This window comes from Clarias gariepinus, chromosome 28 (assembly GCF_024256425.1).
Source record: "Clarias gariepinus isolate MV-2021 ecotype Netherlands chromosome 28, CGAR_prim_01v2, whole genome shotgun sequence".
Classification (NCBI taxonomy): Eukaryota; Metazoa; Chordata; class Actinopteri; order Siluriformes; family Clariidae; genus Clarias; species Clarias gariepinus.
The window spans coordinates 2,517,090-2,589,025 of record NC_071127.1 but is presented as its reverse complement, the minus strand read 5'-3'; the positions used below and the strand labels follow the sequence as shown (position 1 = coordinate 2,589,025).

Below are 71,936 nucleotides of genomic sequence, written 5' to 3'. Positions count from 1 at the left end.
GTACCGAAGGCTTCAGTAAACCAGAGCTCTATGACCATAAGGTATGGCTCAACTTCTCTCTCTTCAGGAGCTGTTACATCAACCGATTCCAGAGCTGGTGAGGTCTATGTTTCTGCAACTCCCATAGGCAGTGCACCTACCCATACACACGAACATCTCCCTGTTTCGGCAGAGGATACACACACACACATTCAGTAGACAAACACAAACATGCACAACTGTCACCGTCAGACTGTCCTGCACATCAGTCCCTCAATCGTGACTTACCCACTCTGACGTTACCTATGGACGGAGTTTGTTACACACCAGGTCACCTAAATGACACTGGTAACCATGACACTTACCAGAGGAGGAGAAGTCTATTTTCAACTGTTACTGATCAGGTTATAAGACTGTCTGATGTCATGGCTTTGATCCCTCGTCGGGAATGTAAATTTCACGGTGGTCAAATATCTGATACTGAGTCTGACATTTCTTTCATTAGGGCAGATTATTAGGGCAGTGCTCAAGATAACTAAACCAGGTACCTTTAGAGAAATGCTCACTAACCATGAGGGTTCAACCATAAATGGGTTAAAGAGACTTCTCCGTGCGCATGTGAAAGATAAAGGTGTAGCCGAACTCTTCCCTGAGCTCAGTAATGCTAAACAACATGACAAAGACAGTCCACACCAGTTTCTCTATAGACTTATAGGGTTAAAACAGAGAGTTATTTTTGAGTCACAGCAGCCAGGTGTGGAGTTTAACTATGATAAACAACTGGTTCAAGGTACTTTTCTGCACACTTTGTATCAAGGACTAAATGACAAGAACAGTTATGTTAGGCAGGACATCAAACCTTTTCTTGCTGACACACAGGTTAGTGATGACTCACTGTTGGAGCAGCTGACCAAGTCAACCATGGAGGAAGAATGGAGGTTAAAGCGCCTCGGTGCTGTGGCCAAGCCCAGGTCAGTAACGGCGAGTGTAGCTCAATCTGACATTACTGTACCAACTTTAAAAACGAACAAAACGAACCCAAATTGATGCTGAGTTGCAGGCTAACCGTGAAGCCATTAGAGAGCTGACTGCTCAAGTGTCCTCGCTGACCTGACATATGACGCTGGTGAATCAGACTGTTGACTGTACACCAACTGGAAGCTCTAATACACCTGTTAAGCACCCACTATCCCAAATGGCTGAGAAAAAGGGTAGATGCTCTGACTGCATAATGAAAGAGACAATTAACTGTCCCCATTGCTTTGTGTGTGGTCAGACAGGGCATAGAGCCATTGGATGTTTGCAGCGACGGAAGCCGTTTAACACTAGAAGCGCCGCGCCAGTGTCACCTACTTCAGCGGTAATTTGACCGCCTATTGTTTTGAATGGGAAGCTGCTGCTGACACACAATCATCGCTAGATGGCGCGTTCACCCAAAACAAATAGTTTAGCGGCAAGATCAACTTGCACTTAGACAATGCGCCATTCATTCCCGCATTGATAATCAGCGGTATCTTTTTTTCATATTCAACTAAGAAAACCTACTACAGAGTTTCTAAGGGGACAAAGGCAGAGGGAAAAAATGGTAGGAAAAAAAAAACAAGTCATGTTTTGCATTATAACCCAAAGTTTTTGGCATGACTTTTTTCTGCCATTTTTTGTCCTCCTTTGTCCATCTAGGGGCTTTGTACTATAACAAAAAGGGAAGCTCTACTTATATCGTACGGAGAAAATCTATTAGTTTGTTCATTCTATTTGAAGCTTCTGAACGTCTCAGGTGGTGCAGTAGCAGCGATTTAGTTCTGAACTCACTTCTGTGAAATTATCGCTAAAACAATATTAAATTTGAATAAATCAGATCTACCACAGCAGATAATAAATTATGCTATGTTATAACTGAAGCAAACACTACGATTATGCCTTGTTTTGTTCAGTGTTGCTAGGCAACGGACCATGCGCCTAATCGGCGGGAACGTGGTTCACTTGGCTGCAGTGTATTATAAACCTGCGAATTGTTTCACTGCTTATGCTCATGTAATAAAAGTGAGGGAAATGTGGAAGTGATGTGTGGCCACTGAATGAGAACTAAATCAAAGATTTTTGTTAACTACAAGCTGTTTTCTCACAGCTCTACCTGATCAACTGTAAAAGAGAAAACACAGCAGCTGGGGATGGTGAGAGGAAGATGTAGATGGGGTGCTGTGTTACCTCTGGTGAGAAGACACAGACAATGTAGACATGGGAGTGGAGAAAAAGGGGGAGGTGGAGTGAGATGAGAGTTGCAACATGAACTGGATTATGTGCTAGGGAACTGTCTTACACATAATTTCTCCTCAAACCTACAGTCATGTAAAAAAAATAGGAAACCCTAAGAAAATCTGGGTATTTTGTATTTTTTTTAAAAATATATGGATATTTAATCTCAATGTAAACAATACTGAGAGATTGAAGTAGTATAATTAAGCAATTCAAACTGAAGAAAAGACTTTTCAATATCTTCTGTAAATTTAATTCTACAAAATGCATATTCTATCTAAGGAAAAAGTTAGGACACCCTACCCCTTAATAGCTACCCCCTTTGGCTAAAATAACTACAGTGAGAAGCTTCTTATAGCTAATTCTCTTACATCGGTCTGAGGGAAGCTTTTTCCTACTCCTCAATGCAGAATTCTTCCAGCTGTGAAATGTTTGCTGGGTTTAACAACTGTCATTGTTGCAAAGCATCTTTACAAAATTATTATCAAAAAATTATTTAAGTTTGTATGAAATGTGAATGTGTTGGAATGAAAAGATCAGATTGTCCCTGGTGAGCAAGCTGAGGGCAACAGTGGAAATGAAATACTTCCTGTGATTGTAAAAGGAAGAAACCTTGAGAGGAACCAGACCCAACAGGAAACCCAGCCTCATTTGGGTGAAACAGAAAGCAGGAATTGATCTGCATTTATACAGTGTGTTAGGTGGCAGCCAGTTCAGCTATAACAGTTAATTGATGTTAATATGAATTCCAGGTAGTTATTGGAGACTCAGGTTGACTTGTAGGAAATTCCAGTCCAGCAACTGCAGCCAAGTCAAGTCCTCTTCTGCCGGAGGGCAGAGGGAGTCTGGATCACGGGCAGCTCATCATTGACATGTGTAGCTCAACAAAGAGAGGGATGAGAGGGAGGGGGAGAGAGGGAAGAGAGAACAGGAGAGCGAAGAGCAGAAGAGGAGAGATAACAGTTAGGTATGGTCGCAGTCACATAATGTATAATGTAAACGTATAGTGTTGAGTGCAAGCAGAAACTCCAGCAGGTCTAACTATAACATCATACCTAAAAGGGAGAGCCAGAAGGAAACAGAGACATGAGGGCTCTCTGAGATGTAAAGCAAACAATCACCTTACTGTCAACAAACCTGAGTGATCAATGAGAGTGAGGAAGACAGCATCTAAACATACCAGTTCACCATAATACTCTACGTCCATGAGTCCCCCAGATCTGCTCCTTTACCCAAGACGAAACTATTTATAAAAATGCTTGATTAAATAAATAGATTTTCAGCCTGGCCTTAAACACTGAGACTCTGTCCGAGTCCCAAAGACAATTTGGAAGGCTATTCCTTAATTTTGGGGCTTTGTAAGAAAAAGCTTCACCTTCTGCTGTAGTTTTTTAATAATACGCAGTACTGACAAGCAGCATGCATCCTTTGATCTAAGTAGGCGTGGCGGTTCGTAAGACACTAGCAGTTCACTCAGATACTGCGGCGCGAGACCATTTAATGTTTTTTTATGTCAAAAGTAGTATTTTAAAATCAATGCGAAATTTCACTGGGAGCCAATGAAGTGAAGATAAGGTAGGGGTGATGGGCTTGTATCTCTTGCTGCTGCATTCTGGACTAACTGAAGCTTGTTTATGCATCTAGTTGAACAACCAGACAGTAAGGCATTACAATAGTTAAACCTACAGGTGATAAAGGCATGAACTAGGTTTTCTGCATCGTTTAGCCACAGTATATTTCTTATCTTGGCAATATTTCTGAGGTGAAAGAAAGGTAGCTCAGTGGTTAAGGCATTGGACTATGGTTCGGAAGATCCTAGGTTCAAACCCCACAACCACCAAGTTGCCACTGTTGGGCCCTTGAGAAAGGCCCTTAACCCTCAACTGCTCAGATGTATAATGAGATAAAAATAAAAAAAAGTAAGTAGCTCTGGATAAGAGCGTCTGCCAAATGACTAAATGTAATATCAGGGTTTCTGCAGGTTTCCTAATGTCAAATTTAGGACTTTTTAAGACCTTTTTAAGACCAATATGAATTAAATTTAAGACCTATATTACAGCATCAAAAACACAAAAGAAAATGCAGAAGTGCAGAATCACATACATTTATTGCAACAGTGCTGAAAACAGGTTAGATGCATTGTTGAAATACAAAAAACAACAACAACAAACAGCTTAGCACAAATCTGTAGTGTGTATGCACACGTGTGTGTGTGTGTGTGTGTGTGTGTGTGTGTGTGTGTGTGTGTGTGCTACATTAATCTCAGCTCTTTACCCTTGGCCAGAATCTCTTCCTCAATGTTCTTGAGCTCAGCTGATTTCTCCTTGCTGGCCCTTCTCAAAGCATTTGACTTAGTTATTAGCTGAGCCATCTTACTGCCAGCCTTGCCTTCAGCCTCCTTTGCAAATTTGTCTGCATCTCTAGAAAGACTTTCAGCAACTGTTTGTATCGTGTTCCTCCTTTTTTTTAGTTCCTCTAAGCAATCCTCTGCCGCCTTTCTCTTTTGGCCCTGTGCAAGAGATTCTTTCTTTTTTCTCTCTTTCTCAAGGTAGAGACGGTACCTGGTTCTGGCTGACGCCACTGAACTCTAGGGCTGCAACAACTAATCGATAAAATCGATAATTATCGATAATGAAATTCGTTGTCAACGAATGCCATTATCGATTAGTTGGGCTGCTCATGTCACTGAGGAGCGCGACCACAAGATGCACAAATACAAACAGATACACAGCTGCTCGCGCAATGGAGGTTACAGGAGCGTCTGCAGGTAAAAGCGCGCGCCCCGAGTCCTCCAAGGTATGGGAGTGATTTACATTAAACGCCTCTAAGAAGACGGTAACCTGCACGCTATGCAAGATCGAGCTTTCATGGCATGTCATGCACGAACACCTAAAAAGAAAACATGTTGGTGTAACGGATGGCGAAACGTCAGCAGGGTCGGTAAAAACTGCATCTCTTTATCGTGTAAAAGTTGTATAGTTTAAGTGCTTTTATTGAAACTGTTTGCTAATTTCGGGACAGTCGCGCTAGATCTGTTCACGTGCTACTCGCGAGCATCACATTGCGCAATCACCTCATGAGCAATAGTGATTAGTTAAATGGCGCTACTTTAAATTAGCTTAAATTACACGGTGCGAATAACAGTAGAATATTACATTTAGTGATTGTACATTTGTGACTATTAGCTTTTTGCATTTCTACAGTTTTTTTTATAGCCCACTACAAAGTTAACTTGTAATTTACTGTGGTTTTACTTATGCATACATAGTTTTATTATACAAAATTACATTATTTTAGCTGTTTATATCTTATCAACTGAATATATATAAAAAACTGTATATATTATATACTACATTTCATTTAAGGTTTAAAATGTCAAAATTAAAGATTATTAAACTCTATATGTGGCTTTTGCATTTTTTAAAGTTTATTTTTATACATAAATAATACCCTGATTTATGTTTTTTTAAATAGTTATAAGCAAAATATCAAATTTAAGAAGCGGTTAGGTTTTATCCGATTAATCGATTAATCGAAAACATAATCGCCCAACTAATCGATTATCAAAATAATCGTTAGTTGCAGCCCTACTGAACTCAAGAGTTCTTTTGTCAGGGGAACTTTGGTAACACCCCCATGTCGGGTGACATAGTCACATAACAGTCTCTGTGCTACTAAAGTGTCCTCTTGCATGTTGCTGGTTTCTATTTCCTAATTAAAGGGGTCATACAGGCCTAAATGCACTTTTTTAAGCTGTTTGGACAGAACTGTGTGTTAGGAAAATGCGTACACAACCACTCTACAATAATAAAGAGCCGCCCAGTGGTTTTCTTTTCATTTATTACAATAACACGCCCCTTCTGAAATCAGGCCAATCTCAAATGCCTTGCCGTGTGACGCCACACCACAAGAGGCCGCTCCTACACTAGTTGATTGACACTGGTGTTTTAGCAAAGACCCGCCCCGAGTGAGAAGAAGCTGTCGGCCATTGTTTTTCGCCACTGGAGCAAAATGGCGCCTAAGCGAGTGTTGTGTACAGTTGTTGGGTGTAATAGCGAACACAGCAGTCGTCATTCACTACCTAGGGTTAGTGACCTAGGGTACCTACCTAGGGTTAGTGATCTAGGGTACCTACCTAGGGTTAGGTATCTGAGCCACTGAGGACGCAGTGGCTGAATTTAGTTTTTGAAGCTAACGTCCCCGCTGATTTACCTAAATGCGTTCATGTTTGCGATAATCATTTTTCACCAGACTGCTTTATAAACGCGGGTCAATATAAAGCAGGTTTTACTAGGAAGCTGCTCCTAAAAAATGGATCTGTACTAATGCTTCGTGTTCCTGCTTCATCTTCACCAGGCTCTGTGAGTGTGATTTATTTTACTATGACACTTTGCAGATCGCCTTTTCTAATAATCACGATGAATGCGGAGTGTAAGTTAACTTTCTCTCATAGAACATGGTTATGGCTTCTTCTCTATGTACATCCGTCTCTATATAATCCCTAATCGCCCGTTTATAATAAACAATGCATTAAGGTGATTGTCTAGTTGCAAACTGTGTACGTAGTCGGAAAACTATATTATGCTTACCTTTGTTACGTTAGATGGTTTATAACGATGTCTGTCGAAGATTAAGAAGTCATGTAAACACATCAGTAAACACATTGTGTACGTATCTCTCTCAGTAAGCTTCTCCGGTTTTTGTTGTTGTTGCTCGTGGCAGCGCAACAGCCTGTTAATTCATGCCCATGCAGTGATGAGAAAGACAAATCGAGTCGATGCATGTCCATTCTTTTAATTTCTGCATTGTCAAGCGATATTACAAACTTCCGCGTAGGTTCCGTACTTAAATCAAACCAAAAACGACTGAAGAAAACAAGCTCGGGCTCTATAATCCAGCGTTTTCCAGTTTGGACTGCATTACCCACAAAGCACTGCGTTGTGGGCAATGCTTTGTGGGTAATGCAGTCCAAAGCATTGCCCGCACTGGACTACACTTCCGTGGCTATACCCCACGTGTGTTGTGAAGACACGCCCCACAGAACTGGGGGGGGTGGGCTCAGCAGAGGTCATGAGCATTTAAATTAGCATGTACTGAAACAGGTTGCTGAGAACAGAGCTAGTTTTTACCAGGTAAAATTAGTGTTTTTTTTACACAATAATTTTGAATTTTTAATTAACGTATAATACAAACTTTTCATTAGGACCCTAAAGATCATATTAACATTTAATGAAAAATATGATGTGTAGGACCTTTAATAGAAAAGCCTCTTTCAACAGTGGCCTGTCCGTGAGACAAAATCAGAAGCTTCTGGCAAAAAGCAAAAAGCTCTGGGGAGTTATTGAGGAAACTGCTTAGGAAGACATCAAGCCTCTTTTGCATTGGTGGGAAAGAGACAGACTCCTCGCTTCTGCATTCAACAGACAGGAAGGCATCAAATTGTTGGAGAATGACATCCCCTAAGACAAAACAAGTGAAAGATAAAAATGTGTTTTTGATAAATCATTACAATACATCATTAAAAATATATTAACAATCTATCACGGTTATGAGCAGAACCACTAAATTTTTTGGTAACGATGGATAATGTCAAAGGTTATTTCAACACTAAGCCAGCTACTAGCACACAGAACAGGTACTCAAAAAATATTAGTCTGACTAGAAAAATATAAAAGGAAAAAGTCATAACACAGATTGTGTTAACAACACTTAGAATATATATATATATATATATATATATATATATATATATATATATATATATATATATATATATATGTATAAAGTCTCTGTGCTGACCTCTTACTTTTGTTAAAAACCTATTCTGAACTATTCCTACCATCTGAAACACCTCCGTCAGTTGATTGTCTTGCAGAAATGTCTGAACAAGACATTTCATCTGCCTCTTGCACTTGTCTGGGTCTCTGAACATGACAGAGGGGTTCAGACACGCCATCTGCCTAACTGTAGCATATTTGAGAGGGCTCTTCTCCTGTATTTTCCTGACGATGTTTGAAAGTCCCTGCGTGCAGTCTCTTTTAAACTCAAGGACTCTGAGCTCAACAATTATTCTGCTCTAGACAGAGGAATTAAGCAGTCATAATTTGTACAATTAAATTATATTTGCTGCTGCTGAACACAGTATATAAAGTATCTTTCTAAATTACTACACTACCTTGAGGACTGACTTAGCACCCAAGCCGATGTCAACATCCTTTAGTTGGAGCCAGTTGTTCTTGTCAGCCACATCCAGTTTTGTTAGCTGCAGTGTGGTGATGTCTTGTAGGATATCTCCCCTAACAAAGCGTCTCAGGAGGCTCTGCAAAAAAATTAAATGAAAGAATCTTGTGCCCAAATTTCTAAAAACAAAGCCACATATTTTATATCATAATTATACTCAATGAAAGTTTAGGAAATTACTTATTCTCAATTAACAAAGACCTAATCAGAAGTAGCAATAGTTATGTGCTGATAATGTACAGAGCTATCCATATAAATAAGTACCTTGATCAGCTCAGCCAGGTCATTGCTGAGGAAGGGCATCACTGGCTCATCTGTTTGATACTTCTTCAAAAAGGGACTGAAAAGCCTGGCAACAGTCAAGGAGAAGTATAACTTGGCCTCTGTTAGTGTGTCTTTCATGGCATCCTCCACTGTGTCAAAAGATGCTGTCCCAGGGTTTGGTAGTTTTTTTCTTCTCACTGCATCTATATACTTTGTACGTGATGGCCAAACTTCAAGAGCCCTCTCTATAACAGGCTGGTTTTCAAGCCATCGATGACCACAGAAAGATAAAGGAAAAATAATGGACTTGGTCACAGCAGTCCTCTCTTCTTGCCGGCACATTATGGAATAATGTGTGCATGGCTCTTAGTAGTTTTTCCACTTGCCATATGGAAAAGCCACTTTTGACTGCATTATGTAACGTGTGGAGTCCACAGCTCCCCACAGCAACAAGCTGAAAACCTCCATACCTTTCTGCGAGCTCTTGTTGGAAGAGTTCAAAACATTTAAAATTCACATTGGGCCCATCCATTGAAATGGACACCAGTTTTCTTAGGTCAAGGGGATCCACACACTCCTGAGAAAAAATAAGTGGAATTAAAATACAATTAAATTATTTCTTAAATAGTTTTAACAAAGGAAAGTAGTATAAACAATATGAAAATGAATAACAATCATCTTAATAAAACAGAAAAGGTAACCCTAATTACTCTTAAAAAAAAAACTATAATCATTTCAAAATAAAACATTTACTTACTTTCACGTGCTTCATTAAGTCCTTGGCTGTAGCATGCCCCATGAACTGGGATCCAAGGCACTTGACTGCACCTGCCCGCTTTCCCAAAAACGTACGTGCAAGTCCAGTTGCTTCATTTTGGAGGTGCGATTAAGACTTTCGTCAAACATCAGCACCAACGGTCCGGTCACTTTCGAAATTAGGTCTCTCTTAATAAAAAAACGCTAGTCCAAAACGCGCAATGTAAGACGTTTTATCTTTCCCGCACCTGAATGATTTAGCGATGTCGGAGTTCGGAAACATTGTCTGAAACAATTCACCGATTTCCTCATTCGCACTACTAGTCGCTTGCGGGGGTCGCAGAGCTGCAGTGTGGGCCTTGCCTAACGTTAGGCAGCGTGGAGCCACCAGATACTTGGCAGAATTGGCTGATGGCTGTCGTTTGCTGGAGACCCTTCACAGCAGTCAGATGTTTCTCACTTTTTGCGTGAGACGCTAGGGCTCGTACACCTAACGTTCCCAGTTTAATTGTTTTCTTGCATAATAAACAGTATGCTTCAAATGCATTGTTAGCAACTGGCCTTAACCAATCCTTATATTCAGTTTTTTCAAGCCAAGTATCGCTAAACCTGCACTTCCCCATAGTTAAAACGTAAACTCGTTTTTTTACGTCTGTGGTAACATACAATCCGAGAGAGACTCGCGCCAATAACAGAAAGCTGATTGGCTGTTGCATGCAGGTCTCATTTGTAGTCGTAATACAGCGAATTATATTTGGACTAGTGAAACAAAAAACTACAACACCACGGAATCAACCAAGCAACAACAAAAAGAGAAATAGAATTAAGATGAGCTTTACATAGACATCGGAAAAATAAGACCTGTGAAAAAATATTTAAGACCTAGAACAGCGAATTTAAGGCCTTTTATTGCCTAAAAATTCGTTTTTTAAATTTTAGACTTTTTAAGACTCCGCGGAAACCCTGAATATTATCTACCTATGAGCTTCAAATGAAAGGTTGCAATCTATAATCACATCGAGGTCTTTTACTGTTGCACTTGATGGAACAGAAAGGCCATCTAAAGTTACACTGTGATCTAAAATTTTACTTCTAGCTGAATGCGATCCTATGACTAGAACTTTTGTCTTATCAGGATTAAGCAGAAGGAAGTTAATTAGCATCCAATCTCTCATGTCCTGCACACATTGCTCAACTTTAGTGAGCTGGTTTGTCTCATCTGGTTTTGCTCAGACATATAACTGTGTCGTCAGCATAAACATCTAATACCATGTTTGTGGATTATGATGCCCAGAGGAAGCATGTACAAGGAAAAGAGCAGTGGGCCTAAAACTGAACCTTGTGGAACACCAAACTCCACTAAAGAGCATGCAGAATAATCCCCATTTAAGTCTACATACTGATAACGATTGGTCAAATAGGATCTGAGCCAGGAGGGGGCTGTACCCTTAATTCCTACTAAATTTTCTAATCTGTGAAGAAGAATACCATGATCAGTGGTATCAAAAGCTGCACTGAGGTCGAGTAATACAAGCAAAGTTGCACACAAGTTGTACACAACTCTAGTCAGGGGCCAATAGGAGGTCATTTACTACTTTCACAAGTGCTGTTTCTGTGCTATGATGAGGCCTAAATCCTGACTAATACAGTTCATGTATGCTATTTCTATGTAGATATGAGCATAACTGCTCCGCTACTATCTTTTCGAGAATCTTAGAGATAAAGGGGAGGTTTGATATTGGCCTGTAATTGGACAGCTGACAGGGGTCCGGGTCAGGTTTCTTAATAATCGGTTTAATAACTGCTAATTTAAAAGATTTTTGAACATAACCAATGCTGAGTGAGGAATTAATTGTACTTAACAGGGGTTCTGTTATTACTGGTACTGTCTGTTTAAGAAAATTTGTCAGTATAGGATCTAATATACAGGTTGATGAATTTGCAGAAGAGATAAGTGAAATTTGTTCATTCTCTTCAAGGGGAGTAAAGTATTCTAGGTTCTGATCTGACATAGTTAGTTTAACATCTGCATCAATTGCATTTTCCGGTTTTAAAGCCTCAATTTTATGCCTGATATTTACAATTTTATTATTAAAAAAGTTCATACAGTCCTCACTATTGCACTATGTTGTTGTGGAGATTTCTGAAGTGGTCTTATTTTTAGTTAATTTGGCTACGGTATTAAATAAAAATTTAGGATTATTTTTGTTATTTTCTATAAGAGTGGAGAGATACATTGATCTAGCTACACTAAGAGCTTTTCTATATTTCAGGATGCTCTCCTTCCATGCTATTTGAAATACTAACAATTCAGTTTGACGCCATTTACGTTCTAATTTTCGAGCTGCCTGTTTTACAGTGCGTGTGTGATCATTATAAAGCAAGGATAGCAAGGATGTCACATCAATAAGGCGGTTTAGGAATGCCCTGTTTTGTTTGACTGTTTCATTATGTTTACTTGAATGTGAGCACCTTCATTTATTGCATGCTCAACCCTGATCCTTCCCATGCAACTTAATCTTGCACATGCACTTACATGTTCATTGCTCTTTTCATGTCTTTTATATGCCCTGTCAAAGTTAGACAGATCTCCAAACCCTACCTTTGACCAAACAACATATCCGTGAGATAGTTTCATCAAGAGGCATGGCCAGCAGTACATTTTATTTGTCACAGCACTTCCAGTCATCCAGCTAACTTTGTCATACCAGGAGAGCTGAAAAGACCTGTTATTTTTCGCTATCTTTGGCACTCAATCAGTCTTAGGTGTTGATCTGCCCTGCTGTTTAACTCTAAGTTTTTCCTCGTAAGGAACACTTTCAAATGGCTTTGCCAAAATCAGGTCGAGAATATTAGCACTGTCTGCAGTTTCACCCACGACGCTAGCCTAGCCTACTATATGAATGAATAAATGAACTATCTAAAAGAAATATTAAACTCTGTAAAAGTGAAACAAGGAATGTGGTGTATAATTGTGTGAAATGTATGATGAAAATTAAGCAATTTAAAGCAGATATAAATAAATAGGTTGCAGCAGTTTTTATTTCGACTGAACTTGAGAAATCTGCGATGGGACTGAGCGAATAGCTTCAGCGATTCCTTATAGTACAAAATCGCTGTCAGTCAAAAGGAGATGCAATCTTTCGACAGACCCTCCAATCATCACGCAGAAGCTCCGAGTCCATGCCAGCCCACTCCTCATTTGCTTCTCATTCACCCCCAGAGCCGCTGAGCATCCGTGGGCGGGACATAATCGCAGCGTTTATCCAATGACCGGCTAGTTTTAAAGCACTGAAAAAAAAACGTTCAAAGCAGCCGCATTGAAGTCAATAGACGCTGAGCTTCAACGGGGAAATGCACTGTGACGCTATGGGAATGTATAAGAAGAAAATCAAGTCAGCCGATCTGCTATATCTAACTTGTCTTTGAGATAAATGTTTTCTAACGCATTTTTAGTCAATCACTTATCACGTTATCACCAGAAAATGCTAATTGATTCAAACGTCCTTGATCCAGATGTTGTTTTTTTGTTTGTTTGTTTGTTTTTTGAATGACAAGCTGAAGTAAAATAGGAGTAACAAGGCTATTTTTAAAATATAATAAGTAGAAAGTACAGATAATTGCGTGAAAATTTAAGAAGTAGAAGTAAAAAGTCAGCTGAAAAATAATTAGTCCAGTACAGTATAGATACCCAAAATTTTTACTTAAGTAAGGTAATGAAGTATTTGTACTTCGTTACTTGACACCACTGGTTTTACCCAACTAGTTCATCTCCGAACACATCAGCATGTCCACACAGGAGAGAGACCATATCAGTGTAGCATTGTAGGAAGAGTTTTAATCGTCAGAGATATCTCCAATAGCACAAGTGTCTCCACAAAGGTGAGGCACTAGTTCACTGCTCACAGTGTGGGAGGAGCTTGGACAAACTAAATACTCATCAAATGTACCAGTGCATCCAATCCGGAAAGGAACCGCATCACTATGGTCAGTCTGAGTATAGTTTTACTTGTCAGATTGATCTCCAACAGCACAAGCACACTAACACAGAATCATCCTTACTGTCTGTACAATTTGAATAAAATTTTTACCTCAGATACATTTCATGTATTCATGAGTACTGTAGTCAATTACACTTCTTTCAGTTTTTGAAATGAAATGTTACATTTTTTTTAAGTGCCCCATTTATGCCATTTTAAAGGTTGCTAATATTGCTTAATGAGTCTCGTAAAACAGGTTTACATTTATGCAAGGTTAGCACTTTAGTTTTCTCCAAAAATAGATTTAATTTTTTTGATTTCTAAATGATCCATAAACGACTCGTGTGAAGCAGTTCGAAGATTCAGTCTGTCTAAACCCCTCCTTTCCGTGAGCCCTCACTAATGGGTCAGATGGCGCAGTGATTTATGACTGGTCTACCGCTACAGCGTGTGTCGGAAAACAAAATGCCCATGACCGTAACTGAACGACGGCTCTGGAGACCCGCCAATACATAGAAAAGATGCCGTCGGTTTTACCGTGTAACGACCAGCTAATTTATATTATCTGTGGCTACAAAAATCGAAAGGTCTTTTATCTTTGTGTCGGTGTTGGGTTAAAAGGCCGGTGAGCAAAAGGACAAACACAAACAAGTAGATAAAGCAAACGTGTATTATGCAAAACTAAATAAAGTAAACGAAAAAGGTGCACAACAACCAAAGAAAGATATTTACAAACTACATATAATAAACTGTATGTGTGCATGAACGCGAGTGAGTGGAAAATGTCTGAAGTCTATGTTTATTGTTTGTGTACATACCAAAAAAAAGCAAAAAGGACAAACACAAACAAGTAGATAAAGCAAACATGTATTATACAAAACTAAATTAAGTAAAAAAAATGCACCACAACCAAACAAAGATATAAACAATATTTACAAACTATTTATAATAAAGGGTATGTGTATGTGTGCGAGTGAGTGGAAAATGTCCAAAGTCCGTGATGTGTGTTAGAGGAGTATAGTTCGGTCTTACTAGGGTTAATAAAGTCCGAAAGGACGATGACGGGGAATATGTCCAGCCAAAGATAATCCGGTTAAAAAAAAATCTTCAAAAGAAAATGATCCACAACAATCTCTCCTTCTCTCGTCCAAACAAATAACAGCAGCACTGTTCCACCATTACTACTCCTTTACAGCAAGCCCTAAGGGGAAAAAATGGAGGCGCACACGCGAAGTGCGCATGCATCTTACTCCTTCAAGAGTTTTAGGTTCAGTTTTGGTGAATGGTGGAGAATAAACAGTTAAAAAGGTTTTCGTGTGCTCTTGTTTTTATAGTTTTTTTATATTACAAAGTGGTTAAGCAAACCCGGCAAGGATGCTCTGTCACATTAACAAGAGTGTCGTAACGGTAATTGTAAGATGGCGGGCAAGTTGTTCGTGACGTAAAACGTGGATGGGCATGTTGTTCGTGATGTAGAATGTGGACGGACATTATGAAAATGTTACGGAGTGACGTGGATCCGTAAAAATAGATTTGCTAACGAATCGTTTAGACGCTAGAGACTGTGGGTGTTGAAAGTGACAGTGGTTATGACTGTGTATGTGACAAATACAATTTGAATATGATTTCAATTTGACTTGAGGCTGTAATTGGTGACAAAAGTGTTAAAAAAATGTTCTCATGTTTCAAGAGTCCTTCAGGTGCCTTTTGGAAAACTCCAGGTGCTCCTGTCATGTGCCTTTTACTGAGGAGTAGCTTCCTTCTGAAAAGGTCCAAGAAAAAAAAACTCTGTTCTTTCCTTTACCAACATGCAAGACAGCTGTCAGTCCTTGTACATTCAAATCACTTACCACTTAAGCTCATTTTATCAACACAGAGTATTTTACACAATCACCACATTAACCATAAGTAACCATCTCTGCAGCACTCCATGGTTGTTCTTCTGGAAGCTTCTCCTCTCTCCAAAGAGAAACACTGGAGCTCTTTCACAGTGACCATTGGGTTCTTGGTTAACTCCCAGACTAAGGCTCTTCTCCCTGAGTCATTCACATTGGCCAATTGGCCTGCTCTAGGAAGAATCCTGGTGGTTCCAAACTTCTTACATTTATGGATGATGGACGCCACTGTGCTAATCTGGACCTTTAATGTTGCAGAAAATTTTCTGTACCCTTACCCAGGTCTGTGCCTCGATACAATCCTGTCTAAATGGTCTACAGGCAAATCCCTCGACTTCATGGCTTGGTTTGTGTTATGACTTGCACTGTTAACTGCGCGACCTTATATGGACAGGTGTGTGTCTTTCCAAATCATGCCCAGTCAACTGAATTTACCACTGAATGTTCAGTGGAAAGACGATGCACCTGAGCTTAATTTTGATTGTCATCACAAAGAGTGTGATTACTTACAATATGTATATATGATTTTTTTTTTTTTTTTTTTTTTACATTTTTACTAATTTTGCAAATATTTTAAACAAAATCATTCACATTGTCATTATGGGGTATTGTTTTTTTAATTTTGAGGAAAACAATGAATTTAATACATTTTGGAAAAAGGCTGTAATACAGCTTAATGGGGAAAAAGTGAGGCGCTGTGAATACTTTCCAGATGCACTGTATCTAGGTAGAAAGATGATAAGGTTGGAAATAACAGAGAGGAGGGCTAGAAGTTTGTTGGTGTGAGAAAAGAGAATAGAGTTAGATGGAGGCAAATGATTCAGACGAGCCCTAAAAGGGAACAGCCGAAAGACCAAGAAGACGACGACTGTGGGTGTTGAAGGTGACCAATTTAAGGTGCAGAGATGAATCACTGTCTCCATCACCAAGGTTGCAAAAGTTTAACATGACAATCGTGTGACTGTGAAGCAATGGTGAAAGAATAGTGCTCATTAGACCACAAGGATAGAGGGTTATGTGTCTCCCTCTGAGATCCTGACTGGTCAGTTACCATAGAGATTTGCACTTATTAAATACAAAATCGTGAATTGCATGCTTAATTGTTTTGCATTTTGAAATCAAGAAAAGCATTTTTTTAGCATTTTAAAAAACAACTATTTTGAAATCAAGAAAATAATCATAAATTCTGCTAAAATGTGGACAGAAAGCAACAGTTTCTCATGCCGTGACTCATTACTGACATAAGAAATTTCATGATTTTTAACTTAACTAATTCACAACAAGATCTGATGAATTCATCTTAGAGCACTTGTGCTTTCTAAATGATTTCAAATAAGTATAACTCCGCCCACAATGTCCACAGTGATATGGCTGCTGTCCTGCATGTCCCTGCTGGTGGTACTTAAAGTTACTGCAGTCACTAAAACTCACAGTGATATGGCCTCTCTCCTGTGTGAATGCGCTGGTGAGTTCGGAGATTACTGCCACAGGTAAAACTCTTCCCACACTGTCCACAGTGATACGGCTTCTCTCCTGTGTGAATGCGCTGGTGAGTTCGGAGATGACGGTCACTGGTAAAACTCTTCCCACACTGTTCACAGTGATACGGCCTCTCTCCTGTGTGAATGCGCTGGTGAGTTCGGAGATGACTGTCACAGGTAAAACTCTTCCCACACTGTCCACAGTGATACGGCTTCTCTCCTGTGTGAATGCGCTGGTGTATTTGAAGATGATCGTCACGGGTAAAACTCTTCCCACACTGTTCACAGTGATACGGCCTCTCTCCTGTGTGAATGCGCTGGTGAGTTTTGAGAGCACTATTTTGGGTAAAACCCTTTCCACAATCTGCACATTGATATGGCCTCTCTCCTGTGTGAATGCGCTGGTGTATTTGTAGATGACTGTCACGGGTAAAACTCTTCCCACACAGTTCACAGTGATACGGCCTCTCTCCTGTGTGGATGCGCTGGTGAGTTTGGAGATTACTGTCACAGGTAAAACTCTTCCCACACTGTTCACAGTGATGCAGCGTTTCTCCTGTGTGAATGCGCAGGTGAGTTTTGAGAGAACTATTTCGGGTAAAACCCTTTCCACAATCTGCACAACGATACGGCCTCTCTCCTGTGTGAATGCGCTGGTGTATTTGAAGATCATGTTCACGGGTAAAACTTTTCCCACATTGTTTACAGTGATATGGCCTCTCTCCTGTGTGAATGCGCTGGTGAATTTTGAAAGAACTATTTCGGGTAAAACCCTTCCCACAATTGGCGCAGTGGTACATCTGAAAAACATTTTTAAAAAAAAAGATGATTTTACATAATTAAATAAATGTACATGGTTTACCCAAATAAATGTCCTTTTCACCACATATTGTTAATCGAAACATCTTCTCTAATAGATACTATAACCTTATAAATTCACTGCACCATAAAATTTCTCACCAGTTAGTGTATATACAAATATATACTAACTGGTCTCATAAAAAAGTCGAGGTTCAGCTTTAAATAAGCAAAATCTTGAATTGGATAGTGGCTACAGTGATTGATAATCTTACTGCTGCAACAAATCTTTTACCTAATTTTAACTAATTAATGTCGATGTCACCTTTATTTGCAAAGCACATTCAAATACAACACCATGATCAAAAGTGCTGTACGATGCTTTACAATGACTCTAAATATATGTAGAACCCGTCCCAGGTAGCATGTATTTGGCCTCAGTAAAAAGTGTGTTGCTGTACTGTGAGCAGCACCCTGGATTTTTTTACAGTAGTTCCAATTTAACTGTGCTGACTTGGTTACAGTTAACAGGCAAACTTAACTGCTTCAATACTTTTGAATAGACTACAACATATAAGAGAATTAATGGTGCCTTTACTTAGTACGATTATATTTATAATTTTCCACCCACTAAGAATATGCTGTTCTAATTTATACCAAACTCAATAGGATGTAAATGATCTGCTGTGGTTAACCCTGATAAACAAACAGTCACTGGATATACTGTTAATATATTACACCAACAGAGTTCTTTAGATATAAAGATATACTTTAGTCAAAAAAACACAAAAATCACTGGCAACTTATGTTTCACACACAACTCATTACCTTTACAACGTTAACATATAATATGAACAATTTTATATCCACATACTCAGTCCGTAACACACTAACATTAACTACAGTAGTCTTAATAAATAAAATAAAATAAGTCTAAATTAAATAACAATAATGGTGCAGGCCTAAAGTGTGGTTTGGGATTGTGGAAGCCTAAAACCGTGAGGCCGCTTTACCTGCCAAGTGAGCAACAAAATAAAATGCACATGCTAAGAGGGTTCTCATGTCAGTTGTCCATGAAATCTCAGATGAGAGACTGTGAACGAGGTAGTTAGAGAAGAGCCCAGGCGAAGCGCGATGGGAGACATGACAGAAGAGAACTCAGTAACAGCTTGTAACCATTACATTACATTTGACATTTAGGCATTTGGCAGATGCTCTTATCCAGAGCGACTTACATGTTTTTATCTCATTACACATCTGAGCAGTTGAGGGTTAAGGGCCTTGCTCAAGGGCCCAACAGTGGCAACTTGGTGGTTGTGGGGTTTGAACCTGGGATCTATGTTTAACCACTGAGCTACCCCTGGCCCCCAGTAACCAGCAGCAACTGGAGACTAGCATTCAGAAGAGACCAGCGGCCCTGCAGCGCGATGATTGCGCAGGGAACCCACACCAAAATCCAAGAAAAAAAACTGTTCATTCCTCTACCAACATGCAAGACAGCTGTCAGTCCTTGTAGATTCAAACCTCTTAACACTTAAGCTGATTTCATCAACACAGAGTATTTTACACAATCACCACACTAACCATGAGTAACAACATACACTGCTATCACCTCTACAGTCAATATCAGTAACATTAGCATGTGACCATGTGTGTGTGCCTAAAACATATTTTATTTTGTTTTTCTAAGTGGGCGTGTACTGTTTCTTGTAACACATGTGTGTGCGCATGTGTAAAGCATTATGTGCATTATGCATGAACACACACACACACACTTTATATTTTGTGTTAATTATTTTTATGCATTTATTTTTTTGGGCTGTGAAACGAATAATTAGATTTTCTATTATTTCTTATGGAAAAATTAAATTTGGTTTACGATTGTTTTGGAATACCTGCTTCCGGAATGAATTATGCTCATAATCCAAGGTTCCACTGTATATATTGTTACGGCGTGCACCTGTGATGGGTGTGTGCCCAAATCAATATCACTCCTCGCTTACTCCGAAGCTCCGGGCACACAATCCAGTGTCGTCTTGTGCCAGTCCCAAGTCCGGATACATGCAGAGGGTTTTGGCAAGAAGGGCATCCGATGTAAAACATTTGCCAAATCACATAATAGGAATTATTAACAGGACTTTCATACTGGACCAGAGAGGAGGAAGGTGTGTTCATAGGCAGAGAGAGAAGAGGAAAGGCGAGAGTTTAGCAGTGACAGTAAGGACAGTAGGGAATTTTGGGACTATGACAGGGAAGGCAAGAGATTTGGTTGACATGATGCAGAGAAGGAAGGAGGGGCACTGGTGGCACTGGTCGCCTGCCATGCGGAAGCCCCGGGTTTGATTCCCAGCCAGTGCCCAAACCCCAGCCATTGGATGCAGTGCCGGTCCCAAGCCCGGATAAAATGGGAGGGTTGCGTCAGGAAGGGCATCCGGCAAAAAACTTGTGCCAAGTTGTAGTGCGGACTGGGTATTCCGCTGTGGTGACCCCTTGCCTGGAGCAGCCGAAAGACCAACAACATGCAGAGAAGGAAGGTGAATACACTGTGTGTCCAGGAGGCCAGATGGAAAGGTAGCAAGACTAGAAGCTTATATTATAACTATGTTAAATCTGCTTTATAATAGTGCAGTTAGATTCCCATTCTTTATGACAGGTTTATATCTAGACCAGACTCTAAATAGGACTATGAGGGTGATACTTTTTTATTTACGTTTTTGTTTGTGTTATATTTTTATACTAGTATGTGGTTTATAAAAAGGAATCTCCACTTTAATGATCCACTTATATTATGATGTGGGATGTGGTGGGCTGCTGGATCCAGTCTCGCTGTCCCTGACAGTAATGTTAGAGCCATCAGAGCGGAACTGTAATTTTCCTTCACACCAAAGGCAGAATCTGTTCATTTGAAGCATTTCACAGTATTTACCTCTAAAGCTTTTTCTTATTTTCGTGTAACTTTCAGCTCCACCTTTTCTTCTTCCTCCTTTTCATTCATTAAAATTATTATTAATTTGCTCAAAGAAATTCACTGCATCGAGAAAGGATCAATATCTAAGTAAAGGTGTCTAATTTATATTGAGGGAGTTAAATACATGCGCATGCGCGGTAACAAACACACTGTTAGCTTCTCCGCTTTATTTTTAATGTTGCTCGCGGCAGCGTAACAGCCTGTTAATTCATGTACTGATCAGAAGGACAAACTGCTCGATGCCCGTTTTTTTATTTGCTGCATTGTCTGGTTATAGTACAACCTTTCGGGTGGATCCTGCACTTTAATCCAACTAAAAACTACTTAAAAGAAAACAAAACCCAGGCTCTATATCCCAGCTTACATCTAGCACTCACGTTCACACACACCGGACCTCATTACCCACAATGCATCTCCCGCACTGGACTACACTTCTGTAAACAGCTGTCGTAAATCAACCTCTCTCCCCCGCAATAACACGCTCTTTGTCGGCGTCTGTGCGATTGACGCACTCATCATATAATTAGAAAATAGATGCAATATTATGGTTTCCATCATTTTTTATATATTTGAGTACTGACTGTGCTTCACTCTCACACAACCGGCACGGTGTCAAATTACGCTTGTGCACACACATAACACACACTCAGAAGCGCAGGAGAGAGAAAAACACACTGTGTGCAAAAACGGAAACACTTATATGTCAGGATTTATTTTTTTACCTTTTTTAAGGTAACGTGCAGGTTAATGTTTTATTTTTACTTTATATGTTGTGTTAATAATTCTTATGTTTTAATTTTTGGGGGCTGTGGAACAAATTATTTTAATTTCCATTATTTCTTATGGGAAAATGTGCTTTGATTTATGAGTGTTTTGGAATACGAGCCCGCTTCCTGAACAAATTATGCTCATAATCCGAGGTTCCACTGTATTATTTAGGTCTCACTTCTCACACTCTGGTGTGTTTGAAGAGTACATTTTTGGGTAAAACTCTTTCCACACTTCGTCTGTTAAACCTAACAATAATCTTGTAAATAAATTTTTCCACCTTAAATGGATGAAGTACCCTGAATTTTGGAGTGGAATGAAATGGATAAATTAAATGATAATACATAGATCACCAAATATACACTACCACCCCCCTCCCCTTAAAATAGAAGAAAAGGGGCTGAAGATTTAAATGAGCAAATACTTAAAGGGGTCATACATGCACTTTTTCAAGCTGTTTGGACTGAAATATATGTTAGGAGAGTGTGTTCACAACCACTCTACAATGATAAAGAGCCGCCCAGTGATTTTCTTTTCATTTATTAAAATAAGATGCCCCTTCTGAAATCAGGCCAATCTCAAATGTCTATCGATGTGACGCCACAGCGACAGAGGTTGCTCCTATAGCTGATTGACACTAGTGTTTTAGCAAAGACCCGCCCCGAGTGAGAAGAAGCTGTCGGCCATTGTTTTTCGACGCTGGAGCAAAATGTTGCTTAAGCGAGTGTGGTGTACAGTTGTTGGGTGTAATAGCGAACACAGCAGTCGTCATTTACAACCGACATCTGAGCTGCTGAGGACGCAGTGGCTGAATTTTTGTTTTGAAGCTAACGTCCCCGCCGATCTACCTAAATGCGTTCATGTTTGTGCTAATCATTTTTCATCAGACTGCTTTATAAACCAGTGTTGCCAACTCGTCAGTAAGGAAAGTAGCTATTGGCTGTCGTAGAAGTCGCTAGATGCACTGCAAAAATTGCTAGTCTAAAAATAAGAAACAGTTACTACATTTGATAAAAAATTTACCTAAAACTAGTAAAATTATCTGTCCATGCAGCAAGTAAATTTTACTTGATAAGAAATCTTGAAATAAGATTTTTAAATCAAGAAATAAGTCATCTTAATTGAGTATTTAAAAGAGGCAAAAATAAGCTGAAAAATGCTGATTTTTAGATAAAAATACTTGCAATCAAGCTTAATACATCCAAATAGTAAGTGAAATATACTAAATGTAAGTGTTTTTTTAATGTTCATAAAGTAATGCATTAGAACAAGACAATATTTTAAGTAAAATTACTCAGTATTAGTGCAATATATAAAGTTACATTTTGAAACAAGTTGATTCATCTTGAAATAAACCAAAATCCATATTAAGACTAAGCCCAAAAAACTTTAAACCAGTTCTTATTCTTAGAATATACTGTATTCTACAGAAATCACAACCTGGACAGCAGTACGATAATAGTCAACATTTATTAAGCTCACTAAACGATATATTGTTGACAATACTACAAAATTAAGCTACTACAAAATACTACTAAAGGCCCAAATGCAAATTACATGGCAATCACACATTGCAATAATAACAGCACAATCAACAAAAGTGCTTAGTTAAACCTTAACATGCTTCAGGTGAAGTGCTGTTTAAGAGCTCTTCTAGCAAATAAACACAGAACATTGCTAGCCAAGTCATGAAGAAAAGCTACACAGAGGTACTATAAAACAACCAACCCCATCTGACCTGATAAAACGCTGCACATTCACCTATTTTCCAAAGAAGGACTTCCATTCAGCTATTGCTCTTTTATATGTGCTAGTGGCATCTTGATTATGGATGGTATCACAGATAACCTCAGTTTGTATGACAGAGAGGAGCGTTGCAACACATTTTGGGTATGTTAAGTGCAAAGTGTAGTAATATGCCATTAACACCAACATTCCTTCCCAAAATTCCTCCAATGGAAGAGTGCTCACTGGTACGTTTCCCACAGCAACAATGGTGGATGTTCCATCAAAAAGCAGCACCGGGGAGGAGAGGGGCCGCTTCTGCAGGTATAACATAGCATCTTCACCGGGCTAGAATAGAACAAAAAAAAGGATAAAATGTTGAAGGATTTAAAAAAAGGAAGCAGCACTGTGCAACCATACTGCTTAAGCAACTAACAACTGAATTGCACTATCAGTTTACAATGCTCTGACTTACTATTGGAACAGAATGAAATACAATTATTAAAATAACAGTGAAATTTGTTTAAAATTTCTGAACTGTAAGCATGAAATGTATCGTTATTTTATAGTTTGCAAAGACTTTATAAATCATATTTATTTTTATTTATTTAACAACCTTCTTTTATCTCTGTTAGAGAGACGTTAAAGAAATGTTTGCTGAAGGTGTTACTTAAAAAAAAAAAAAAAATCTCTACTTGTGTCCTGATTGCAATGTAATTTTGTTCTGTAATGACAAAAGAATCTTGAATGAAATCTCTGCTGAACTAAACTTTTAAGCTGCTCCTCTTATGTATGAATATGCACAAAAATAAAAGTAAATGGAATAAATGTTAGTGGCTGTTAAAGTATTAACAACCGCTCTCACCTTAAGGATATGAAGGAGAGCCTCACTGGCATTTCCCAGCCGCTTTGGTGGTGTAGTTGGGGAAGGAAAAAGTGATGGAAGAGCATCGAAGAGGGCAATAGTGAATTCCACTATGGACAGATAAATGGCACTTAATGAAATAGGTTGAACATGCTTGATGTATGGATTTAATGCATGGAAAGGCAATTTACCTCCATGCACATCCAAGGGAAGAGGAGGTTTCAAGATTTTCTTCCACACACCATAGAACTGCACCTTAGAACAAAACTCTGCCCATCTACCCTTCATTTCCTCTATAAATTTGCGGTTGGAGCCACCAACAATGCGACACAGTTCACCCATAACCTAAGATAAAAAATTTAGCTCAGTTAGTCAACCATTAACTAAACCTATCCTAGGAAAAAAAGGTATTCAAGTTAAGGTAGTTAAACTTACATTTTGAATGTCTTTGAAGCATGGGTATGCCTCAAAGACTTTTGTGGGTCGGTCTTCTTCCCTTGTAACATCTGAATTAATGAAAGCTCGCCTGGCCTCAAATTCAAGGTCCAAAATCTGAGCAACATCGCTTTGGTTGGGTTTTGCATTGGACTTCTTGTACATGTTGCTCAAGGTTTTGTAGTGCCTTGCCTGCATCTTCAGACTGTCATGATCTCATATGGGAAAAAGCAGAAAGTAATTGTAACTGTCAATATAAATATAATAAGGCATGGTATTACTAGACTGACAAAAAAAATCTAAGTCTTAAAGACAATGAAATTCTTCAAATTACTGTTTTTATAATTGATAATTATTATCATTAGTGCTTAGGTTAAATGCATGTTCAACAAGGCTGTACTGAACTGACTCTTTTCTGTGTGTACTTCTTGTTATGTCATGGTCCTGAATGCTCTATGTTAAGTCTTTATTGAAAATAATTTAGTTATTACTTTACAAAGGCAGGTTTAAGATACCCACCTGTAAAATTATGGGGAAAATAAAATGTCTGAATTTGTTGTATTGTCTGTTTATAGCTAACATCTACTCACGATGGCTGTGACCTAATGGATAAAAATCTTTTAGGTAATTTGATCTACAATACTCATGAGGCATGATGGATGCAACTAGCATGACACAGGATTTAAAAGTCGCAATCTGCAATAAATTATAGCTACTACAAGATGTTTAAATATTTTACTATTGTGTGGTCATCAAGTGTAATACTGTTACTGATGGCCAGCTGACAAGATGGTATGAGGGCTTTATATAAAACAAGGTAAGGGGGTTATTATTGTAGATATATGGTGGAACTGATCTGTAAAAGGAGATACAGATACTGTAGCATTTTGAGAAGCAGCTAAGGGTGATGGCAGACTTACCAACAACATCCTCTGGGGGTGCAGTTGGAGGAGGTGGAGCTGTAACAGTCCTGGATGTGGAGCATCGAGCTGACTTGGATGATGTCAGTGAAGCCAGGGTGGTACTGCTTGGCTTTGTTGACACACTGGGGGGTAACTGCAATAGGGGTGATTTCTCTGGGGAAAATAATTGAAAATTAAATTAAGAATAGGAAAATAACTAGAAAGTACAGACAAATATCCAATATTGTGCCTAACTTGCAATGTTTCCAAATTTAAAGGCAACTGTGGTCTCTTTTTGTTTTTAGATGTCTAAAAATTAGTACAACAACAGCACATTTTCAGCACACACCTGCACTCGAATTGTCCTCACTGATGTCATCATTGCTCTCAAGAATTATGGTACCATCACTTGTTTCACCGCTTAGGTCACCGTCTGTCCCAATGTCTGTGTCATCTGAGCTGAAAAGAGTCTTCTTGGCTTTGCCTCGTTGTGGCATGGAACCCTGCCTCTTCCTTGGAGACCTCATGTTTTGCAGTCGCTTGTACAGTTTGGTGTAGATGGTCAGCTGTGATACACCATTTATTTAAAAAATAATTTTATCTTATTGTTGTCTCACTCAGTTTTGGTTTTTTTAAATGTGAAAAGGATGACTTACGTATGGCATGTATGCATCAGCATCACGTAACATAGGGTAATACTCAACAATCTTCTGTGACATTGCTCTCATTTCAAGTTTGGAGGGGTAATTTACTTCTTTCCCCATGGGACTAGCTCGGAGGATTGCAACCATGCTGGTAACGGTGTTCCTTATAAGTCTGCAACAGAGCTCCTTTGACATCTTACAGTCCTTTTCCTTTCCATTGCGGAGCAATGCAAAGTACTGACTGCGCACCATATCCAGCTCTGAATCTGTGTACACCACATACTCTGGTGGGTCTGGCATTTTCATCATTTTATCAGCAGTGTAGGAAATGGGAGTGGAGGTTTGAGGCTGACATTGTGGCACATCACTAGGAAAGGCTTTTCTCCCACTTCGATGACAAGTGTTGGCATCTTGATCAGTAACACTTTCACACTATAACAGTTGCAGTGGATAAAAACAAATAAAATACAGATTAGGAGAAATAATAATGTCAGACAATTTGTACAGTAATCATTGCATTTGTTGTATATTGTGTATTTACCTTTTGACTGATGAAATCCCAAAGCTTCTTTCTTTTGAGGAAATTTTCAGGGCCAGGAAAAAGATCCTTCAGGTCATCCCGGCTAAAGCTTTTCAAAGCTTCCTCATCAATATTGGCAGCTGTAGATTGGTAAATAGATTGGTAATTTAAAATTAGTTTTTTTTTTTTAACTCTCGAAGAGTTACCATTTATTTGGCTATATGTTCAAAGCACAAATACATGTTAGTCTGTTTTTTTTTATTTCTCTTAAATGTCTGAAAGTTCTCAGTTATCCAGATCATAGTAGTCATTATCTGCATTAAAATAAAAAAATAAATAAAAACAAAGTCAGCTGGAATTCAAAGAAAGTGTTAGGCCTGCAACCAATGACTATTTTGAAAGTTGAGAGGTCATGGATTGATGAAAGAATCATGATAAATCATATAATACACTACACCATTCCTAAAAACTCTTGCATATTGTTCATATTTTTTAATTCAACCACATCAAGTCAGTAATATAATGCAACTTAACCCATTTGCTCAATTGATGTGCTTAAGTACAGATTTAGACACTTTATTTACATTTTCTTTTACTATACTCAACTACATTGTTGAGGCCAATTTGGTCATTCTAATTCACTACATTTTATATGACAGCTTAGTTTTTGTTGCTGCACTGATTATAGGTTGTAAATATCAAAACCAATTTCTGACTATATGTTTCCATAGTAAGTAATAATTACAGAATACTTTGTGTTAAAAATTAAATGAATAAAAGACTAATTAAAACATTGTTGGAAATTAAATCTGAAAATTACCTGATTTAGAGTCACTTTAATACTGTGGACTACTCTGTCCACAACAAGGTTCCAGGTATATTTTGTAAAAAAAAAAAAAAAAAAAAAAAAAAGGCTGGGACGCAGACTGATTATACTCTAACGAACACTTCAGTATATACAATCCCGCATTCGAAGTTTCAGAAATAGATGCTTAGGCAATCTTCTTACAAAACTAAAAAACGTGACTTACCCTGCAATACCGACAATATGGTGTTGTCAAACGTATCCATGCCAAGATTATTGTTCTGGCTCGCTTCCCAAGCCTGGACACACAGTACCTGGTAAAAAAAAAACGGAGCTGGAGTAAGCTAGCAAGCGTTGACCTGCCAGTTGACCATGCTAGTTGCTAATACCCCTATCTCATCTCACCTCACCTCACCTCACCTCCGCGCAGTGGCCATAAGTACAGTAAATAGATTCACCGCGAGTTTTTGGCGCTGCGAGTACGTTTCAATCTTTCCGCATGAAAAATTAAAAAATTTTGGCGGCCCTATCGGAAGCTTGCGGACCATGCAGAACTTCGCGGAACGTCGGCGGGAAACCGCGGCAGCTCACGGTGCCCAACATCGCATCTCACCGTGAGTCAAACCGCATAGGTGAGATAGGGGTATAACAAGGTAGCACGTTAGCTAGCCATCACAAAATGCAACTTTCTTAATAGTATCGTGGTCCTAAAATAGTTGTTTTCAAAAACGTAAATTATAAATAAACTTAAAGTTACTAACCTTCAACTGTTTGCTATGTTCTCATAAAATCTCTTCGGTACCAGAGCAGGAAATAACTTTTTCTTGTCGCCGGCAAATGAGGTCATCAAGGTCGACATAAATGACACTGCGCAGACGCAGAAAATATATATTAAAAATATATTCTTGTTTTGAAAAAGCTATAATAAAATAAAAAGTGATTGCCTAAAAACTAATTAAATAGCCTCATTTTAAATTAGAATAACTTAATATAAATATAGTATTTAAAAAACACTCACCTACCTTTCCCATGATCCCTCACGGTCATGCAATGTAGACGACAAGAAGAAGAAGAAGAAGAAGAAGGCGATTCACAATGGCGGTTTGGAGATGTATGATATGTTTCGTCTTTGTTGCTTTAACTCTGAAGGTCCTCCTTAGCCACATAAATGCAGTTCATGGTCGAAGTCAGGATTTTTGGGTTTATTGTGGAATAGATGGATGTGAACAGGATTTCAGAGTTTTTAACTCGTTCTTTCGCCACATTAAACGGACGCACCCTCTGTATTTGACAAATGGATGCCCATCAAGAGGATGGAGGACGACATCTACATCACGCTCTTTAGGCTCGGAAGTTTTTGGTGTTTCGGTCTTTGCCAACTGTAGCACTCCTGCAACAACCAGCACTGTGGAAATATTGACTGGTGCATCTTTGCCTGAAACGCAGCAGCCTCAGCTTACTGGCAGTCCTGTCACCGTAAGTGTTAAACTAATTAAATAAAACAATTTTAATTTTATTTGAGGTTGTATGACTTTTACTTATTCTACTGTGTTTTCTACTGCTCAGACTTTTACATTAAGCTACTTCTGTCTCTCACACACACCTGCACCTGTTCCCCTCTCCCACTGTGTGTGCGACCCCAGCCAATTCGTTTACTGTTGTTCCTGTAGCAGGCACTTTATTTTTTTTTAGTTTACATCATAGATAAAATAAATAGATTAATTTTACCTCAGTCATTGTTTGAAAACATGAAAAACTTATACATTTTTTAGTCTCAGTTATAAATTCAGATGACCGCCTGTAATGTCGTCAACCAGATATGCCTTTCACTTTAAATTGAACCTGAAGCATTTTGTACAAGAAAATACAGAAATATATACCTTTTATCATTAAATAAAAATATACCAGGATATGGATTTTTGTTCATATTGGCCAACCCTAATTACACCAGCTTAAGTAACTTGCTTATTTACTTAGTGAAAACATATCGTTTTTGCCAGGTGCTTGGAGTTAGGTTTATGCTTAAACTTGAATTTAATTTGTCTTGCAAAAACTATTTTTGTCTTTTTAAATACTAAACAGGGCCCGGTTTCTCGAAAGCTTCTTATCACTAAGTAGTTCTTAAGTTGTACCTTAACCTCTCTCTTAACGTTATGACGCATTTCCCGAAACGTTCTTACGCTAAGTATCTCTTAGCTAAGTCACACGATCGTAAGGTTGGTCTGGAACAACCTTAACTCACTCTTAGCGTAGTTTCAGCTTAAGACGCTAGTGAGCAGCAGTCTTTATAAATCAGCGGTGTATGGAAGCACATTATGGCACGTTATCAAAGTCATATTAATGATTGAATATACTTTAGACCTGTTTATGAATTTTATTTTATTTAATATCAGAACTAGTAGAGTGACTTTTAATTAGCCTATTTCATAATGTGACTAATGCATTAAAATTGCCAATCACTTTTAATATTGAACAGGTGGCAAACTATTTGGCAGCGATACAGCGTGTTGTTGTGCTAAACTGAAGATGACACCGTGCGCGGAGCCGTGTGGTTCATGTCTATTTTTCCTTTAGGGAAAACTTCAGCCCTTTTCATATTTTGCCTGAGGTGGATATTTAAAAAAAAGTTTCGCCTTTCAAAGCAACAGATTATGGAGCTTCTTGACCTGCTCAGACCTGCACTTGCCAGGCCATCGCGTCGTACTTACGCTCTACGTCCTGATGTCCAGCTGCTCACTGCTTTTTGTTTAAAATATGTTTCATTGATCATTAACCATCATTCATGACTGGATGGACTTTTCTTTTGACACGTTTTATTTTATGATGAAATTTGATTTAGTTAAATGAGAAAATAAACATAGGAGTTTCAAACCCTGCATCTTTCATTTTTCTGAGTGATTATAATGCTGTATACCCCTATATCACCTATGCGGTTTGACTCGCTGTGAGATGCGGTGTTATACCCCTATCTCACCTGCGCGGTCTCGCACTGTGGCCGTAAGTAGGGTTCATCATGATTCAGAGCGAGTTTTTGCGCTGTGATTACGTTTCCATCTTTTCGTGTGAAAAATTATTAAGCATGTTTAATTGAACGCGAAACGTTAAAGGAACGTCTCGGACAATCGCGGCAGCTCCTGGTGCCTAACATCGCCTCTCACCGTAAGTCAAGCCGCATACTGTAGGTGAGATAGGGGTATTAGGCACTGTGAGCCGCCTCGAGAGCACTAAGTACCTTTTATCCCTCCCCCCTGAGAGAGCTTGGCCAATCAGCTAGGCCTCCGGCTGTGAGAGGTTACAGCATCACCCGGGGATCGAACCAGTGATCTCCGGATGATGGGGCGAGCGTTTTACCACTGCGCCACTCGGAGGCAGAACGTTTTTAATTTTGTGAGTCAATAAAAGTGAGTCCAAATAGGTATAATTGCCAATAGGAATATAATTTTTTTTATTATGCGCTAAAGGAAGAAGCTGTTGCTGTAACATCCACAACCAGACCTGATATTGCCAGATCTGCGGCGGCTTTTGCCATCAGTGTCAAGGAACAGTGCCACTTGTCACAGGTATATTTGTTTTAATTGGAAAATACACTACATTTACATTTGGCAGATGCTCTTATCCAGAGCGACTTACATTTTTATCTCATTACACATCTGAGCAGTTGAGGGTTAAGGGCCTTGCTCAAGGGCCCAACAGTGGCAACTTTGTGGTTGTGGGGTTTGAACCTGGGATCTTCCGAACCGTAGTCCAAGGCCTTAACCACTGAGCTACCCCTGGCCCCACACTACAGACACAGATATCTTGTTCATGGTAGAAGAATTTACTTTAGTTTTAACTATTTTTACAGAGAATGGTCAACCATATAATCTCAGGAGTGCAACAATATCAAGTTGTTCTTCTGGATACGGTGAAGGAGAGAATGAGAAAGGTGTTTGAAGAGCATCCTGACCTCACCACTCACTTTCAAGATGATGTTTTGGCTACATTTGATACGTTCGTGGATCCTTTCTCCACCATTGCATATGGACAACATACGGCCACTCGGGAAGTAGTCAACCCAGAGGAAGTAGTAGTATCCCAGAAGATTTGCTGGGTAAAGCAAGGTCTTTCAAGGGTCATGTCCATAAGGAATAAAAGTTTTTACTATGTACCTCTAATTGAAAGTCTAAAGCAATTATTGACTAATGTGAGAATCTTCACCATGTTGAATACTGCACCACAGAGAAACAGAGAGGGATACTTTTACAATTTTACTGATGGGTCCCTCTTTACATCTCACCCATTATTTTCTCAAAGGCCTAATGCATTGCAAATAATACTGTACACGGATGAAATTGAAATTTGTAACCCCTTAGGGTCCCATGCTTCTGCAAATAAATTGGTCATGTTTTATTATACTTTGGGTAATATTGATCCTAAATTTAGATCAAAGTTGGCTGCAGTACGACTTCTTGCTATTGCTAAAGCAAATGACATTTCTCAGTGGGGTGTTGATGTTGTACTGAAAAGAATTCTTCAAGATTTAACATTGCTTTACAATGGTGTAAGGATTGAAACATCAGCTGGTGAAACTGAGTTGTTTGGTGCTGTGATAGCTGTATGTGGAGACACACTTGCCCAACATGAGGTTGCTGGCTTTAAAGTAGGAGTTGGTTTTGCTCATAGCAAATGTAGACACTGTGAATGCACATTTGAAGATATGCAATGTATTTTTGAGGAGGGGAGTTTTGTGGAAAAAACTTTGGCAAAACACATTAGGCAGTGTCTTGAAATAGATAAAGCAAGCACAGAATATTTGAAAGCAGCACTCAAAACTACTTATGGAATTAATAGAAGAAGCAGACTAGTTGATTTTCCTGCATTTGACCTGATCAAACAAACTCCACAGGACATAATGCATGTTATTTTTGAAGGTGTTGCACCAATGGAAGTTAAGTTTGTATTAAAACACCTTATTCTATTAGGACAGATAGAATTAGATGAGTTTAATTCAGCCATTCAAAATTTTCCTTACTCACCTCTCGAAATACGGGATAAACCATGTCCTATTAGTGTCGCCACCCTAGCAGCTAACGACAACAAATTAAAACAGTCTTGTGGGCAGATGTTAATTCTTTTAAAAATACTACCATTTCTTTTAAATGCAGTGGACAATGAGTATGTTAAATTTATTCTTAAGTTAATTGAGATAGTTCAGATAGTTCTTGCTCCCATTATTTCTTTTGAAACTGTATTGAAACTCCGACGTATGGTTGAACAACATCTGCATCAGTTCAAACAACTTTTCCCTGAAGCCAATGTAATACCCAAGCAACATTATATGTTACATCTTCCTAGTCAAATTATATCCCTTGGTCCTTTAATAAGGAGTATGTGCATTCGCTTTGAGGCAAAGCACCGCTATTTTAAGCAGTGGGCTTCCAAGTTAAATTTTAAGAATGTTTGTAAATCACTAGCAAACCACAATCAGTTACTTGAATGGTGTCAGAATGAAATAGCTACTGAACATCCAATTTTTGCAAATGAAACTGAATCAGGGCCTGTATCAGCTGTTACAAATACTGAATATGTTAAGAAAAAAGTCAAAGAATTTTTGGGAATAGAGTTCACGCAATCCATTGTGTCAGTGAAATGGTATGTTCTTAATGGCAATAAGTACATTAGTGGGAAGTCCTTGATTATTATAGATGTGGATGGCACTTTCCCAGTGTTTGGACTGATAAAGGATATCTTTTTGATAAATTCCTCTTTCATTGCTTTTGAGTTCCAGCGCTATGAAACTTTACATTTAAATCAAGACTTTTTGGCATATGAAGTAGCTGTGCCCATTCTTGCCCAAGCTACAGAATTAGTACATGAGCTCATTGATTATACTTCATACTTTTCTATTAGTTTCAAGGAAAGTGTGTTTGTGCCCATAAAATACAGTCTTTGTGATATTATTGCCCAGAGAAATCATATTAGGGATGCACCCTAATCTAGCTTACATCAGCTCTGGTGACAAACATTAGCCATCAAATTTTCCATAAACAAATATTCTGTTTCTGTTGTGCCACAATAATGCTGGCATGCTACATTTAACAACTGTCAAATGATATGAGTTGTGGTTCACAAATGTTTTATCTTTCATATTGTGTGGACAAATTTGAAATCTGTACATACGTTGAATAAAATATGTTTTCAACAGATGCCTTATGTGCAGTTCTTAAATCAAGCAAACTGAGTTTGACACAGAATCTTAAAAAAAGTTTTATTTTGTAAGACGTCTGGTGAAATAACTAATTTAGCTTATTTTAAGAGCTATTCTATCCAATTTAGGATTCTGGACTAATAGAGACAAAATGATATACTCATGCTCAGTTTAAGATTATGATATAAAATCAAGTATTAAGAGCAAGTAAGTAATTTTTAAAACAAGGCAAATTATCTATCATGTCTGAAAGTCAGATTTTAAATCATGGCAAGTGCCAGATCATTTGCAGTGTGACGTCATTACGTAATTTGCATAATGCACGCTGCACAGTGTGAAAAAGCAGCTTTACCTGCTTCTCCAATGTGATCACATGCCAGCATAGAACAGTGTTCAGCGATAACTAATGCCATGGTGGCTTCAGCTTTTTTTAAAGAGTCTTTTTTTTTTTACCATAAATGGCAGTTTGTTTTGTGTGAAACTATTGTAGGGCTTTGCCTTTTGTGTATGTTTCTGAGTTGACATGTGTTTTTTTTTAATCGCAAAGTTTGGCATAAAAATCAGTCTTGCAATACAGGCAGTATGCCCGTGTATTATCTCCAATAAAAGGCTTCAACCATCCGTTGAATTAAGGATTTAATTCCCACTCCTTTCTGAATTTCTGAGAGTATAGTTTTGAATGAGACATGATGAACTAGCGAGCTATATGTTTATGCTAAAGTCACAGAGAAGCACACACACAGTGGATGAGGTAAGTAATGAGGCTGTTTGAGTCAAATGCAGCAATTTATTCTTGTGCAGCAATTTATTTTAGACAAAGAACATTTTTTAATATGCATCGGAACAGGATATTTTAAATTTACACCCCGCTTACAAGCCAGGGCGGGATCACTTAACGGCAGATTCGCGCATGGGCAATTCATTTGCAGTCGAGACTCGTAGGAGTGAGCATCTCCTGCTGTAACTGCAGTTGGGGGGGGGACTCCTGCAAAAGGACAGGAGTGAGTGCTTTGGGACGGGGGAGGGGCCGGCGGCGGCAGCTGCTGTGGCAAGTTGAGAAGAGTCAGTACAGACACATCAGAATCTCCAAAAGTCTCCAGTAACACAATAAAAAGTCGCCAGATTTGTCGCTAGTCGCTTTTTAAAAAAATTGTCGCTAGAGGGATTTGAAAAGTCGCTAAATATAGCGACAAAGTCGCTAAATTGGCAACACTGTTATAAATGCGGGTCAATATAAAAGAGGTTTTGCTAGGAAGCTGCTCCTAAAAAATTAATCTGTACTAATGCTTTGTGTTTCTGCTTCGTCTTCACCAGGTTCGGCAAGTGTAATTTCTTTTTTTATGAAACTTTGCAGATCGCCTTTTCTAAGTTAACGTACACTCTCATAGAACATGGTTATGTCGTCTTCTCTATGTAGATCCATCTCTATATAATTCCTAATCGCATGTTTATAATAAACAATGCATTAAGGTGAGTGTCTAGTTGCAAACTGCGTACATAGTCGGAAAACTATATTATGCTTACCTTTGTAACACTAGATGGTTTATAACGGTGTTTGTCTATGATTAGGAAGTCATGTAAACACATCAGTAAACACATCGCGTTCGTATTTCTCTCAATACGCTACTTACCCTGTGTTAGCTTCTCCGCTTTTTTTTTTTTGTTGCTCGCGGCAGCGTAACAGACTGTTAATTCATGCCCATGCAGTGATGAGAAAGATGAATCAATATATGTCCATTCTTTTAATTTCTGCCTTGTTAGGCTATATTACAAACTTCCGGGTGGGATCCGTACTTAAATCAAACCAAAAACTATTTAAGAAAACAGGCTCAAGCTCTATATTCCAGCTCATCTCACATTTTCGCGTTTTCGCACTTTGGACTGCATTACCCACAAAGCATTGCTCGCACTGGACTACACTCCCGTGGCTAAACCCATGGCTACACCCCACATGTGTTGTGAAGACACACCCCACAGAACTGGGGGGCGGGCTCAGCAGAGATCATAAGCATTTAAAAGAGCATGTACTAAAACAGGTTGCTGAGAACAGAGCTAGTTTTTACCAGGTAAAAGTAGTGTTTTTTTTACACAACCATTGAGAATTTTTATTTAAAGTATATTACAAACTTTTCATTAGGACCCTAAAGAATCATATTAACATTTAATGAAAAATAGGACTGGATGACCCCTTTAAGAACCTTTGATTGGATAGCAGCTGCAGTGATTAATACTCTCATTGCTGCAACTGTTTTTTGGGGGTACATCTTCTGTCTTGGTGGCCAGTTTACAATTTCTCCCTGTAATGGCCTCCCACAATCCAAAGACATGCAGAGTAGACTAATTGGCATTCCCAAATTTCTCTCATTTGATGAATTGGCACCCCATCCAGGATCTGGGATCATTATACTGTAGCTTTTCAAAGGACAAGTATTTCAGAGAATATCTCAATTATGTCATAAGACACTGCAAAAGAAATTTACAGATGCTTGATCCAGGGCAGTAGTTTAGGACACCAGACCGAGCACACTCCAACTGCCGTTCAGGTTTTAACACTTGCTCCTGTAAAATAATTTTGTTAAATCGGACTACGAAGAATCAAGTATACCCAGCATGTATGAACTGTCTGAGCTATTTGTGTGCCCAATGTGTTTATAGTGAAATGTGACTTGGATATGGTAAAGTCAGCTGGACCTAGACAGTGCAGCACCACCGTTTGTATGCTTAATGGGGCCCCCAAATAACACAAATGTGGGGGAACATGTAGGAATGTATAATGGAAATAATTGGAGTTTGGAGAATATATAATGGGAAAGACAGATTAGGGGGGCAGTTGATTTGCAGACCAATCCTAGCTGTTATCGCTAAAATCCTATTTTTTGGAGTGTACTGAAAGGTCTATAAAACAAACCAAAAAAGTGATTTGTTTGACTGAAACCTATTTGTTCATGTGGTATTGTTGTACTTTAATAAGTAAAGGTTTGGGGAAAAAATGAAATAAACATTTAAATTGTCCAGTTCAATAACACTATGTTGAACTGTAGTAAAATGGGGGCAGGGTGTACTTGCCAAACTCCAGACGTTTTAGTGTTAAATGACAATATACAGTTGCAAGAAAAAGTATGTAAACCCTTTTTTTGCATGAACTGGTTATAAAATGTGCACTGATCTTCTATAAGTCACAACAATAGAAACACACAGTCTGTTTAAAAGAATACAAACATTATATGTTTCCATTGAACATACCATGTTAACATTCACAGTACAAGTGTGGAAAAAAGTATGTTAACCCCTAGCCTAATGACTTCTCCAAGAGCTAATTGGAGCCAGGAGTAACCCAACCTTGAGTTCAAGCAGTGTGATGATATTAGATGTGTTGATGAAAGCTGTCCTGTCCTTTAAAAACAAACACCAGTTTTGGGTTTACTGGTTTCAAGAAGCACTGCCTGATGTGAACCATGCCTTGCGTGAAAAAAGCTCTCAGAAGACCTGTGATCAAGAATTGTTGACTTGCATGAAACTGGAAAGGGTTACAAAAGTATCTCCAAAAGCCTTGATGTTCATGTTTCCACGGTAAGACAGACTGTCTACAAATGGAGAAAGTTCAGCACTGTTGCTACTCTCCCTAAGTGTGGTTGTCCTGTAAAGATGACTGCAAGAGCACAGCGCAGAATGCTTAATGGGGTAAAAAAGAATCCTATAGTGTCAGCTAAAGATGTACAGAAATCTCTGGCACATGCTAACATATTTGTTGACACATCTACAATAAGGGAAACATTAAACAAGAATGGATTATGTTACGCCCCGTCTAGGGTGAAGGCGCAACATGAAAGAGTGCAAGGACGCCGAGGAGTTCAAAAGCAAATAAGCAATAGTTTAAAAGAAAAACAATTTTTTTTTTTTTTTTACAAATGGAAGTGGTGGAATTGACTTCAGGAGCCGACCTGGCCAAAATAACAAACAAAGCAACTGATATTAAACCATCTAAATTCCCTATTTACAAAAGAAAAATAAAGGAAATAACTTCCCTAACTCCCTGTACATAAAACAATTAACAAAAGGTTTCAACAAAAATGGCGTTGGTCTTTCTACCTCCCCAAGATTACGATATACATTATTTACAATCAGCAACCTAGTCGAAACAGGGCAATCCAAAATTTAAAGTCAAACAGGCCGTAGTCAAAGTTACAAATAGTTGGCAAACACACGAACAGGTAACAAATACTCAAAATGAACCCACACCGAATCTCAGTCTTAACACTCAAAATAAACCCAAACAGAATCTCAGTCTTACTAACACAATGTACTATGTAACAGAGCAATGAGGAGTTTAACACAGCAAATGAGCACAAAAGCTGAAGCAGGAAGTGATGGTGGGATCTTTATAGGCAGCAGGAAGTCACCTGATCAAGCAGGGCGGGGCACAAGTTAGAGGGCAGGAACCAATCAAACATCACCCTGCACAGAAACACACATACTGTACAGCACTTCCCAAAAAAAAAAAAAAAAACAGAAGAAAGACAAATACATATAAGGGATGTAACAAGATGTAACAAGTACATGGGAGGACACCAGGAAGGACGCCATTGCTGTCTAAAAAAAAATTGCAGCAGGTTTGAAGTTTGCAAAAGAGCACCTGGATGTTCCACAACACTACTGGCAAAATGTTGCCAGTATGAAACCTAAATTTTGTTGCGTGGAAAAAAAAAAAAAACAACATTATGTGTGGGGAAAAAAGGCACAGCACACCAACATCAACACCTAATCCCCCACTGTAAAACATGGTGGAGAGCGTATCATGGACCTGGACGGATTGTTGCCAATGATGGAAAAATTTATTCCAAAGTTAATCAAGACATTTTGCAGGAAAAAGTAAGACCATCTGTCCGCCAACTAAAGCTCCGCAGGGGATGGGTGATGCAACAGGACAATGACCCAAAGCAGACAAGTAATTCAACAAAAGAATGGCTTCAACAGAACAAAATACGCCTTCTGGAGTGGCCCAGTCAGAGTCCTGACCTCAACCTGATTGAAATGCTGTCTGGTGTGAATCGCTCTCTTGCCACAACACTCCTAACAATAATGCTATACTGGTTTTTTGAAGAGGAGTGGTCCAAAATTACTCCAGATCGTTGTGCAGGTCTGATCTGCAACTACAGGAAACGTTTGGTTGAGGTTATTGCTGCCAAAGGAGCATCAATCAGTTATTAAGTCCAAAGGTTCACATATTTTTTCCACCCAGCACTGTAAATGTTTCCATGTTATGTTAAAAAAAAAAACGTATATTGTTTGTGTAGTATTATTTTTATATTGTTGTGACTTTCGGACAATTTAGTCATTGTTTGTGAAGTTCAGAGCACATTTTATGACCAATTCATGCAAAACTCCACAGAATCCCAAAGGGTTCACTTACTTTTTTTTTTGCAACTGTATATCAGTTCTGTGTTCAAAACAATCTTACAGATTTGTTTATTATCCATTTTCTATTTTGTTCTGCTAGAGTTTGAATTTGTATTTTCCTATATGCGACATAAGTTTAAATGTCGCATATGAATCTGATATATTTACATCAGCCACATTATGAAAGCCCAGTCTGTGCTCTGTGTAAATAAGTTAAATGTATTAGATACTATATAGATCAATTGATGTTTTTATGATCTTGTTAAATGTCATTTGCAAAGTAAACCAGGTTTCATGTCTGGTCAAATTTGACCAATTAATGTTTAATTAAAAGGGTAATGTGTGTATTGTTTTTTTTGTTTATAATTTAATGTCATTAGATACTTTAACCTAAAATATTTAGTAAATGTAGCATTTGTTTGTTAAATAATAGTCTAGTTTTCATTTTTTTTCTACCTTGCATTTCAATTAAATCTACTCAATGCACTAGATGTAGTTATTCAGGTCTACTTAATTTTTTACTGACTTTTACACAATTCATGAAGTATATTTTACATGATTTTACAACTTTTATATTTTTTATATTATAATATTATGATACTTATTATAATATTTTTAATTGTAAAAAGGATGACCAATAAAAATTGAGTACAAGACAGATTTATTTTTTAGATTGTACATTCCTACATGTTTTCCCAATAGCTGTGTCCTACTATGGGGGGCTGGTGGCTCAGTGGTAGGTGTTTCGCCTGCCATGCGGAAGGCCCGGGTTCAATTCTCAGCCAGTGCCCAAACCCCAGCCATTGGATGCAGTGCCGGTCCCAAGCCCGGATAAAATGGGAGGGTTGTGTCAGGAAGGGCATCCGGCGTAAAACCTGTGCCAAGTTGTAGTACGGACTGGGTATCCCGCTGTGGCGACCCCTTGCTGGGAGCAGCCGAAAGACTAACAACAACAACAACAAAAAAACTGTGTCCTACTATGAGCCCCCTCCCCCCTTGAGCATACAACAGATGGGGCTAGGTTCAGCTTACTTAACCATTTTCAGTTACATTCCACTACACACACATTAAACACAATAGTTCGTACATGTACACCATATGTGGCACATTCCTGTGTATAAACATCAGACACACTAGCTAATACAGTTTATATATCCATGCTGGGTATACTTGATTCTTGAGCCAGAATAACTAAATTATTCAACAGCAGTGGTTTCTTTGTATGGGGTGTAGTGTTAACTTGGTAATGTTAACCAATGACCCAACAATACTCAATGTTAATCTGATGGTGGGACTCAAACCCCCAATCCTTCAATCAGCAACCCAGAGCCTCAACCCACAGTTATACAGTTTTACTTTATTAAATCTTAAGGGCACACTGTTGGATCATAAAGAGTGTTGTCCTCAGTAAACAATAAATGAATTCTATGTGTGTAATAAAATAAAGAGAAATAAGACAGATGAGTAAACTTTACCTTTGATCCAGTATCAGCAGGAGTGTGTGGAGATTTTCCTAAAGAGCTTCTCCTGGGTTTCATTCTAAAAGCTGTACAGAATCAGGAGACTGGAGGAAAAACACAGATTGATAAGTCCAGAACTGCAGTAACTGTTAACTGAGAAGCTCTGGTGGGAATTTTCCCATTTACTCACTATTAGTGATGTTCTGCAGAGTATCAGAGCTTCCAAACTGTGTGGACAAAGAAGCGCTTCTTAACTCCAAACTCCAAGTCCTAGCAGGTTTTTTTTTTTCTCTTTCTTTTGAGTCTATTGTTGGTTGACAGTCAGTTTAAAGGTGCATTACCACCATCTACTGGGCTGGAGTGTGGAGCAAAACATTGCTAAGTCAGTAAACAAATAAGTTAACATTTGCAAAATTATTTAAAGAATCTTGAAATGCTCCAAAAATTTAAATATTATTAAGTCACCAAAAATTAATATTATAAGAACCAATCTTGAAAAAGCTTCTTAAAAACAACTTGGTTCATATTCAATTTTTTTATTTCATTTAATTCCTAATATTACATAATCAGAACCATCATCTTTTTTTTTCATAGCATACTCTCCATAGCTATAATACATTTAGTTATCTTTATTTAGTTTTATTAGAGTAGAAGACCTAGAGGAACTGGCTTGGAGGACAATTGTTATAATAATAACTTTACTTCAGACTACAGTTTAATATTCATTAGTAATATTCGTTAGCACAGTTTAATTTATATTTTTGTTTAAATTATAACCTTTTCCTCTTTAAGACATCTTGTATTTAAAAAAATATATATTTTGGATAAGCCATACTACTTTTTCCCTCCAGCCATTAGATACTAAACTTACATGTTTAATGTGATGTGACAATCCACAAAATGGGTTAAAGATCAATGAGAAAATGTGACATTTTAAAAATAAAATTAATCTTTTAGTGAAAATAAAAATGTTCGCGTGAGCCCGCGGCGCGTGCGTGCGCTCTTTCACTTTGCCGAGTTTTGATGTCAGATGAACGCGCGCGCCGATATGAGAGATTTATAAGAGATTTCTCTTTCCCAGAAATTTAAATAAAAAAAAAACTGGGAAAATAGACCTACAGAATAGAACATTCAAATAACTTAAATATACACTTCTATCATTTGTATAATATGGTTAAAGTATAGTATATCGCGGCTGGAATTTAGTTTTACTAAATAATATTATTCCAGTATAATCAGGACCCCTTATTTCTATTTACTTTAGGTCGTTGTTTTTGCAGTGTGCGCTTTGCAATGTCAGACACATTCAAATGCAAATAATACACCCTCCAATACACACTCGGAGAAACTAAAATGCACCCCTCCTCACTGTGCATGGTTTCAGCAAAGTGGATCTTGGACCTTGGATCTTGCTTCAGGCCTCTTCTTAAATTTGTGTAAATTTAAAATCTCCTGGATTCTACATTCTAAAATTGACAATGTTACCGTTTTTAATCCCTGGAATGAGATTTTTCTTATCATAACATGCGTTGTATTGTTATTAATCACTCTAAATTGTTTTTAATTACTTTACAATGTTTTAATTTTAGATTTTATTTAAAAATAAACAAATAAACCAAATACAATTATTCCATTTGTATTTTCCCTTTGTAAAATAACATTAAAAAATAATGGGTTGTGTATCAAGCTATTAAAAACAATACAAGGCGTGTTATGATAAGGAAACTTTCTATCTCTTCCATTCCAGCGATTAAAAAACGGTAAAAATGTCAATTTTGGAATCCACAGACGCTTAGTGGTCCGAAAACAACGTAATAATCTTTGTATGATAAAATGACTCGTGGCATGAATCTAGACGAAGGGCTTCAGATTCAAACAATCATTCAATAACATGATAATAATCAAAAGTAAAATAATATTGTTCTTTTTGCTGTTTATGTCCACCATTTAATAATTATTTAATTATCAATAATTTAAGCTGCTCATATCGCACGCGCTTTCACTTAAAAATGCAGTGTTTAATCAAGTATATGTCGCCTCTCTTTATGAAACAATATGAGCTCGTGTCGGCTCATATCAGGAGCATTCTGATCAAAGAGGAGATTAGAAGGGGAAAAGTAAAAATGTGTACAAACAAAATAGCACAATGCATGTGTGTGAATGGCCGAAATGTGGTTGTGAATAAATCTTTTAATAAATGTAAAATGTTCGCGTGAACCCTCTTTCACTTTGCCGAGTTTTTATATTAGAAAAAGTAGTATTATATTAGAAAAAGTAGTATCAGCTCAAATATCTAATGCACATTCTTGCAGGAAAACAACATCCTAGAAGAATTTCAGTCAGGTTTCAGGCCCCATCATAGTACAGAAACTGCACTAGTTAAGATTGCAAACGACTTGTTTTTAGCTTCAGACCAAGGCTGCATCTCAATACTAGTCTTACTTGATCTAAGTGCTGCATTCGACACCATAGATCATAATATTCTCATAGACCGCCTACAAAATCATATAGGTATTCAGGGGCAGGCATTAAAATGGTTTAGATCATACCTGTCTGATCGATACCATTTTGTAGATCTAAATGGAGTACCGTCTGATGTAATGCCAGTGAAATATGGGGTCCCACAAGGGTCAGTTTTAGGACCTCTCCTGTTCTCAATTTACATGCTTCCCCTGGGAAACATCATTAGAAGGCATGGGATTAGTTTCCATTGTTATGCTGATGATACCCAATTATACATCTCAACAAAACCAGATGAAATACCCAAGTTGTCTAGATTAACAGAGTGTGTCCAGGACATAAAAGATTGGATGACCAATAACTTTCTTTTACTAAATTCAGATAAGACAGAGATATTGCTCATCGGCCCAAAAACCAGCACACAACAGCTTTCACAATTCAGCCTGCGTTTAGAAGGATATACTGTTACTACTAGCTCAACAGTAAAAGACCTGGGCGTGATATTAGACAGTAACTTGTCTTTTGAAAATCATATTTCCAATATCACAAAAACAGCCTTTTTCCATCTTAGAAATATTGCCAAACTTAGGAGTATCCTATCCGTATCTGATGCAGAAAAGCTAGTTCATGCATTCATGACCTCCAGACTGGACTATTGTAATGCATTACTAGGTGGTTGTCCTGCATCCTCAATAAACAAGCTACAGTTAGTCCAAAATGCAGCCGCCAGGGTTCTCACTAGATCCAGAAAATATGATCATATAACACCTATATTATCATCCCTGCACTGGCTACCTGTTCAATTTAGAATTAATTACGAAATAGTATTACTTACATACAAGGCTTTAAATGGTTTAGCTCCCTCATACCTAACCAGTCTTTTGATACGCTATAATCCACCACGTCCCTTAAGATCACAAAACTCCGGACTTCTGGTAATTCCCAGAATTTTAAAATCTACAAAAGGGGGCAGGGCATTTTCATATTTGGCTCCAAAGCTTTGGAATAGCCTTCCAGACATGTTCGGGGAGCAGACACGGTTTCCCAATTCAAAAGTAGGCTCAAGACGCATCTCTTTAATTTGGCATACGCGTAACTCATCCCATAACCTCATACTCCAGTACACCTATCCTGAATGGCAACTACGCTAATTCTCTCCATCTTTTCTGTATTTTTCTACCCATCCCGAGGCATCTGGAGATTGGACTAACTACATGCTGGGTTAATTTAACCCAGCAAAATGGGTTATTTTTTTTTACCCAGCAAAATGGGTTAAATATTCAACCCAAATGCTGGGTCATATTTAACTATAATGCTGGGTTAATTCTACCACATAAATTGGTCAAATGTTCTACCCAGATGTTGGTTCATTTTAACTGGAATGTTGAGTTAATTCTACCCATTATTATTTTCATGTTTTACAGTGAATCTGTATTTAAAAAAACCCCACGTCTATTAAACAGTTAAATTACTTTTATATACTGGTTTATTACAAAAAAAACTTAAAGTTTTGCAAACCATACATATATGCAATAAACAACATCCTATTAAATGTTCATAGAAAAAACGTTTATTTTTCAAAAGCACAAGAACAGATAATCAACAGCAACATCATTACTATACTATTACTTACAAGGGCAGAATGGAGTAATAACACAAATAGGCTGAGGCAGCTTCTACAGAGCAGGATCTCTTTGTGACATTTGATATCTTTTCTGCAGAATAAAACTATCTGGCCCTGGTCCCGTTTTAACAGAAAAACACTGTCTATGACTTTTCAAATAGGCCTCGCTATTTCATAGCAACATTACAGAAAGTTCTCTACAGGAGCACACTGCTTTGGATAGTTAATGTAAAAAATATAAAATGCCTTGAAGCACACATCAACCGCCCCAAGTAGTGTGCATTGCTCCAGAGCCTGTCCCACCAGAATGACGAATGCCTGAGAGCAGCGCTGGTCATCATCTCCCAACATCAGGATGTAGGGGTACGGCCTTGACACTTCAGCCTGCTGGAGGTATTCCACCATGTTGGTGCCAACCTTGGAAAGAGATGAAAGAAAGTAAAAAATTTGTTGAATAACAAAGATTAAACTGAATAAGACTATCAATTTAATGTGTAATAGAATTTATACTAAATAAAAAAATGACAAAGCTAGGGTATAGGTAACCTAAAACAAAAACATGGAGACAGCTACTACTAAAAATAAAATAAGCAAAATAAGCTTGGTTTTTGGGATAAAGCTGATCTTGTGGTCTGCGTTGATTTTAAGCTAATTACCGAGGAAATGCATTGTCATATCTGGGGTCATACTGGCACATTATAATCACCCAAATATTAATACTTCCATCTAGTAGTTATCTGTACATCTGACTGATAGTTAATTAAGTCTGAGTCACAAGCAACTTTGGTTAAAGAGGGTTGGTTAGCTTACATACAGCAGTCATATTTGCATACTTGCCAAAGGGGTAAAGGTGTAAAATATTGTTATAACTCGGGAGAAACGCGGGAGAATTTTGACCGCGAAGTAAATTACTAGCTAGTGAAAAACGGGAGGTTAGCAGGTGTGTATATTTGTGAGAGGGTCAGTGTTTTGTAACACCCCAGCATAACACTGAGATTAATAAAGTTTTAATGTTAATGTGGTTGCTAACGCTAGCAACCTAACTAAATGCTAGCGTCATGCTAATACTACAGTTACAGTTTCGTCACCCTGCAAACATTCTACGGAGAAAGATAAAAAGCTCAGACATCTTATCCGTTTCTTTCACACACAGGTGGGGTTCTTTGGCTAACTATAGCAGCTACTGTCAGCTAAATTATCTTACCTCAAACCAGCCTGAAAGTTTAAGTGTAACCTTAACACGGTAACAGTAATAAATCTCACATATAGTAATAATCTTTTAGTCATATGTGACTTAGGTGAGTGAACATGTGTATACAGACCTACAGAGGATGAACCGTCATCAGCGGTGTGGGAGCTCAAGAGAGACACGAAGCTCTGACTGACAGCCGCTGAATCCACCGGTGAACTTTGGGGGAGGAGCCAATCAAACTTCAACCCAGCAGCTGGGTTACACAAAAACTACCCAACTCTCTGTAAATAACCCAGAAAAATTACCCAACAGAGGCAACCCAGCGCTTGGGTAGAAAAAACAAACCAGCGTTTTTTAGAGTGTACATTCAAATAATTTAAATATACACTTCTATTATTTGTATAATATGGTTATAGTATAGTATATCGCGGCTGGAATTTTGTTGTACTAAATATTTATCTAGTATAATCTTATTTCTATATACTTTAGGTTTTTCTTGCAGTGTCACTGACTGTGCCTTGCAGACTAATGTCAGACACATTAAAATGCAAATAATACACCCTTCCCAGGTGTGAATCGGCTGTTCTCACCTTTACACTCGGACTCTGTGCATGGTTTCAGCAAAGTGGAGGATCTTGGATCTTGCTTCAGGCCTCTTCTTAAATTTGTGTAAATTTAAAATCTTCTGGATTCTACATTCTAAAATTGACATTGTTCATCTGACATCAAAACTCGCGCGCCGATATGAGAGATTTATAAGAGATTTCTCTTTTCCAGAAATATAACAAACACACATTTATACATGTAAAATAAGCGCTGTCTTTGCGGCGCTGTGCGAAACGCACGGCGATGTGAGTCGCCTTCCTATCTCAGTCATAATATACAAATATGTTTTTGCTGTGTAGTAGTCCGCGCGCGCACAACCGCACGCAGGTGAGGCTTTCTCTGAATACACCGTTTTAACGGGGGTGGGGATAAGAAACACCGCACCGGCAGAACTAGACTAATGATTATGAATGCGTCGGGGAAAACAGCAAGGAAACTGATTGGCCATTTTAATAATTCATTGATAAGTTGATGTCTTTTCGTTTCGGCTGTGAGTGGATGCGCTGTAGTAGGCTAATCCACGTTTCATACGAATTACATAAGCTAATTTTTTCCCATTAGTTTATATAAAAGCAGACATTTTGCTTTCTGTAAGAATATATTTTTCACGTCTGTGAGGCGAGTATACACGGAGTTTCGGTTTATTTTCTGACGCGCTCAAGTTCACAGAAACCGATACAGAATAGCACTGTATCCCTGTTTACTTTCATTATTTTACAACATCCTAACGTTTTGTCATCATTGCGCGTGCACTTAAATAAAAGTAAAGTCTTATAAAGGCTATGTAGCTTATATAGGTTTATTATATAGTTTTTGCCTATTAATCTGACAACACCTTTGACTCACCCACGTTTTCTGATACACACAGCCAGAGTTTTCTGGCTACGCGAGTGTTACACATGATAAAATATAAAGGCTCACTGTGTTAACATTTACTTTGCTTAAATTCGATGGAACTAAGGAACCCCTTGTCATGATTCCTCAATCGGCGTGAGTGTGGTCGTGGCATAATAGCAGGAGGCGAGCTGGCGTTTCAATAAAGGCTTTTATTTAAGCTTAATGCACAAAACCACACCAACATAAATCATAATATGAACAGAAGCTAGACGCTTCAGCGACAAAAAACATAACAAAACACATACCGAGAGAGGGCGTTTATCGCCCTTTAGGGGTTAACCATTACAGTACCCCCCCTTCAAAAACGCTTCTCTGGAGCGACACCGGAGGTCCCGGACTCCCACCCCAGCGGCACCAGTCTGGACCCCCGACACTGAGGCGGTCTATCCCCTCCCGCGAGCAGGGCTGCAACGCCTGTGTAACCCAATCTCCCACGTCCGCTGAGCTGGGCGGCGGCGAAGCTGAAGCGGCGTCCGCTGAGCTGGGCGGCGGCGAAGCTGGAGCGACGTCCGCTAAGCTGGCCGGCGGCGGTGCTGGAGCGACGTCCGCGGAGCTGGAGCGACGTCCGCTGAGCTGGGCGGCGGTGGAGCTGGAGCGACGCTCGGCGGCATGAGGAGCTGAAGCGACGCTCGGCGGCTGAGGAGCTGAAGCGACGTCCGCGAAGCCTGGCGGTGGAGGAAGGACGATGCTCTCCCAGTCGCTCCATGACTAGCCACCCTTGCTTTCGTGCAGAGGTGGAGGAAGTGCGTCGTCCTCACCGTGCAGCAGCGGCGCTTAGTCTCCCACGTTGGGCAGAGGCGGCGGAGGTGGAGGAAACGCGTCCTCGTCGCTGTGCAGCAGCAGGGCGTTGTCCTCCACGTCGGGCAGAGGCGGCGGAGGTGGAGGAAACGCGTCCTCGTTGCCGTGCAGCAGCGGTGCGTAGTCCTCTGCGTCGACCGCGGGAGAGGGAGCGCGTCGTCCAGATCCGAGAGAGGGAAAATATCCGCGACTACAGCGTGGTTCTCCCGAACCTGGACGAGCAGCATTTGAAGCTGCGCCACCTGCTCCCGCAGCTCTGAAATGCGCTCCCTGTTTTGCTGCGCCAAAAACGTGTAGACGCCTCCCGTTTGATCCTCGCCACCGTCCTGCCAGACCTCCTCGGCCTGTGCCTCTTGATCGGTGCTTGGGACCATGTATCTCCCTGCTGCTTCACCTTTAAACGGCGTCCGCCGAATGGCGAGCCTGCAGCCTTCCCAGCTTTGTCGCGGCTCTCGCTCTCCTTCCTCCTCGCTGCCGTCCAGCCATTCCGCCAGCTCGGGCAAAAATCTGGGGGAGAGACCTCCGCTATGCCACTTTTACGGTCTAGCCCCTACACCCCTATATTTAAGTTCTAAATTTGTACTGTAATTTTGGTACTGTGATGATAAATTCGTTAAATGTTTTACTTGTATTTTATAAGGTTTTTGCCGGCGGTGATACAGCGCAACGGGGGTGCTGGGATGTGAAAATGTAATTTGTTAAAATGTTTTTATTATTTATTAAAGAACATTATGATGATCATAACAGCCTACTGCATTTAATTCTTATAATAATGCAAAAACACATCGACCTCTGCTGACGCAGTAGCACGGCCTGACAATGTTTTAATTTTTATGGTAATTAATTTTAGTTTTTTTTCAGGTAATAAATCTACTAGAAATTTAAAGAACACAAAATATAAAATAACGAAAAACATACATGCGTAGCTTTTATAATTACACATGATAAAATCCAAAGGCTCACTGTGTTAACGTTTACTTTGCTTAAATTCGATCCTAATAAGATTTAATTTAATTTAAATTCTAAAATCTGTAATTTTAATACTGTGATTATGAATTCGTTTAACTACAACGTTTCACTTGATTTTATCTGCTACTATGTGCAGCTCTAACGGCGCGTGGCTCATTAATTCTTGAGAGAATGAACTGATGCCCGAGGCGTCAGTCTATAGTTATATAGCGCCACTCAGCAGTAGAAGCCAGCAAACGCACAAACCCAAATGCCGCCACCGTGAGGCGTGACAGTAAAACCAGAATACCGCATGAGTAACATCTGTGGTAACATTCTGAGAACTAACAAATGTATTTATTTTTTTACAAAACCTTGTTGAAATGATATCCCCAGACAGGGGATACATAACATCAATTCACAAAAACATCATCTTTCTGTAATTCAGGCACACAACTGTTATGTAAATGTTCCTTATGGTTTCATTCAGATAATTACATGACTACACTGGGTAGTAGAGGTGTATGTGATACGTATGCAATATTTTCTATTCTCCTTAGATTGTACAGCACATAAAGTGCTGGATTTTGAAATCAGAAGACCAGAGTGCATGAGAAAAGAAAAAAAAAAGTTTTAATGTGTTAATGGGTTTCTATCACTCATTTGCATTTTCATGTCACCATCTTGTTATTGCTCTGATTCTACTTTGTGAGGGAGGCAGGGGACTGACTTAAGGTCTCTCATTCAGAAGTACAAGATAGGAGGGAGGGAGCTAGTGGACATGACCTCAGGTCGCCTGCAGAGTGAGCAGAAATAAAGCGCACATCTAACTTTATACAGAAATACAATTAGTAAAATCACTTGTGCTGTGAAAGGACACAAAGAGCATTTCATAATGCGATTGATCATGAAGAATGGATTTCCCCCCTAGATTTGTGGTCGTTTTTATGACAAACTCCATAATTTCAAACACTCCAATCACTGGATACATAGAGAGCTTCATGCATTGATTAGATGAGCCCTTATGTTCACATTACAGTGTTTAAAAGGTGCCCAGTTATTATTTCCCTCGCAAAACACATTTCCACCCCAAGATGATTAAGTAGATAAACAAGGTATAACCAAAACATCTGGCACATTTTCTAGAGTGTTGTGATGGTTTGGTCCACTTTATGTATCATGTTCTATGTTAGTATACCATAATCATGTGCATCATCTGTAAATGTTACTCTTGCAGTTCAGTCAAGATCTGGGTTGAAAGTGATTCGTATAAGGTATTAGATAAGGCGTCTCTCCCGTATGGATACGGCAGTGTTGTTGGAGGTTACGCTGACATGAGAAACTCTTCCTGCACTGTTCGCAGCTAAACAGCTTCTCCCCTGTGTGGATGCGCTGGAGCTGTTGGAGATTAATTAGCTGGCTAAAATTCTTCCCGCACTTTAAGCAGCTGTACGGCTTCTCTCCTGTGTGGATGCGCTGGTGGTTTTTGAGATGATCGCTTTTAGTAAAAGTCTTTTTACACTCTGAGCCTGGGTAAACCTGAAAAACAAAATGACTGAATAAGCTTCTTATTACAAAGGCTTTAAAAATGTATCCTCAATGTATATATGTCATAGTTTTATGCTATGAGACCATTTACTTGATAAACTGTTACGAATATATAAACAGTAGTTTTAAACGGAAGTATTGATCTTCTGTTGTATGGTGTTAAATTTTTCTGATCTCAAATCTTTTACATTCTCAATCTATCTCATGTGCACACTCATGATTTCCATGACAATGGATCCAATTGACGTTTTTCATGAATTTTTCCCCTGGATGCAGAATCAGCTGGATTTTTTAAAGTATTGACATACCGCCACTGCTGTGGCTTGGTTGACTCTCTTATAATGGCAATTCTGTTGGCAACAAAAGTTTTGAAACAAAGTTTTTTGTTGTCAATACAGTAGGTCTGGTCACAGTCACATAATGTATAATGTAAATGTATATTTACTGTAGTGCTCGTATCTTCTGGTTCTAGTAAGGAATCTCGCTGCTGCATTCTGGACAAGCTGAAGCTTGTTTATGCACCTAGATAAACAACCAGACAGTAAGGCATTAAAATAGTCCAACCTAGAGGTGATAAAAGCATGAACTAGTTTTTCTGCATTGTTTAGCGACAGTATATTTCTTATCTTGGCAATATTTCTGAGGTGAAAGAATGCTATCCTGATAATATTATTTACATGAGCTTCAAATGAAAGGCTGGAGTCAATAATCACACTGAGGTCTTTTACTGTTTTACTTGATGGAACAGAAAGGCCATTTTTAAAGTTACAGAGTGATCTAGAATCTTACTTCTAGCTATATGCGGTCCTATGAGTAGAACTTCTGTCTTATCTGGATTAAGCAAAAATAAGTTAATTAGCATCCAATTTCTTATGTCCTGCACACATTGCTTAACTATAGTAAGCTGGTTTATCTCATCAGATTTTGCTAAGACATATAACTGTGTGTCGTCAGCATTACAGTGAAAACTAATACCATGCTTACGGATTATGTTGCCCAGATGAAGCATGTAAAGGGAAAAAAGCAGTGGGCCTAAAACTGAACCCTGTGGAACACCAAACTCCACTAGAGAACATGGAGAATAATTACCATTTAGGTCTACATACTGATACCGATCGGTCAAATAGGATCTGAGCCAAGAGAGGGCTGTACCCTTAATTCCTACTACATTTTATAATCTGTGAGGAAGAATGGTGTCAAAAGCTGCACTGAGGTCGAGTAATACAGCATGGTTACACAACCCTGATCAGAGGCCAATAGGATGTCATTTACTACTTTAACGAGTGCTGTCTCTGTACTGTGATGAGGCCTAAATCCTGACTGATACAGTTCATGTATGCCATTTCTATGTAGATATGAGCATAGCTGCTCCGCTACTATCTTTTCCAGAATCTTAGAGATAAAGGGGAGGTTTGATATTGGCCTGTAACTGGACAGCTGACAGGGGTCGAGGTCAGGTTTCTTAATTATTGGTTTGATAACTGCTAATTTAAAAGATTTTGGAACATAACCAATGCTGAGTGAAGAATTAATTATTCTCAACAGGGGTTCTGTTATTGCTGGTACTATCTGTTTAAGAAAATGTGTCGGTAAAGGATCTAATATACAGGTTGATGAATTTGCAGAAGAGATGAGTGAAATTAGTTCATTCTCTTCAAGGGGAGTAAAGTATCCTAGGTTCTGATCTGACATGGCTAGTTTAACATCTGCATAACTGATAATTCATGGCTTTCACATCTGCCATCATGGCAACTTCCTCTTGTCTAAAGCGTGTAAGCACTCCAATTAGTGAATTCGTCATGTCTGGTCCCTGTCCATGTAACTCTCAACTGCTCAGATGTGTAATGAGATTAAAATGTTCTGGATAAGAGCGTCTGCCAAATGCTTAAAATGTAAATGTAAATGTAAGTGATTGTCGGTAAACTGCAGAGAGTAAGTCTAAAAACTATAATCCTTATAGTGCTGTTGTGGAATGTTTTCCACTGAGACTGGGATGCTTTTTTGTGTAAACACTTTGAAAAGTTCAACAAAGGTGTTTTCTTTCAGACCACTAACCTCCAAGTCAGTGAGCACACAGCTTTCTACTTGTTTTTTCAAGTTCATGGCTTAACATCATGTCAACTTTTCTGCCTTGAACATTTAACTGCCCTGCTAATAACTCCGTGCAGAAAGTAGCAGAACTACCTGGTTCCATAAAGGCATACACTTCTACTGTCTTGTCACTTTTCTTGGACTTTATTTTAACAGGTACTGTGGAGAGAATGCAATTGTCTCCAGCCCTAGTATAGGCGCTTGTTTCATGACTCACTGTAGCAGGCAAGGTATTAACTGTTTCAGTTTCATCAACTTTTACCATTACCTGAGCTGTGTTTTGTGCGGCAATGTGTAGCATGCAAGGATGTTTCTTTGAGCACGACTGACATGTAATTCTTCTTGTGCAGTCTTTGCTTAAATGTCCTTTTACTAAACATCCAAAGCAAAATCCATTTTTTCTCAAAAAGTCCAATTTATTATTAATAGAGATTTATTACAGTGTTTCTTATCACTAGTCAGAACGTCCAGGTCTCCAAAGATTGGATTTGACAATACTTTTGCTTGTCCACCAGCTACACGAACTTGGCTCTTTTCCGACTGTGCTCCTCGTACTCATATGCATGGACCCGCAATTTGTAGGGCAGTTTTGAGTTAATAATCCTCATGTTGGTAGGATTATCTAACTCATTCATGTATTCAATGTCTTCCATAACATTGCGGCAAGTTACCAGAAACAGGGAGAAAGCGCTTAATGACTTTCCATCCTCTGACTTTATTTCAGGCCATTTGAACGCCTTTTGCATCAGCGCTGTTGCAATTTTTAGCTCATTTCCAAACCTGTTGTGTAACAGTTTCATTGCTTCTGCATAACCACGATGATATGCTGGCAGCTCTTCACAAGATCTCTAGGCTCTCCCCTAGTGTACTGCTCAAGAAAGTATAACTTATCAGCATCACTATCTGGATTCAACAGCATGTTTAAACGTCTTCATAAAAGACCTAAACTCAAGCAGGTCTCCATGAAACAAAGGAACGTCATGCTGAGGTAAAGAAAATTGCCTTTAACTCTTCGCAAGCATCTGTGTGATATCTGTCTGACATTGCATCACCATCTGAAGCTCTACTGTATCAATATTATGGAGTGAATATTCATTGTCTTGGGTAGACCGCTCCTTCAAAGTACTTGTCTTCTTTGATCTGACACTTATGGGCACACTCGAATGGGCTGCCTCACAGCGTGATGACATTCTGCCGTATTTTGATGACACACTTGTCATGTTTATTATGTTCATATTTGGGAACATATGCATCACTTGATTCAATGACATCACCCAGGCAAAATGCCACATCTTGATCTCAACTCTGCATTAAAGACTGGATCAATCAATGTGTTCTAAAGACGAAATGTATAATACACACAAAAAAATAAAAGTTCAAAAAAAAAAAAAAAAGTTTGTCCAAACCTGCTATGACATTGTATCTAAACACTTGGACTTCACTCTTCTTAAAAGGCCGTCTACAAAATTTTGGGGTGTTTCTGTTGGAATTCGTATCCATTCATTCCTGATGTCAGGCAATGATGATGGTTCGTTCCAGTTCATCCCAAAGTGCTTTGTGCACTGGGGCACAGTCATGTCGGAATAACTATTGCCACAAATTTAATAAAAAGCATAACATTGTCCAAGATGTTTCTTCACTGGGGGCTGGATAAAAAATTCAATTAACAGGTTTGGACAGATACTTTTGCCCATATTTTGTACATTTACATAATTTGATGCTTGGAGTAAAATGTAAAAAATTATGGCATTTGGCTAAATATAAAACCATGTACTGGAAATACAAATGATGCTATAGTTTTATCATTATTTTGTTGGTTCTATGTATGGTGTAAAATTGGAGAAAGGAAATAATTAACTGTGCATAGATTAGCAGTAATGAAAACTAAAAATCTGCAGTCTATATTTGTTAGTGACTTAATAATTATAATTAATAATAAACAACTTAATAACAAACTTAATAATTTTGAATTAAGGAGGGATACATAAAGGATAAAGTAAAGCAAATTTAACATATCAGCTCATCCTATGCCAATGCAAGCCCACATATCTTGGACAGTAGTGTAGTTATTCCATACATACCCAATTTATAATAATTTAACATATTCTTAGCAAAAAGAAACTGTGAATAAAAACAGAATGCAATGAAGTGAAAGTTTTAAATTGCAATATTTTATTTAAAATAGAATATAGATAACATATCAAATGTTGAAAATAAAACATTTTGAAATGTCATGCCAAATATTGGCTCATTTTGGATTTCATGAGAACTACAAATTACAAAAAAGTTGGGACAGGTAGCAATAAAACGCCGGAAAAGTTACATTTACATATACGAATCAGCTGGAGGACCAATTTGCAACTTCACTCTAAAAAATGATTCTGTGGCCTTGTAAATTTTACAGTTATAAAAAGGTTATGTTACCTTAATAAAATCTCTAAAAGTCACATACATGATTGTTTAGGTTAGACAAATCAAAATAAATGCCTAAAAAAAAAAAATATTCATTTTGTCTTAAATTTACACTATAATTTAAGTTTATTTCACAAATAGAAATTAGCATTTGACTAACTGAATTATATTTTTAACATGCACTTAATATTCTTGATACATTTAATTCAAAATATCTGGTAATCGAGTAATTATACTGATTAGTTTCAAGAACTACAATTATCACTCATTCCAACTCAATATTCTTTATGTTTAACAACAAAAACTTAAATAATTGAGTAAATTGCCCTGTGCAAGTGCTCATGGGAAGTCTGGTGTAACATCAGAGACAAGAAGGCTGTGAGGATGTGAGAATGGACATGAAGCACCTGGAACATTCTGGAACATTCCTTACAAATCCTGGTGAGTAAACAGCTAACACAAGTTACTGTAATAATGACTCTGTCTGCCTGCACACACAACTTTATAGTGTGTGAGTTAGTTACTGTTCTGAATCCTGTCACAGCCGAGCTCCAGAGCTAACGATAGCTAGCAACAGGCCAGTCCTGGGGTTCATAGTGAAGCGTGTTTAATACAGACACTTAAACTCTGGTGTAAAAGGAGAGATTTAACACCGAGCAGCAGCGCGTGCATGTCCGGGTTTCTCGGTGTAACCGGCGGCGGTTGTGCCGCAATATTTGAATTTCTCCCGCCAAATGCGGTGATTTTGTGCAGCCTACCGCCACTGTGGAGAGGATATAAAACTAGCGTATTTAAATAATTACCGCATGTGTAACATTACACACCTCACACACTGAACCGCGAGTCTGCTCGGTCACTCCGACACTTTAAGGAGGAAACGCGGACCAAAGCAGGTTTAAACAGCAGAAATGAGGTGCAGTGTCCGGACTCTGGCAGTGTTTTATCCGTTACTGTATATGAGTATTTTTAACATGATTAAACACTGAGCACGCAGCGGCAGATGTTATAAATAAAAGTGCTAAGTACTGTACTAGTAACTAAAGTTATGAAATATAAAGATTTAGTGAAAATACAACATTTCTCTCAGAATTATAATTGGGAGAAAGTAATATGAAATTAAAATATTTATATTTACAATGTTATGTATGTTCTGATATGTAAGTAAAATAAACTAAAACTGATTGATTTTGTGTGTTTGTGTGAAACATGTTATATATTTTCTATATCTCTTTCACAGCACCAACACCACTAATGAAGAGAAGTTGAATAGAGATAAAACAGGAGGTAAATGTCAACTTTTTAAATGTTACAGAAGTATTAAATGTGTAACAATTGAATCAAAGATAGAAATTAAAACAAGGCTTGAAATATTTCACTTTACCTATAATAAGTCTAGACTATACAAGTTTTCCACTCTAGTATACTAGATTTTCCATTAACCAAAGTGAAAAATTGATATAGTTGATAGTCATGCATAAATAAAGTTGGGTATCATTTTTATACAAGTGACAAAAACATGTACAAGGGACGTTCAAGTCAAAGCGGGACCCTTTCTCTCATATATTTTTTTCTATGTATGAGGTTGTGCATTGTTCTGTAAGAGCAAAATACCTTTGGTGATTAAAGCAGTCCGTTTTGTGTAAAAGCATTCCACTGGAATGTTCACCGGAATTTTACCAGCAATGGGCTACGTAAAATCAAATCAGTTTTACGTCTTCGTTTTAGAGAATTTTCATCACAGGTCCCGCTTTGACTTAAAAACCACTCGTAGATCAGTGTAATGATGTATATTAGTCCAAAAAGTATGTATTTGAACGGAAGTAATATTTTACCAGTCTGGCAGACTTTATATCAACAGTCACACTTGTACTTACTTGTATACTATTGTTCCTTTTTTAGGTGCCAGCATTATGGGATGGGGGTGTAAACTGTGTGCATTTGTCGCCTCATCAAAAGGAATTTCGATCATTATCGAGTGAAGCATGGTACTGTTGGTCATGAATATTTAGTGTCCTGTGTTTATTTAGACTGTCATTGCTTCTTTAAGATTTGAGAAGGTCTGCACACACATTTGTATGGATCCCACAGTTTGCAGGAAACTGAAGTGTGAAGGTGTGCAATTTTTCAGATGTAAAATGTGATATTGGTTTCTTCCCACAGTCCAAAGACATGCAGATTAGGCTAATACGAGTTAGCATTAGCCTGGGTGAATGTGAGTGTAAATGTTGATTGGAGGTCCTTTCACGGTCATACAAAAAATAAATAAATCTAATGGTCACTACTGGCCTCCACGGTCCCTAGTTGGACTACAGAGGCTCTTGGACTGGAAAAATCTGCTCTGCAAAAAGTACAACTGTGAGTTTGGTGAACTTCAGCATTCAAAGTTTAAGTTTATCCATTTGTGTGTGCTCCTCTAAACAACCCCCTACTACGAGGTTAGGGAAATAAGAATTTTTATTTTTGATCTTCACCACCAACTTATGTTAATTAAAATAATCAGAAAAGCAAAATTTTATCAAGATCTGAAATTAAAAGGTTTAAGCTAAAACAATTAGTGTAATTGACTACAGGACTCATAAAATGTATCTGACGTAAAAATTTATTCAAGTTGTAGAGACAGTAAGGATGATTCTGGGTGAGTGTGCTTAAGAGATGTGGTTTCTCTCTGGATTGGATGCAATGGTGCATTTGATGAGTATTTAGTTGGTCCAAACTCCTCCCACACTGTGAGTAGTGAACCAGTGTGGAAACGTATATATATATAATGTATATACGCTGGTGTTTTCTGAGATGAAAACCTGCATGCAGTTAAATGGTTTCTCTTCTGTGTGGATACGCTGCTGTATTTGGAGAGAAAATATTTCGGTGAAAGTTTTCCCATAGTTTGAACAGTGATACGGTTTCTCTCCTATGTGACCGAACTGGTGTTTTCTGAGATAACCACTCTGAGTAAAATCCTTCCCCCAATCTGAGCACAGGTACATCTGGAAAATGTAATAAAATGATAAAATTCATTCTTTAAGCATTTTCTGTCCAGATTTGGTTACAGAATTATTATGTACACAGATACACACAGGTATATAACCAAAATATCTATATATAGGGATGCACCGAAATGAAAATTCTGGGCCGAAAACGAAACCGAAATTTTTGGATGCACTTGGCCGAAAACCGATACCGAAACCGAAAATGTCTTCATTAAAAAACATATTTAAAATATATATATTTTTTGTTTGTATAAAAAAAATGTTGCATATTGCAACTTTGCTGTCCTCATCTGAAACTTTGAAGTGCTTCCAAACCGCCGACATACTCCGTGTTTGATGCGTAATGACAGCGCGAACGAGACGGGAGGATGGGAGAGGCGTGGCAACAATTTCGGCTTTTATTTTCGGCGCTTTCTTACGTTTCGGCCGAAACCGATAATGCTATTTCGGCCGAAAATTTTCGGCGGCCGAAATTTCGGTGCATCCCTATATATATATATATATATATATATATATAAATATATATATATTTTTTTGAAATGCAAATGGACAAAGCATTACGGAAGGGCTTCATAGACAAGAGGAAGACCTTTGAGGGCAAAGTTGGCCTGTTAGGGTGGGACGGTGTCCATCCCACTCGGAAAGGTGCTGCTCTCATTTCCTGTAGTATAGCGCATGGTCATGGTCCCCAGGCCAGCGAGCAGACAAACAGGCTAAACCAACCGTCTGCTAGCTGCATAGAGTCGTCACTAAGGGCTTATCATATTGAGACTGTGTCTGTTCCCTGAGCTAAGCAAAAATATAGATTGATTTAGAAAGTCTGTTTTAGTAATTTAATTAACATAGATACCACAAAATCTGATCACACTGAATGCGCAGCCGGCACCTCTGATCTAAAGCTAGGACTGGTAAATATTAGATCTCTCGCATCTAAAGCAGTTATCGTTAATGAAATTATCACGGATCAGGAGTTTGATATACTCAATTATACTTTAAACAGGATGAGTATGTAGTTTTAAATGAAGCTAGTCCTCCCGGATACAGCTACATACATCAGCCTCGGTTAACTGGTAGAGGAGGAGGCGTCGCAGTTATTCACAATGATAATCTGACTATTATACAAAAACACGGACACAAATTTAATGCTTTTGAAGTTCTTTATAGTAACAAAATAGTAGCTACAAATATTAAGTCAGCTCAGTCGATCCCGCTAATCATCATTTACAGACCTCCAGGGCCGTACTCCGAATTCCTTTGTAAATTTGCAGATTTCCTCTCAAACCTAGTAATTTCTGTAGACAAAGCGTTAATTGCTAGAAATTTAAATATTCATTTTGAGAATCCAGAAGACCTGATCTGATTTATGTCCATACTGGACTCAGTAGGAGTAAATTAGTTTGTAGTAGAACCCACTCATAAAGCAGGCCACTTTAGATTTAATACTATTCTTCGGATTAAGTATATGAAATTTATTCACAATTCCACTGTCTAAAGTTATATCAAATCACTAACTTGTCTCAAGTAGTGTGTCATAGTAATAATGTATGCACAGCGCTGCGCTTAGGGCTGCAACAACTAATCAATAAAACCAATAAAAATTTATGAATAAAATCGTTGGCAATGAATTTCATAATCGATTTGTTGTGTCACGTGACGCAGAGACATTTGATTATAAAAAATAAAAACTTTAGTTGAGTAAACACACTTGGTCTCACACACTGATGCTAGCAGAGTTCGGCGCCTTATAGACAGGGCGGAGCAAAGAAAAAAATACAAGCGGAAGTAGAGGAAAGATAAATAGCGGAGGCTGCTGGGTCTTAGTGCGCATCTTTTACTGGTATAATCAACATCCGTGCACGCGTGTACTGTTTACTATAACACTGTGACCATGTGTGTGCGCATGAAACATATTTTATTTTGTGTCTGTATGCATATGTGTGCAGCGCATGTGTAGAGCAAAAGCAAGTCTCATTAGAGACATAAAAATCCTTGTTCTCTCTCTGCTGAAAGCTTAGGCTGCTCTTTGGCTGCTGTGTGCGTGCGTGCGCGCACATCACTGGACACCGTGCCTCACATACACAGACCCCGCCTACTTTTGCTTTCACACACACACACACTTGTTCTCTCTGCTCTACACAGAAACACTGCTCTGTCGAGATTCTTTTCAATGGTGAAGTGCAGGTTAATTTGTTTTATTTTTACTTTACAGCAATGATTCCGTTGGTGTGTTTTTGAAAATTAAATTTGATTTTCGAGTGTTTTGGAATACGAGCCGCTTCCGAAACGGATTATCCAAGGTTTCTTTATATCTATTTGGCAGATGTAAAGCATACATGTCTGTTTTTTATGTTAGTCCATTTTTATTTTATTTGATTATTATTATAACAGCTCAAAAAGCAACGTTTGTGCACTTTCTAAAGATTTTAGTTCTGTTTTTGAATAAAGGGTTGGAAATATATGCCTTTCTAGGGTTTTTGGTTTTTATCCGATTAATCGTTTAATCGTGGAGGGGAAAAAAATTATTAAAAATTATAAAAATAATCGTTAGTTGCAGCACTAGCCGCGCTACTGTGTTAAACGTACATTCACATGAACTACCACACAGAGTTTTATCACGAACCTCCCAGAGTTCCCAACTTTAAATGGATCACGTCTGACCCCACAGACTAAATATTTAGAGTTGACGTTCCTCTATACTTTGGTAATTTAACTCCAGTTAAAAGAAAAATTATTAGATATAAGACTTTAAGACCCTCTAGATATTAGACCCTAAATGGCATCAAACTAAATTGTTAGTATTTCAAATAGCATGGAAGGAGAGCATCCTGAACTATAGAAAAGCTCTTAGTGTAGCTAGATCAACATATCTCTCCACTCTTATAGAAAATAACAAAAATAATCCTAGATTCTTATTTAATACCGTAGCCAAATTAACCAGAAATAAGACCACTGCAGAAATCTCCACAACAACATCGTGCAGTAGTGAGAACTTCATGAACATTTTTAATAATAAAATTGTAAATATTAGGCATAAAATTGAGGCTTTGAAACCCGACAATCTAATTGATGCAGATGTTAATCTAGCCATGTCAGATCAGAACCTAGAATACTTTACTTCCCTTGAAGAGAATGAACTAATTCTACTTACCTCTTCTGCAAATTCATCAACCTGTATATTAGATCCTATACCAACACATTTTCTCAAACAGATAGTGCCAGAAATAACAGAACCCATGTTGAGAATAATTAATTCAAATTCAAATTTTATTTCATTTCATAAATAGTGTGATATGCAGTAAAATGCTTAGACAACTGCTTGTGACCTTAAAATAAACAATTATGAAAAGGAAATAAATGTGAAAAAGAAAATAGAAGGTAAATTTAACTAAGAATGAATACAATAAAATATAAAATTAAAATAAAATAACTGTACAGTACAAAAATATACAATATAAAAAATTATATGAAACAATAAGAAAAAAGCTGTACAAAGTAGATATAGATTTTATGGGATTTTGATGTGAAATGAAGGTATAGATAGTAAAAAGAAGGTATACAGTAAATGGTAATACATTTGAAAATGGCCAGGTGCTGTGCAATCCACATATTTAAAGTGTCTTGTGCATGCAAATATGCTCGAAAGTGATTTATTTAAAGTAGCTTGTGATAGTGATTTAACTAACTAACCAATGACCATGAAAGTGCAGTTATGCAGTGGCCACTAGTGTAAATGAATGTCCAGAATGTCCAGAGTGAGTGCAAAAACCACTTGTGGATGTGCAAAATGGATCAGTACTGTGTGGTGTACTGATTAAGAGACTGTATCGCCTGCGGGAAGAAGCTTCTCCTCAGTCTCTCTGTGTTGGTCTTCAGGAAGCGGAATTGCTTTCCTGACCTCAACAGAGAGAACAGTCCATTGCTGGGATTGCTGAGGTCCTTCACAATCTTCCTGGCCATGGTCCAGCACCGCTTGCTGTAGAGTGCAGGTCAGGGAGCTCATAAAAAATGGGAGCAAAAACAAAAGTGTTGCGTTTATATTTTTGTTCAGTATGTGTGTGTATATATATATATATATATATATATATATATATGTGTTATTTTATAGATTTATCACTTAACTTTATAGATTGTAAATCACTTAACAAAAACAAAGAAATTTGCAAGTGACCCCAAACTTTTTAATGGTATTGTATATATTTTTGAAGGCCTCAGAGAGTTCTTTTGCTCTCACCATGGTGCTCACTCTCACTTTAACAATAAGGTGCACACCAGTATAAATGTCTGAGGTTTAAATAGGGCAAGCCTTATTTAAAATGCTGAGTAATGATCTACTAATCATGTGTATCTGGAATGATCCACCTGTGTGTGATTTGAGCTATTTTAGTTGGGAATAAATGTGAGGGTGTCCTAACTTTTAAGTTAAGAATTAAGTTAGAATATGCATTTATAGAATTTAATTCACAGAAGGTCTTAAAGTCTTTCCTTCAGTTTAAATTGTTTAATTTTATTACTTCAATCTCTCAGTATTGTTTACATTGAGATTAAATATCAATACATTGCAAAAATTTTTTACAAAATCCCCAGACTTTCATAGGGTGTCATGTCAGTAACTATTGTTAATGTGTAGTTTCACCATTATGTTATATATGAGTTTATGTATAGACTTGGCTAAGTGAAATTAGTGAACATTTCTCACTTCAACAGGAGTGTGTATTTTACTTTATACATTTACATTTAGGCATTTGGAAGTTTCAGTCACTGGAAACTTTATATACTCTACATGAGAATTAAAGAGGTTTTAATAATCTGATTTCTTTAAGGCTGATTATCTATGTTTTGGGACTTCACCAAGAGTCACCAATAGGATAAGTATAAAAAATATTGTTACTGGAGCTGTGGGGTAATGCAACAAAAGAAGAGTAGGTTCATCTCTTTGAACATCACTGATGTTATACTGTACATAAGTAGAGTTAATGTCAATATTAAATATAGAGAGGTTCCTTAAAGGAGCTGGCATATATTTATTATAAAAATGATCATGCTTAAACATAAAAGTAATCTTTTAGACAGAATACTCTCTAATGACATTCACACATTTAGTAAGCTTTATTATTTTGGTTTTACTTTATAAACCACAGAGAGACTGGCTTGGACAATGATGGTTACGACGATTTAAAGATTTTTTAAACAATACTTTCTCCTACTGTTTTTTGTTTGTGTTGTATTTTAATAAGTAAAGTCAGTAATTGTGAAAATAAACAATTAAATTGTCCAGACCAGCAACACAATTGTATGTTGAATTGTAGTAAAAAGGGGTTTGAGGATTCTTGCCAAACAACAAATAAATGACAATATATTTCAAGTTCAAGTTCAAGTTCAAGTGGGCTTTATTGTCATTACAACCATATACAGTTAGTACACAGTGAAACGAAACAACGTTCCTCCAGGACCAAGGTGCTACATGCAACATAAACTTACAACATAAATTAACAGAGACACTAAACTAGCTAACCAAGAGGCCTAGTTAACTGGCTAGCAGAGACAGGACAGAGAGATCTAACATAAATTACAACATAAATTATTTTATGTTATTTTTACATAAATTATTTTATGTTATTTTTATAACATAAAATATTTGGTTTAACAATACAAATATAGCAGGTTTTACTGCAGATGCCCTCTCATGATGCAATCCTCCCATTTTACCTTTGGTCCAGTAGCAGGAGTGTGTGAAAATTTTCCTAAAGAGCTCTGTCTCTGACTCGGTCTCATTGGTGTAAGGAATCATGAGAATGGAAAAAAAAAACTACAGAGATTGATGCCTCCAGAATCTGCACTAAATCCTTGAGCTACTCAGGTTGAAAATTTCACTTTAACTTTTTCACTTGAACTCACATTTAGTGTAGCTTCAAAGCCTTGTTTTGTGAAGATTTAAACTTTGTTTCCAAATGAAGCTCGGTCCAGTACCGATTAGCATCCAAAACAAACATTAAAACCTTTCTGCTCCAAACGATTACACATGTCACATTCCAAGATCCACAAGCACGGTCAAAAACTTATATCGAGCCACGCTAGGCAAGCACTTCTTTCTAAAACAAAAACAAAAAAAAAACTGTTGTTATGCTGTTATAAAATAAACACTGCAGATTATTAATATTTCAACTGTTATGCTGTTATAAAATAAACACTGCAGATTATTAATATTTCAAAATAAATAACATGTTAAACAATTTGGCTTGCACTATACAAACTAAGAATATATTAACTGCAATAACACATAAATTTATGCATCAATAACCAAACAACGTATTTAGTGGCTCGTACAATTCCGGCCCCTAATTTTAGGACTGAAAGGCATAAAATTATTTAAAACATCATTTACACAACGAGAGCCACGTCAAAATTTACCAAACGTATATTCAAAACAATGTAGTCAACACAAACCTCCCACTTCCTCCCTCCTTTCTACTGTCTGGCATTGTCTGCACAACTTTTCCCATAAGCCACGATCCACGTGGAGCATGGTCGTCCAGAATCATTACGATGTCTCCTGATGCAAGATTTTGCTTGATTGTATGCCATTTCTGATGCTCCTGTAAACTGGGCAAGTACTCCCGCACCCATCTTTTCCAAAACCAATCGGCGAGATACTGCACCTGCCGCCACCTTCGCCTAGAATAGCAATCTTCTTTATCAAACAATCCTGGAGGGAACAAGGGTTGTTTTCTTAACAAAAGTAGATGGTTTGGTGTCAACGCCTCAAGGTCATTTGAGTCATCTAATGACACAGTTAGTGGTCTATCATTAAGTATACACTCAACCTCACACATCAAAGTCTGTAGAGACTCGTCGTCTATTGTTTGCTCATGCAGGACCGACTTTAGCACTTTTTTCACTGATTTTACTTGCCTCTCTCACACTCCACCAAAGTGAGGACCTGCAGGTGGGTTAAAAAATCCATTGCACTCCCCTTTGTGCAAGAGTAGCTTGTATCTTGGCTTGATTCCACTGTTGCATGCTTAAACGCATTTCCTTTTTCCATACTGACCAAGTTGGTGCCTTTATCAGACCTAATGATAGCAACTTGACCCTTCTGCACGTTTATGCATGAGTCCGCGTCCAATGTGTGAGCGATCTCCAAGTGCATGGCACAAGTTGTCAAACAGGTAAATAGTACACCATATCTCTTAACGGTGCTGCATCCTCTTTTAGTTTCTATGGGCCCAAATTAATCGACACCTACGTTGGTAAACGGTGGTTCATCTGGAAGTAGCCTATCTGCAGGCAAATCTGCCATTTTCTGAACTTTTTACACAAAACACACCTGGACAGGAGTTTTCTCACTGCTGAGTTGGCCACAGGAATCCAAAATCTCTGCCTTAGCTTGGAAAGCATATGATTTCTACCTGAGTGCCCTACGTTTTCATGCATGTCTCTAAAAAGTAGGGTTGTTGGATGCAGCCCATTTGGCATGATGATGGGATGCTTAGAACCATCTGGCATTGCGGACTTACTAAGCCGACCACCGACTCTCAATATGCCATCTTGCAAAACTGGATCCAACTTATAGATCTGACTGTTTCTTTTAATTGGGAATTTCCCCCGTTTTTTGCTTAACCGTAGCAAACATGCTTTGATTTTGAGCATCCATGCTATAGCTCTTTTAAGACGATGCCAATTGTCGTAATGATTCATAAGCTTTTCGATTACACCCATTGTGTCAATCACCGCTGCACAGTGCACCTTTACTGTTGTTCTAACCTCACTGTCTTCTCCTGAAAGTTTTACACTTTCTTTTTGTTGTGGCCATTTGTCTTTAGGATCCTTCAGAAACGTTGGTCCTTTTATCCAACCCTGGTTGTTCATGAACAGCTTGGCAGCCAATCCACGAGAGGCATAGTTGGCTGGATTGTCTTTTGAGTTAATGTATCGCCATTGCTCCACCTTTGTTATTTCTTTGATGATGGCAACTCTATTAGCCACAAAGGTTTTTAGACGTAATGTTTCATTTGTAATATACTTTAATACGGCAGTACTATTTGTCCAAAAAACAGAATCCAATAGTGTCAATTAAAGCTCCTTCTGCATCATATTGTATATATTTACGGCCATTACTGCTGCAGTTAGCTCCATGCGTGGGATAGTGGTTTGTTTCAGTGGGGCCACTCTTGCTTTTTTGATTATGAATCTCAATGCACCATAGCAGGCCTAGTGCCCTTTCAACAGGAAGAGCATCTATAGCTATATCCAAGTCTTTAACTTCTTTGGCTCTTTTCTGCTCTGGAACAGTCTGTAAGAAAGTCCTACTGTTGCTTGTCCATTTGTTAAGGTGAAAACCTTCTGAAGCGCATACAGATGTGATCTCTCTTTTTAGAACAATTGCATCTGAATCACTGCTAACTGATTTTAAACAGTTGTCCACGTAAAAGTTTTTAAGAACTGTGTTAACGGCTTCTGACAATGCTCCAGTTCTATTATCTTCAGCTGTCTTCCTCAAAGCAAAGTTGGCACAACTAGCAGAAGAAGTAGCACCAAAAAGATGCACCACCATTTTGTATTCCACCATTTCTTGTGTTAAATCTCCTTCTGGCCACCATAGGAAGCGGAGCAGGTCCGTGTCCTCTTCTGGAACCCTCACCTGTTGGTACATAACCTCTACATCTGCCATTAATGCAACATAGTCCTGTCTGAATCTTGTTAACACTCCAATAAGAGTGTTCGTAAGATCTGGGCCCTGAATCAGCTCTTGATTAAGCGATGTTCCTTGATACTTGGCTGCACAGTCAAATACCACCCGTAGCGTATTTTTTTGCGGGTGATACACTCCATGGTGTGGGATATACCACACTCTCCCATCCTGCCCATCCAAATGCTCCTGTGGCACTCTGACCGCATATCCCTGATTTAACAGTTTATCAATACAGTCCTTGTACTCTTGGTAGAATCCCTGATTTTTGTGTAGTCTTTGCACTGCAACACTTTTGTTGTTTGGCATGCTGCCCAGTGCCTTTTTTGTAGGAAGGTTAATGTAGTAATGCCCATTGTCGTGACGAATAGAACTTGACACTACAGTGGTGTGAAAAACTATTTGCCCCTTCCTGGGGCAATTTCTTATTCTTTTGCATGTTTGTCACACTTAAATATTTCTGCTCATCAAAAACCGTTAACTATTAGTCAAAGATAACATAATTGAACACAAAATGCATTTAAAAGAAAAAAAAAAAATCTACATGGCCCTGTGTAAAAAAGTGATTGCCCCCCCTTGTTAAAAAAATAACTTAACTGTGGTTTATCACACCTGAGTTCAATTTCTGTAGTCACCCCCAGGCCTGATTACTGCCACACCTGTTTCAATCAAGAAATCACTTAAATAGGGGCTACCTGACACAGAGAAGTAGACCAAAAGCACCTCAAAAGCTAGACATCATGCCAAGATCCTAAGAAATTCAGGAACAAATGAGAACAAAAGTACTTGAGATCTAGCAGTATGGTAAGGGTTATAAAGCTATTTCCAAAGCTTTGGGACTCCAGCGAACCACCAGTAAGAGCCATTATCCACAAATGGCAAAAACATGGAACAGTGGTAAACCTTCCCAGGAGTGGCCGGCCGACCAAAATTACCCCAAGAGCGCAGAGACAACTCATCCAAGAGGCCACAAAAGACCCTAGGACAACATCTAAAAAACTGCAGGCCTCACGGTCAGTGTTCACGACTCCACCATAAGAAAGAGACTGGGCAAAAATGGCGTGCATGGCAGATTTCCAAGGCGCAAACCACTTTTAAGCAAAAAGAACATTAAGGCTCGTCTCAATTTTGCTAAAAAACATCTCAATAATTGCCAAGACTTTTGGGAAAATACCTTGTGGACCGACGAGACAAAAGTTGAACTTTTTGGAAGGTGCATGTCCTGTTACATCTGGCATAAAAGTAACACAGCATTTCAGAAAAAGAACATCATACCAACAGTAAAATATGTTGGTGGTAGTGTGATGGTCTGGGGTTGTTTTGCTGCTTCAGGACCTGGAAGGCTTGCTGTGATAGATGAAACCATGAATTCTACTGTCTACCAAAAAATCCTGAAGAAAAATGTCCGGCCATCTGTTCGTCAACTCAAGCTGAAGCGATCTTGGGTGCTGCAGCAGGACAATGACCCAAAACACACCAGCAAATCCACCTCTGAATGGCTGAAGAAAAACAAAATGAAGACTTTGGAGTGGCCTAGTCAAAGTCCTGACCTGAATCCTATTGAGATGTTGTGGCATGACCTTAAAAAGGCGGTTTATGCTAGAAAACCCTCAAATAAAGCTGAATTACAACAATTCTGCAAAGATGAGTGGGCCAAAATTCCTCTAGAGCGCTGTAAAAGACTCGTTTCAAGTTATCGCAAACGCTTGATTGCAGTTATTGCTGCTAAGGGTGGCCCAACCAGTTATTAGGTTCAGGGGGCAATTACTTTTTCACACAGGGCCATGTAGGTTTGGATTTTTTTTCTCCCTAAATAATAAAAACCATCATTTAAAAACTGCACTTTGTGTTTTCTTGTGTTATCTTTGACTAATAGTTAACTGTGTTTGATGATCAGATTTTCAGATCACACATTTTGTGTGACAAACATGCAAAAGAATGAAAAATCAGGAAGGGGGCAAATAGTTTTTCAAGTAAGTTGACTTGTTGACTTCAAGTAAGCTGCTTGTCTTCTTGTGACATTTCTAGCCTGTCGTTGCAACGATTCTCCGGGAAATCAACCTTGTATTGTTGTATTAGCAGCTCCTCTACTGCTTTCACTGATATCCGGTTGACAGAAACTGCGTGCTCTTCTTCACTACGTTCTCGAAGTGGTCCATTTACAGTCCAACCAAGTTTTGTCTTTACGGCATATGGGCCGTTCCTTTGGCTGTGAATAACTTTCCATGGCTCAAACACTTCATGCACATCATTACCAAGAAGCAGACCTATTTCAGCATCAATGTGCGGTATTTTTACCTCTTGAAGATACGACTATTTTTCAATATCTTTCTGCACCGGAATGTTTTCCTTTGTCACTGGAATGCTCCTCTGTGTAAAAACGTTTGGCAAATCAATAAAGTGGTCTTTTTTCAGTCCACAAACTCCACAAACCTGCTTGGTTGAACCCATTGTAGGTAATAGAAGCTTAGTCCCTTTTTCCTAGAGATTTAGCTGACTTGCTAGAGTACCTGTGCAGAATGTTGCAGAACTGCCAGGATTCACAAAGGCATAGGTTTCCACAAGTTTATTGCCACTCTTTGCTTTGACGTAAACCGGAAGAACGGTAAGAACACATTTGTGTCCAGCCCCATTGCCACACATTTCTTCCTTGTTCAAATTCACCAGTGCACTTGAAACAACAGTTTGTTCTGAGATGACTTTATCCGGGCTCTTTACCCTTGTATGTTCGGACACATCTTCTTTTCTTGATACATGCAACAAGTTTGGGTGTTCTTTTGAGCACATTTGACATGTCATTTTTCTTTTGCAGTCTTTACTCATGTGTCCTTTCCTCAGGCATCCAAAACAAAGTCCAGCCTTTCGGACGAAGTCCAGCTTATCATTATGAGAGCCTTTTGCAATGTGATGACATTCTGCTAGTGCATGATTTCCATTGCAGAACAGGCATGGTTGCAGAAGGGCAATACTGCTTGATTTTCCATTTGCCTTTTCCTTTAATTTATTGTTTTCTTCCTTTTTTTGCAACGTTAGTAGCAAAGATGTTTCCTTTTATTTTTTCCTTTTTTGCAGCCTTTTCCACTATCGGCATTCTCCTTTCTTCCTTTCAGCTGCAGAACCTTGTAAATCGCCAAAAAACGGATCTGTGATGATCCTTGCTTGCCTGTCCACAAATGCGACCAGGTCAACAAATCTGACTCTCATATGATTTCTTTCCTGAATCTCAAAAGAATGTGCTCTCCATTTTTCCCTCATTTTGTAAGGCAGCTTTAAGATGATTGCTCTCATGTGTGTTTGGTTATCTAACTCATCCAAATAATTCACATCATCCAATGCATTATGACAACTTAGCAGAAACAATGAAAAACTGTTGAGTGCCACTGCATTCTCTGGCTTTATCTGTGGCCATTTAAGCAATTTTTCCATCAATGCTGCTGCAATTTTTAATGCATTGCCATAACGATCCTCCAACAAACGCATGGCTGCTTGGTAGCCATAATCTGCAGGCATATGCTGACAGCTTTTTACAAGATCCTGTGACTCACCTTTTGTATATTGTTCCAAAAAATACAGCTTATCTACACTGCTGTTAGTTCTTGATGCCACAGTGTGTTCGAAGGCCTTAAGAAATGACCTGAAGTTCAATGGATCACCATGGAAAAAAGGGACCTCACGGTGTGGCAGCTGAGCTAACTGGTGGTGTCTTACATTTCTGTAATATCTGTCTGCTGCTTCATGACTCTGCAGATATCATTGGTGGTGTCACCTTGCGACTGCAGCAATCCACCAGCTGCTGTACTTGACTTTATTGTTCTTTTAACCTTTGGTCTTACTGATGCGGTTTGCAGCTTCTCTGCCTTTGCTGTAGGTCTGGGCGAGAGCTTAAATTCAGTCTTTTCTTGCCCTGACTCTTCTCGTGAAAGAGAGTGTGTCACGTTAGCCGTCTCTGCATATTCGTTTATTGCATCTTTGTCCTGATTGTCATATTCTTCAAACATCTTTATCTTAGCACTGGTAACTGCTAAAGCTGTTTTTATTTCCAGCAACTGCTATCGTCCGCAACTGCATCACCTTCGTCGTTTTCCTCCGACATGGTTTATAGATTCACAACTTTAATTCAACGAATTTGTATTTCTGGGGCGACTCATGCGTGAAGCAATCGCTAGATTCAATAACAAGAAATAATCCAACTCGAAGGTCCCCACTCAAAGTCTCATACAATCCCATACGCAGCGTCCAACGAACCCAGGAATAAGTCCAGCCCACCAACACTTACATCCATTTCAATCGTCCATATTTTTGAAGTTTTTGACATAAATGTAGTGGCCGATTATCGTACCTTAAGCCACTTAAGCTTGCCAACGTTAGTTAATTTGTTTTACGCGTGTTCCAACCTTTGTGTGTGTGTGTCCTTATAGAAACAGATCCACAGCCTTGTGTTGTGAAGATTTATTCTTTGTTTCCAAATAAAGCTCAGTCCAGTACCGATTAGCATCTAAAACAAACATTAAATCCTTTCTGCTCCAAAAGATTACACGTTCCAAGCTCCACGAGCACGGTCAAAAACTTATATTGAGCCACGGTAGGCAAGCACTTCTTTCTAAAACAAAAAAACAAAAAAAACTCTCCCTTGCGCATGCCCGATAATTCCAATACAGCGCCACATGCTGTCATAAAATAAACACTGCACATTATTAATATTTCAATAAAAAGAACATGATAAACAATTTGGCTTGCACTATACAAACTAAGAATAAATTAACTGAAATAACACATAAATTTATGCATCAATAACTAAACAACGTATTCAGTGGCTCGTACACTACGGACATTAAATATTAAATATCTACTGAAACAAAAACTGATTTCATTATAAAACATACTATTGAAACACGGATAACTTGTAAATAATTTATTAATTAATAATAATAATTGATTAAATATGTGCAGTATTTATTTTTTTACACATTACAACACATTATAACACTAAGGATTTCTTGAAATTCAAATTGAAATTGTTGTGTCCTTTTAATATGATGTCATCCTCAATAATAATGATAATACATATATAAATCGTTTTTTTACACTCCAGCAAGATGAAATGACTTTTTCAAATAACATTTTTCATTCCCTTTTCCAGTGAAGTTTCGTTCCTTCTCCACACCATTTGCTGTTTCCTTTGAACTGAACATTTTTGCTTCCTGCAGTTTGGAATCACACTTAACATGGCTGAGCACCCTGTGAAGTATACTCCGCAGGGTACTTCATGATCTCTTATAGCTCCCTAAGGAGGATCTTGTAAAGAATTATGGGTGGATTCCAGGCACCACCATTGTTGTAAATGTTAGTACAATCATGTGCT

The 71,936-nt window shown here is 38.3% G+C and overlaps 5 protein-coding genes across 5 annotated transcripts; 1 reads left to right on the top strand and 4 right to left on the bottom strand.

The window, feature by feature from the left end:
• Nucleotides 1-7,884: 7,884 nt before the first annotated feature.
• LOC128515585 (uncharacterized) lies at nt 7,885-9,380 on the bottom strand. Its single transcript, XM_053489674.1, has 4 exons — nt 8,740-9,380; nt 8,411-8,554; nt 8,075-8,311; nt 7,885-7,893 (listed from the first exon to the last, which is right to left on the bottom strand). The coding sequence occupies exons 1-4, from the start codon at nt 9,079-9,081 to the stop codon at nt 7,885-7,887; spliced, it is 732 nt and encodes a 243-aa protein (XP_053345649.1). The 5' UTR covers nt 9,082-9,380.
• A 7,274-nt stretch (nt 9,381-16,654) lies between these two features.
• LOC128515986 (zinc finger protein 239-like) lies at nt 16,655-40,417 on the bottom strand. Its single transcript, XM_053490283.1, has 2 exons — nt 40,341-40,417; nt 16,655-17,651 (listed from the first exon to the last, which is right to left on the bottom strand). The coding sequence occupies exons 1-2, from the start codon at nt 40,401-40,403 to the stop codon at nt 16,791-16,793; spliced, it is 924 nt and encodes a 307-aa protein (XP_053346258.1). The 5' UTR covers nt 40,404-40,417; the 3' UTR covers nt 16,655-16,790.
• LOC128515997 (uncharacterized) lies at nt 23,120-24,692 on the bottom strand. Its single transcript, XM_053490297.1, has 4 exons — nt 24,411-24,692; nt 24,167-24,320; nt 23,976-24,085; nt 23,120-23,458 (listed from the first exon to the last, which is right to left on the bottom strand). Exons 1-4 carry the CDS (start codon nt 24,606-24,608, stop codon nt 23,147-23,149), a joined length of 774 nt encoding a protein of 257 aa, XP_053346272.1. The 5' UTR covers nt 24,609-24,692; the 3' UTR covers nt 23,120-23,146.
• On the bottom strand, nt 25,481-28,128 carry LOC128515992 (uncharacterized). The gene is made up of 5 exons (XM_053490287.1): nt 28,043-28,128; nt 27,508-27,595; nt 26,498-26,616; nt 25,969-26,388; nt 25,481-25,878 (listed from the first exon to the last, which is right to left on the bottom strand). Exons 2-5 carry the CDS (start codon nt 27,545-27,547, stop codon nt 25,651-25,653), a joined length of 807 nt encoding a protein of 268 aa, XP_053346262.1. The 5' UTR covers nt 27,548-27,595; nt 28,043-28,128; the 3' UTR covers nt 25,481-25,650.
• LOC128515952 (uncharacterized) lies at nt 28,377-33,427 on the top strand. Its single transcript, XM_053490243.1, has 3 exons — nt 28,377-28,757; nt 30,743-30,841; nt 31,126-33,427. The coding sequence occupies exons 1-3, from the start codon at nt 28,377-28,379 to the stop codon at nt 33,253-33,255; spliced, it is 2,610 nt and encodes an 869-aa protein (XP_053346218.1). The 3' UTR covers nt 33,256-33,427.
• Nucleotides 40,418-71,936: the final 31,519 nt, after the last annotated feature.

Excerpts from the sequence above, each read along its gene's own strand:
- LOC128515585 (XM_053489674.1), bottom strand. The coding sequence starts at position 9,081 with ATGTGCCGGCAAGAAGAGAGGACTGCTGTGACCAAGTCCATTATTTTT. Across the intron at positions 8,555-8,739 it reads ACCTGGCTGAGCTGATCAAG|AGCCTCCTGAGACGCTTTGT; the intron begins GTACTTATTTAT and ends ATTTTTTTGCAG. Across the intron at positions 8,312-8,410 it reads GTGCTAAGTCAGTCCTCAAG|AGCAGAATAATTGTTGAGCT; the intron begins GTAGTGTAGTAA and ends TCCTCTGTCTAG.
- LOC128515997 (XM_053490297.1), bottom strand. The coding sequence starts at position 24,608 with ATGCAGGCAAGGCACTACAAAACCTTGAGCAACATGTACAAGAAGTCC. Across the intron at positions 24,321-24,410 it reads GCTTCAAAGACATTCAAAAT|GTTATGGGTGAACTGTGTCG; the intron begins GTAAGTTTAACT and ends TTTTTATCTTAG. Across the intron at positions 23,459-23,975 it reads CTCTCCTTCATATCCTTAAG|CCCGGTGAAGATGCTATGTT; the intron begins GTGAGAGCGGTT and ends GTTCTATTCTAG.
- LOC128515992 (XM_053490287.1), bottom strand. The coding sequence starts at position 27,547 with ATGGATACGTTTGACAACACCATATTGTCGGTATTGCAGG. Across the intron at positions 26,389-26,497 it reads GGGATTTCATCAGTCAAAAG|TGTGAAAGTGTTACTGATCA; the intron begins GTAAATACACAA and ends CAACTGTTATAG. Across the intron at positions 25,879-25,968 it reads CTGATGCATACATGCCATAC|CTGACCATCTACACCAAACT; the intron begins GTAAGTCATCCT and ends GGTGTATCACAG.
- LOC128515952 (XM_053490243.1), top strand. The coding sequence starts at position 28,377 with ATGGCGGTTTGGAGATGTATGATATGTTTCGTCTTTGTTGCTTTAACT. Across the intron at positions 28,758-30,742 it reads TTACTGGCAGTCCTGTCACC|GAAGAAGCTGTTGCTGTAAC; the intron begins GTAAGTGTTAAA and ends TATGCGCTAAAG. Across the intron at positions 30,842-31,125 it reads AACAGTGCCACTTGTCACAG|AGAATGGTCAACCATATAAT; the intron begins GTATATTTGTTT and ends CTATTTTTACAG.
- LOC128515986 (XM_053490283.1), bottom strand. The coding sequence starts at position 40,403 with ATGAAACCCAGGAGAAGCTCTTTAGGAAAATCTCCACACACTCCTGCT. Across the intron at positions 17,652-40,340 it reads CTGCTGATACTGGATCAAAG|ATGTACCACTGCGCCAATTG; the intron begins GTAAAGTTTACT and ends AATGTTTTTCAG.